General features: G+C 61.4%; 4 protein-coding genes across 6 annotated transcripts in view; 2 read left to right on the top strand and 2 right to left on the bottom strand.

The window, feature by feature from the left end:
• Positions 1-4,028, top strand: part of CDCA4 (cell division cycle associated 4) — an 8,923-nt gene extending 4,895 nt beyond the window's left edge. For both annotated transcript variants that reach the window (XM_032624794.1, XM_032624795.1), the window contains exon 2: positions 2,023-4,028. In XM_032624794.1, the coding sequence (XP_032480685.1) occupies positions 2,029-2,703 (675 nt within the window). In that variant the 5' untranslated portion in view covers positions 2,023-2,028 and the 3' untranslated portion in view covers positions 2,704-4,028. The remainder of the gene's footprint in view (positions 1-2,022) is intronic.
• Positions 4,029-6,624: 2,596 nt separating this feature from the next.
• Positions 6,625-15,167, bottom strand: CLBA1 (clathrin binding box of aftiphilin containing 1). Its single transcript, XM_032621770.1, has 7 exons — positions 15,163-15,167; positions 13,607-13,793; positions 12,514-13,293; positions 11,238-11,383; positions 9,626-9,755; positions 8,506-8,610; positions 6,625-7,582 (listed from the first exon to the last, which is right to left on the bottom strand). The coding sequence occupies exons 1-7, from the start codon at positions 15,165-15,167 to the stop codon at positions 7,418-7,420; spliced, it is 1,518 nt and encodes a 505-aa protein (XP_032477661.1). The 3' UTR covers positions 6,625-7,417.
• Positions 15,168-19,178: 4,011 nt separating this feature from the next.
• On the top strand, positions 19,179-50,060 carry AHNAK2 (AHNAK nucleoprotein 2). 2 transcript variants are annotated; one of them, XM_032623047.1, is made up of 7 exons: positions 19,179-19,347; positions 35,002-35,060; positions 35,173-35,271; positions 36,039-36,122; positions 36,987-37,128; positions 37,578-37,762; positions 37,917-50,060. In XM_032623047.1, exons 1-7 carry the CDS (start codon positions 19,293-19,295, stop codon positions 49,458-49,460), a joined length of 12,168 nt encoding a protein of 4,055 aa, XP_032478938.1. In that variant the 5' UTR covers positions 19,179-19,292; the 3' UTR covers positions 49,461-50,060. The 2 variants fall into 2 exon arrangements, with proteins under 2 accessions (XP_032478938.1, XP_032478939.1); XM_032623048.1 differs by lacking the exon at positions 19,179-19,347 and adding an exon at positions 24,336-24,496 and having other exon boundaries at positions 37,917-50,055.
• Positions 50,061-52,755: 2,695 nt separating this feature from the next.
• On the bottom strand, positions 52,756-60,235 carry PLD4 (phospholipase D family member 4). Its single transcript, XM_032624970.1, has 10 exons — positions 60,117-60,235; positions 57,528-57,724; positions 56,597-56,780; positions 56,308-56,428; positions 55,741-55,868; positions 54,963-55,163; positions 54,152-54,291; positions 53,823-53,988; positions 53,652-53,748; positions 52,756-53,218 (listed from the first exon to the last, which is right to left on the bottom strand). The coding sequence occupies exons 1-10, from the start codon at positions 60,141-60,143 to the stop codon at positions 53,016-53,018; spliced, it is 1,464 nt and encodes a 487-aa protein (XP_032480861.1). The 5' UTR covers positions 60,144-60,235; the 3' UTR covers positions 52,756-53,015.
• Between the last annotated feature and the right edge of the window lie 6,767 nt (positions 60,236-67,002).

The raw sequence follows: 67,002 nt of genomic DNA, 5'->3' as shown, positions 1-67,002 counted from the left end.
TTCCTCTGTTGGTCAACTCAGGCTTACCTGTGTTATTCGAGGGAGTTTGGTTGGGGCCTTAAATAATCTTTTTGTTTTTGGCCACACTGCAGGGCTTATGGGATCTTAGTTCCCTGACCAGGGATGGAACCTGGGCCCTCAGCGGTGAGAGTGCGGAGTCCTAACCACTGGACCACCAGGGAAGTCCCTGGGCCCTAAATTAAATCGGTCGCTGTGTAGAGTCAGGATTTTAGGTTTGGTCGAAAAGACGCTAAAAGCCAGAGGTGATTAACTTGCCACAGAGGAACCCTTGAAACTTAATTTTTTCCCCCCAACACAGGGTGTCTCTTTATAGACATAATTCATATTAACTATAAATTATTTATAGTTAATTATAAATTAATTTATATTATAAATAAATTATGTCTTTATTGACATTATTTATAGTAATTCTCAATATGCTTAGAAAATTTAAGCCAGTGACTTTTACACAAGTAACTGGGGAAAAAAGACTGTAAAAGTTGAATTTGCAGCCAAGACAAAAAACTTGAATCCTTTATTACTAGAAGTCACTGAAATATTTTTCCTGTATTTTGGTGGTAAGCTGCTGCTTTTGTAAACGCTGCATGCACAGTGAGGCCAAACAAACTGAAACACCAGAGTTTGGAGCAGAGAAAGGTTTATTGCAGGGCCCAGGGCCGGAGACAGAGAGGAGGTGGCTCGTGCCCTCGAGCTCCCTGAAGGCTTTTGGCAAAGCATTTTTAAAGGCAAAGCATATTTAAAGGCCGGTTGAGGGAGTGGTGGTTGCAGGGTGTGCGATCAGGTCTGCGCAATTTTCTGATTGGCTGATGCTGAGGGAACAGGGTGGTGTCACGGGTTCCCGTCATCAGTCTTTAGGCTCCAGGAGGCCTGGGGCTATGCGTCCATGGTTATCAAGTAGTTAACATCTTCCATTTGGTGGGGGAGGTTTTCACATCTGCAAAACAACTTTAGGAAATGTGCATCAATTACCGTCGGCTGGGTGCTTCTGAGAGGAGCTAAAGCAGAGGATATGGGGGAAGGCCCGTACCGGGAAGGCCCCCACGGTGTCCTGCCCGGTTACACTGTCGTTCACTTAAAGACAGTTAATAAGTGGGTGTGTGCAAGGTGTTACGATTGGCTGTGGCCTGCAGGTCCGACATCTCCCCTGAAACTTCCGGGGCACAGCTTTTTAGAGGGGCTGTGCGGCATGCGTGGGGGCCCCCTGCTGGTGAAAGCACTGAGGAGCCTGCGCCTGCTGTGCAGGAATGGCTGTTGGTGGCCGGGACCCCTCAGTCAGCCACCGCGAGGCCCCCGTCCTGCCCGCGGCCCCCGTGCTGTGCCCAAACTCCTCCCCCCAGGGCGCCAGCACTCGGAAATTTGGTGTTCCCGTTCAGCTGAGTTCTTTAAAATGCATTTATCCTATTTTTGGTCCATTTATCTTTTTTTTTTTTTTTTAATTGATTTTATTTATTTTTGGCTGCGTTGGGTCTTCGTTGCTGTGCGGGGCTTTCTCTAGTTGCGGTGAGCGGGGGCTACTCTTTGTTGCGGTGCGCGGGCTTCTCATTGCAGTGGCTTCTCTTGTTGCAGATTACGGGCTCTAGGGCCCGTGGGCTTCAGTAGTTGTGGCTCGCGGGCTCTACAGCGCAGGCTCAGTAGTTGTGGCACACGGGCTTAGCTGCTCCGCAACATGTGGGATCTTCCCGGACCAGGGCTCAAACCCCTGTCTCCTGCACTGGCAGGCAGATTCTTAACCCCTGCGCCACCAGGGAAGCCCCGTTTATCTTTTCTGATGGAGACGGTTGCGCTGTGGTTTAGAGGTGGCGTCTAGAACAACCTTCACAGGGTCTCTGTGGCTGGGCTTGAGCTAGAGGGGCGCAGGGGCTGCAGCCACCTGGAGTTGCTCGTCTGCCCCGGCCCGCGCCCCTGTCTGCGTGGATCACCCCTGACGTTGAGACTGAACCTGGGGCAGAGCCTGCAGGGACCCTGAAGTGGGCTCAACGGCATCTTTCTTGGTTTCCGCAGGGCACGATGTTTGCGCGAGGGCTGAAGAGGAAGTGCGCGGAGGACGAGGAGGCCGCGCCTGCGTACAGTCTGCAGCGCCAGTCGCTCCTGGACATGTCACTGGTCAAGCTCCAGCTGTGCCACATGCTGGTGGAGCCCAACCTGTGCCGTTCGGTCCTCATCGCCAACACGGTCCGGCAGATTCAAGAGGAGATGACCCAGGACGGGAGCTGGTGCGTGCCGGTGCCCCAGACCGCGGGGCGGGCGTCGCGCGACCGCCTGGTGTCCACAGAGATCCTGTGCCGCTCAGCGCGCGAGGGGGCGCGCCCGGCCCCTGACCCTGGAGACCCGGCCTCTGAGCTCCAAGTGGTCCCAGCAGCACAGGCTCCCGGGGTCCCTCCTGGTGGCGTTTGGGACGGGGACGGTCCTCGAGAAAACAGAGGAAGCTTTCACAAGTCGCTCGATCAGATATTTGAAACACTGGAGAGTCAAAGCCCCGGTGCGGTGGAGGAGCTGTTTTCCGACGTGGACGGCTCCTACTACGACCTGGACGCTGTGCTGACCGGCATGGTGGGCGGTGCCAAGTCGGGCCAGGACGGGCTGGAGGCCTTCGCCTCCACGGCCGCCCCGCCCCCCAGCGCCGGCTGCAAGTCGGACCTGGGCGAGCTGGACCACGTGGTGGAGATTCTGGTGGAGACCTGAGCTGCGGCCGCGGCACACAGCAGATGTGTTTGTGAGGCCCACGAAAACAGCCGGCGCGCTGGGGGTGTGGGTGCCCGCTGCCCTGCAGCCGGGGCTGGCCTCTGGTTTGTCTGCGATTAGGAGACCGGCCCAGAACAGCATCCAGTACGCCCGCTCCCCGCCTCTCTCCCTCCCTCCCAGGGCTGGGCTGCTTTCCCGCAGGCCGGTCATCGCGGCCGCCCTGGGCCCTCGTCTGTGTCCTGCTATGGCCCCGCTGGAGGATGCCAGCCCCCTTCCGCATCCAGCCTCATTCTACTTTAGATAGGGGAATTTTCTCAAATTAAGTTTTATACATTTTGGGCAATATTTTGTCTTAAGATATATTTTTGAACTTTTTATACTTTTATCACTTTAGATTTTTTTAGCTATTTTCTTAAAAATATATTTTTTCTATAAACATCCCCTGCTGCTACATTAGAAACTTTTATAACCTAAACAGTTGCAGTTGGTGTATATCATTTTTTTTAAGGTTTAACACACACTGTTCTTTTTCCAACAAGCGTCACTGCCCTGAGTCTGCAGTGTCCACACATTGTGATTTCCGCTTTCGACTCGGGTGTGAGCCTTGCCCGTACGCGCTGCTGCGGTCAGAGCGAGGTCAGAGTTGAAGGCCTTGCACGGCGGTGCCTTCACCAGATCTGCTGTGCGAGACACGTCTCCGTTAGAGGGTTTTATTTATGCTATTTATGTATAAGTGTCTTCAGAGCCGGTGGTCAAGTACGGTCTACGTGGAGATCATGCGTGCCCTGAGGTGTCTTGGCGGTGCCTCCAGAGGGTCTGAGACTCGGGACCCCTCCTGCGCGGGTTCCCAGCACAGCTGACCTTCCTCCCAAAGCTGCTGCCGTCCGCGTGCCCCTGCCTGGCTGGGCTGGCCGGACCCCGCGTCAGCTGGGCCCGTGTGCCAGCATGTTTGGGGGAAGGCGCGTGTCCATGCACCACTGGATTGGAGAATGGTGGCATAAATTTAAGTCTAGGTTAAAGAAGTCTGTACACATGTCATCTGTGGGCCCTCGATCTTGAGGGTCCGTTGATGGTGGGGTTGGCTGGGTGGTGTGTGTGCCCTGTGACCCTGCCCCAGGCACCGAGACCGCCCGCGACTTTTAGATCTTTTTCACTTGTTTACAAGTGAGACTGCATTCTCTCCGCACGCCCACCCGACGTTTCCCGTTTCTCGTGCTTTTTCTTCCTTCTCCAGCCCTTAGCCAAAAAGGGTTGTTTTCGTTTGCGCATGTGCCATTCTTAGTATCAGTGGTGTGCACCTCATTTTATTAAAAAATTACCCGACAAAGTGGAAATGTGTTGTCAATTATCTACCATGTTGTAGTCCTCGAGTTGGTCTTTTTACCCTAGTTGAGCTCAGCCAGGTTATCTAAGGGAGACTGTGGGGTTGCGAAGAGTTTCCACGTGGGTTTGTTGACAGGCAGGCTGTGGGACGTCTTCATCACCTGACCTCGCAGGGCTCTGAGGCAACTCTCCCCACCCCAGCTCTTGTGGCAGAAGACAGGTGAGGGACAGCGCCCTTGGATTGGGGCCGATGGTGGGAGCCTAGCCCGGTCAGGAAGCTGTGGGTGAGAGACAGGCTGTGGCTCTCAACACCCAAGGGTTGCTTCCTTCAGAGTTTGAAAGTATTTCCTTGTGGAAAGTAGCTTAAGTGTATGCTTTATAAGCAACAAACCTATAGCGGTATTTTGTGTCTTTATGGCATTTCTATCTTTTTAAAGCATTTGCTCAGTTTCAGGGCGGCTACAGTGTCTTATCTGGCAGCCTTCCGCAGTATGACACAAGCAGGGCTCAGGGTGGGGAGCAGACAGCGCCCATAGCCAGGCTTCGGCTTTAGGGTCCCCCTCCCCTGAGAGGCTGAGACCCAGCCTCCTTTCTGCCCCTGTAGTGATCCCTCCTTCCCCCCTTTGCTCTTCGGGTGCCTTCCCAGCCACCCACTCTCATTTCGGCAGCTCCCTTGAGGTGCTGATGGCCTAGACGTCCCGGGCAGGGCGAGGTGGGGCCCTGCTGGACACCGATTTCCCTGGAAGCATCAGAGTTTCTCCAGAGAGGAGCGGAGGCAGGTGGCCAGTTACTGACGATGGATTTGAATTGAATATGGAAGTGTGGGGCGGGGTGGGGCTTTAAACTCCCGTGTGCGTGTGGTCAGGTGTTTGTAAACTGCAAAAGGAAGGCTGCTGCCTTCACCCCACCACCTCTTCTGGGCTGGTCCTGGGCTCCGGGTAGGGAGGCTGGGTTTGTGGGGAGCGAGTTACGCTGTGTGTTCGCAGTTGCTTCTGAGCACAGCTGAGCTCTGGCCAGCTCCTCCCCCGGAAGGACTTGGAATTGGCTTGCTGCTGTCTGCAGCGCCCCCCCCCCCCCCCCACCACCCCGTACCAATGTCCCGGGAGCACATGGAGGGAGGGGCAGTGGGGTTTCGTGGATGGAGGCAGCAGCCAGCCCTGGAAAGGAAAGACTCCGGAGGGGTTCCCAGCCCTGAGGACCGTTCAAGGTACAAGCCTTGGCCAGTGGCAAGTCCTCACACTGAAACTTCTGGACCGTCGCTAGTAAACATAGTTGAGTTATCTTTATGGGCAGTACATGATAAGATTATCATCACACGAGAAGGTGATTACGAAGCTCGTAGGCAATGCAGGTTGAAGTACTGAGATGTGTCGGGCAGTGATTAATCCCAGTTCTGTTACTCTTCTGGAGTTTATGGATCCCACTCTAAGCACAGCTGGCGTTGCCTCCCCCAATATCTTGATGTGTTTTCCTTGTCATTCGTGTTTAAACCATGGTTGGGTAGCTGACTGGGCTTGTTCTGCTCAGGGTAAGAGTGACCGCCTCTTATACCCTGTACATCTGAATCAGGTGACCAGTCAGCACTTAACCGTGTGCCAGGCTGTCTCTCCCAACTCAAGAAGTCCCCTCCTCAAGCAGATGGGCTGGACACGAGGACACAGAATCAGAGGTAGACGTGGTGTTTGATTAGACGGGGAGTGGGGGGGAGGGGAGCAGTGGTTTCCCGCTTGAGGAGTGGCTGGGTGGCGGAAGAGCAGAGCGGGGTGGGGGAGAAGTTCGGATTGGGGGCCTGTGGAGTCTGGGACTTGAGTGAGGAGCAGCTGGAGAGCCAGCTGGACACTGGGCCAGCGACGGGAGGGGAGAGCTCGGCTTACAGCCAGGGGGCAGGGAGGGCAGCTGTGAGGACAGTGAAATGACAGCATCTGAATTTGAATCTGGGGGGGAAGCACAATGGCGTATTTTGGGTTGTCACGTCTAACTTTAACCAAAGGCTAGGAAATGATGGCACGGCTCAGGCGACCTCTGCCGGAGGGGTCCTGGGAGACCCCCGAGTGGATGCTCCCCTTTGGCGGAAGCAGCGTGGCAGAAAGCAGTTTCCAAATTCCCACCTCTTTCTGGCTGAAAATGAGAAATTAGGCAGGTTTCCCAAATATACAGCCCCCCAAAACCTGTTACCTCTTAACATAAGCCTCAGATCCACAGGTGGTCTGTGGAGTGGCCGAGGGTGCTGGGGTGCGGGTGACAGCCAGCCACCTCCTTCTCCCATGTGACAGGTGACATCTGCTGGTCACTGTGGCCCCACTTGGCCTCTGTCTGGATCTGACACCTCCATCGATGGAGTTGGCGTCTGAGGCTGCCCCCAGCTGTGGTCTCCCAGACTCGACAGTGGCCTTGGAGGGGCAGTGACGCCGGGGTCCTGCCGTGCCTGTGCCGGGCCCCGCCAGCCTTCAATCCCCAGGCCTCCCTGAGGGACTGGAAGGGCCGCCTGCTGGGGTTTCCAGCACCAGCCCCCACAGAGCCGGTGATTCAGCAAGAACACAGCTTGTCCAGGCTGTTGTTATTTATTTATTTATTTATGTTTGTTTGTTTCTTTGTTTTGTGGTACGCCGGCCTTTCGCTGTTGTGGCCTCTCCCGTTGGCGGAGCACAGGCTCCGGACGCGCAGGCTCAGCGGCCATGGCTCACGGGCCCAGCCGCTCCGCGGCATGTTGGGATCTTCCCGGACCGGGGCACGAACCCGCGTCCCCTGCATCGGCAGGCGGACTCTCAACCACTGCGCCACCAGGGAAGCCCCGGGCTGTCGTTATTTCATAAAATTTTACGAAAGGCAGTGCCGACTGCTGGGCTCTGGGTCATAAGAGGTTCCCTCAGCTGATACAGGATGGCTCGCCTGCCCGCAGGCAGACATCACCACTGGATACGCACCCAGGCATCGGGCAGGCGAGCACACTCGCTTTGCGGAAACAGCACCTACCCCCGCGCGTGCCCTGCCACGTGGACACCCAGGCCAGGGGCCAGTGTGGCAGCAACGCACGCAGGGCCTACCGGGTCCCTGAACGGCTGCTCCCAGTGACAGTTCCAGCCACATGCGAAGCCACCCTGGGGTCCCAGGCAGCATGGCTCAGGCAGCCAGGCCTGGGGTCCCTCACAGGTGCCCCCAGCGGCTGGCAACACCTTCCCAGGGTAGGGTCCCTGGAGCCAGGCTGGGGTGGGGCTCCTGGGGATCCGGGTGCCCCCTTCCTGGTGACTGGCTCTGCCGAGGGACACACCCCCCATCAAGGCGTCAGCCCTGATACAGGACACTCCTCCACGAAATAGCTCTGGTTTCCAGTACCAAACCAGACCGGTAAGAAACCGTAAAATCCCTCATCAAGACACAAAGTCCTCCCGCTTTAGCAAACGTCACTGTTAAACAATGCCATTTTTAGGTTACGAGGACTGAAAATCTTCTTTTTCCTTGGAATTGTGATGTATTGCCCATTTCCGTGTATGGGGTTCTTGAAGAAGAGGCTGTACGTGATCAGGCTGCCCTGTCTGCCGCCCGGCGTCCCTGGGAGCTGGCAAGAAAGGAGGGACAGGTCGGCGAGAGAACGCGCGCCCCCAGAGACGCCCCCGGCCGCCCGCGCCTGCCCGGGGCCCTCGCCCGTCTCTGGCGGCGTCTCCTTCCCCTCATCTTGCGCCCCTCCCCACGCGCTGCCACCGCAGAGGCGCGCGGGGACAGAAGCCACAGCTTCTCCCGGAGCAAACAGGACTGCGCCGTGAGGAGGGCACGCTGGGCCCCGGGCCCCTGTCGCCCTCCTCGTCCTCCTCCCACCCGGCCGGTGGCCCCAGGGACATTCCCAACGAACCGCGGCTGCCGCGGCCGCGGTCCCGGGGGGCTTGCTGGGGACGTTTCTGTCTTGCTGCTCTAAGACGGTCCCAGCCACGTGCCTCTAGAAGGTTCCGCCTCCTGCCCCGCGGTTTCGCAGGGCAGAGGGGTGGCCCCTGTGCCCGTCTCCCGCCAGCCGGTCAGCGCCAACTCACACCGGAGCCGGCTCCCGCCGAGAGCCCCGCCTCCGCGCGCCGCTCCCTCCACGCCCTCCTGCCGCCCCAGCTCCGGATCAGGCCCTTGGCCTCGGCGCCCCCTGCGTGGCACCCCGCACAACACCCTGTGCCGCCCCGCCTTCTCCCTGGGGGAGGGGGGCGCTCAGAGCCAGCTCCACATCCGGGGCAGCACGGGATCCTGGGGCGCGGGGGTGGGGACGCGGCTCTCCAGGCTGAGCTCTCGCCCCGCGGGAGCTGGGCTGCTAACGGCGCACCCCTCCCGACACGTGGTCCCAGGGTGGGCGGGAGACCCTGTTCCCGGAAGAGGCTTTTCCTCCAGAGGGGCGGCAGGACGGAGGCCGTCTGCCGCCCCTCTGACTCTTACGAGCCCATGAGAGTTAAAGGATAGAAGCGACTGGAACCCGAGACCCAGGCCCCAGGCGTCCCGGGCTCTCACCTTGGTCTGGATCAGGGCTCTGCAGCGGTGCAGGCGGAAGCCGAGCTCTTCAGGCTCGTGGAGGCCAGGGTCTCCCAGAGTGCGTCCCGGGCCCTCCGAAGGGCTCTGAGGAAGTAAACCAGTGTCAGCAGAGGGAAGGAAGATTAAAAGGTCGTTTTCTCTTTTTCACCTGGGCCCTCCGGCAGTCTCCCTGTAAAATGGCAACGTGGCCCCGACTCGGGCTCCGCTGGGGGCTGCCAGCCGCCCACCCCGGCTCACGCGGCCCTCCGGCCAAGGCCCGCGGTGCCCTTCTCAACCGAGGTCCTCGCCGCCTCTCCTCCCCCGCTCCCCCCACTGTTTTCCTCCCACAGAGACTCACCAGCCGGGTCACTGTCCGGCCCCGCAGGCCCCCTCCTGGCCAGTGTGGCCACGGCCACCATTCCTGTACCCCGTGTTCACCGGGGCCTGCCTGCCAGCCCCTTTTGTGTTTTCCACTTTTGAAAGTTTCCATAATACTTAAAAAATGGAAAAAGATCTTCGCCAGCTTGGTGCCTGAAAGACGACCATCCTTACAAGTTGCGTTTCTTTGATGACTCATGAGCCCTACGGCGTGTTAAGTGGCTGTGAGTTGCCTCTCGGTGAGACACGTGGCCTCTGGCCGTGGCCTTCCTGAGCGCGTCCCCGGCCACCGCTCTGCTCCGGCTTGGCTGGCTCCCACCTCAGGGCCCGCCTGGCGGCAGACCCCACATCTCCCCTGCACCCCCCGCCCGCGGCCTTCACAGTGACCCGGCCCCGCCAGAGCCCCGGCCCCCAAGCCCACCGCCTCCAGTAGCACCTGTGGGGTGGCTGCGCCCTGCGGCCCCCGGCAGAGTGCACCGCTACATCACCACGCTGCCAGGGCACCTCCTTCACCGGGCGCCGAGGGCAGGGCTGCGCCTGATGGCCCATCGAGGAGCTGCCGGAGCCAGACGAGGGCGCCCTGGCTCGCCCTTCCCGCCTTGAGACGGCAGCGTCCCGGCTGCAGGTGCGCGCCGCGCGCCCCGCCTCCCGCCCCGTCCAGGAGCGGCGCACAGGGTGGCTGGCAGAGATGCTCGCAGTCCTGCCAGCCCCCAGGAGCCCACCTCCACCCAGGTCATTTCACCTTCTGAGCAACATCTATTCCGAGAACAAGAAGGAAGTTTTCCCGGCAACGGGACTCGCTCCAGAGGCCTCGGGAATTCATCACGGTCCTGGTGCTCTGAAGAGCTCTCCAGAGTTTTCTGGATTCAGAACTGGAAAAGAGCGGCATTAATTACAAAGTAGCCCAGAAGGGCTTCAGACGGGAGGCAAAGAGGGCGCCTGACCCTTCAGAACTCTGACCACAGAACCCCGGCTTCTGACCACTTTGTTCGCTTACTCAAGCACCTACTGTCCTGCAAGTGCCCAGCACCGCCCCTCCTCCTGGCTTTATCGCTCTGCACAGAGCACAGCCCTGGCCTGAATGACCAATTTCACCATCACGTGTCTCCTCGGGGGCAGAAGCCCTGGGAGGCCAGGTATTCCGCAGTCTTGTTTCCTGATGGTCTCAGGTGCCTAGAACCACGCCAGGCACCACAGAGATGTCCAGAAACTGAGAGGGATAAACACGAGTGTGTGCCGGGGCCCCGCCCTGCTGCTCAGCCTGGCCTCCAGGAGAGAAGGCACGGGCAGGCGCGCAAATGGCTACAGGGGGACAGACTCGCCAAGTGCCGAGTCGCTTCCAGACCACCCCAGAGTAACCCTGACCCTCTGTGTCACCACAGCGTCCAGCCCGGCCCGGTCCCGACACGCAGGACCACCTGTGCCTGCGGGTGCCCCAGGATCACACGGCCCGCCTTCTGCCCTGGACCACGACCTGGGGAAGCAGCATGCCCAGAGGGCACACTAGCCTAGCCACCTGGGCTGTCCTGGTCATCCAGGCTCTGGCTCTGGTCCCCAGGCCGCTGCTGGGGTGGGGGGAGAGTGCTCTGGGCAGGCGCTGGCTGGGACCCCAGCTCGGACCCCGGCCAGAGCCTAGGAGAGCCCACCTGCAGAGCTGTCTGACAAAGTCTCCACCTGCCCGCCTGCCCGGCGGCGCCCAGGGACCAGGGAAGCTAGCTCCCACACACCTCCACCTCCTCCCTCTGGGGCCTGGGTCCAGCAGGTCCCAGGCTGCTCAGCCTATATTTTATCCACTCGAGCTAAACTGGTTTTTCGCTCAGTGCTCAGTGAAAGGGTGGCTTAGAAAATGGCCGTCCACAAACAAGTGCCTCTGTGATCTCCCTTAGGGACCTTTACTGGGAGTGTCAGCCTTGCTGGCAGCCCCTGGAGCACCGGTGGGCTGACCCTGTGGTGGGCCTAGAATGTCTCCAGGGCACTGGGGTGTCTCCAGGGCACTAGGGGGTCACTCGGTCCAGTCCCCCAGCAGCCCCTGTGCCCGCCACCCAAGCCCACTGGTCCCTCCCTCACCCCCAGCACTCTCACCAAGACCCGAGGAGCTGGCGCTCCCTGGCCCACTTTGCTCCGGGTGAGCTGGTGGGGGGCGGGGGAAGGGCTGGACATGGCTCCAAAAGGAGGAGCTGCTGCACCTGTGCCACCCGGTCCTTCGACCCTTGGACCACAGGTGGTGGAACCTCGGGAGGGACGAAGCCCTCTACAGAGGTAAAAACAGAAGACCCCATGCGTCCACCATATCAACCAAAGGCATAAATGCAGAGCTGCCAGAAGACATGTGAGCGCCAATCCAAGTTCATTACCACAGTTTATGCACAGATTCAAGGCCAAGTTTTTCTTCATTGCTTGTTTCTAAGAAACGGTCTAAGGTGGGAACATCTTCAGTTGCCTGTGGGACCGGCACTTCTTGAAAAGCGAACCTAAAAATCTCCTCACAGCTGACAATAGGCTGAAAAACAAGAAAAACGTACCAAAATTAGGAGAAAAACACACATCATGTCACCTTATTCCAAATGTATAATTTCGGTACAAATGAAATTTGTAAGTGATTAGATACCGTTGCTGCTACTGAAACATGACATGTTCGTTCCTGCAAATCACTGCACTGTGCATCGTGCAGTGGGAACCAGTGTGTGTGGAAAAGTGTGATTAGGGCGCAATAGTCATAAACTTCATCAGGGACACGTGCACGCAATGAAAATGTGAGCACTGTTGCCCACGTGTTAATTGGTGGAGACATCCATTCCTGTTACAATAAACATGGCCCTTCCCGGAAAAGAGGTTTGCAGGTTGTGAATTAGTGTGAAGTGCTGGAAGGTGGGTTGTCTGACGTCAGGGTGGGTGTTGGTAGACCGAGGTGGCTGGGAGAGGGGCGTGTGCGTGGTGCCTATTCACATGGGCCTCAGTTCAGCAGGTGTGGTTTTCTGCATTCACCTGGGGTTTCCTGCAAAGTTCACATTATGCTTCAGTTGTTCCCCGATACAGTAATGGCATTGGAAGACAGGCCTGTCTTCAAAACAAGCATTAAAGCAGAGCTAACTGTATGTACGAAGAGTGGATCTTGTCAGAGGTCCTGGTTTAGAAAGCAAATGGACCATCCTTAGAACCAGCAAATCCTTTCCTCCCTTCTCTGTTTCACTTTTGGTGTTTGGGGTAAACCATTTGGGAAGAGAAGGCAGAAAGAGGAAGATGAGAGGCAGTCACACTAAAGGGAAACCCTGGAGGTCAGGGCAGGAAGGGTGGACGGAGCAAGGGGGCGAGTCCTGGGCTCTCCAGGCCACCTCCAGTGCCCGGTCAGTGCTTGCACACTGAAATGTGACTCTTGGTGAGGCTTTCTAAATAAGTAGATTGACAACTCAGACGAAAGAAATGCTCTTTCACCACATGCCCTAAACGGGCCAGGAAAACACAGCCTGGTTGATGGAGAGTGGTCAGACGCTCCCCTCAGGAAGGTGGACGGAAAGGAAGGTGGGGGTGGGATGAAGCCCGGAGAGAAGCAGACCCCCTCCCTGGCCAGCCCACCAAAGCACAGGAAACACTTCCTGTGCAACATGGCAAAGACGAATACTTTAGAAATACCTCAGAAGGTGTGATGGCGCTGGTTCCTGTCACCCCAGGTCCACCCTGGCGAGACTGGTGAGAACCAGGCTCCTTTTGGGCAGAAATGGTTCTCGGCGGCTGAGGTTCTGTGGGCCTCTCCGGGAGCTCAAAGGACTGAGAGAATTGTTCAGACCTGGCTGAGGATTCCCGAAAGCCTTCAAACTCTCCCCAGGCACCGCCGTGTTCCCCTAGGTCTGGACCCCTGGCGGAGGCAGACAAGCCCTCTCCGCTGCGCCCAGAGATCCTGGCTTCCCCATCCCCATCGGGCGGGGGAAGGAGGGAGCGGGGACTCGCCCACCCCACAGCGTCACCGCCCTGTGTCCCAGGTGCCGAGCCTGCACCGCTGTATTCAGAAACCCGGAAGAAGGAAACCCCGCCTGCTTGCTCTTCGAGGTCACTCAGAAACGCGCAGAGAGGGGGCACGTGGCCAGGTGCTCCCCCCAGCTCCCGCTGGCCTTGCATGTTGGTGCCGCCAAGCCCGCATAGACGCGACGGGAAGATGCTCAGGAGACATCCACACCGCTGTGCGGGAGCTGCCCGGGGATGGACAGGGCCCGACGGGGTTGCCTGCTCGCCCACTGCCCAGCAGCTGCCGGCGGCTCCCTCGGGAGTACGGATGGGCTGGTGTGGGTCCACTGTCGCTGCGGAACGGACACAGACCGCATACACAGCCTGGTCACCCAGGCAAAAGTGACCGGAGCCGCTGCCCGGCTTCTTCCTCCACGCGTCTGGGCGAACGGTCCAGCACAGGGGCGTGTCCTAGAGACCAACCGGGTGCTGGGGGTCAGCACTGCCTGGGAGGGTGGACGAACTGCGGGGTCCTGCCTCGGCCGCCGTGGGCAGGGGTCTGCGAGGCCCAGTCTGGCGGAGCCGGCGAGAGTCCGGGCGCCCGAGGGAGGGCGGCGCGCGGGGGTCCCCGAGAGTTGGGTCGGGGGCTCGGGTAGTCCCCTCGCGGGGCGGGCGGGGGTCCGAGGCGGCCGCTGACGACCACCATCGGGCCTGGCCTACGGCTCCCGAGGGGCGGACTTGGAGCGCGCTGGGGCCCCGGCGTCCGGCTCGGGCCCGCACCCACCTCGGCCAAGTCTCCGCCTCCGCCCGCGGGCGCAGCAGGCTGCGGGGGGTCTCTTCGGCCTGCGTTGGACAGTTGCCCGGCAACGACGCGCGGCTGTCCAGCTTCCGTCGTCTGCAGCCCTGGCGTCAGTGCGCCGGCGCCGCGCGGGGCGTGGCAGCGCCAGGCCCCGCCCCCGCGCGGCGAAGTTCTGTGAGCGTAGGGAACGGACCCGTCACCCCCGCGCCTTTCAGCCGCCGCGCGAAAAGGCTCTGGTTAATTAGACGACTCCTCGTGCTGCCACCCAACGTGGAGCGGGCGCCCTACACGCCCCGCGGCCGGGAGTGGGCAGGCGCGTGCTGCCGCCAACGTCCATCCCCCCAGCCCCGGCGGCCAGCTGCAGCCCTCCGACCCGGGCCGCCCTGGACGCCCTCTCGTGCCCCTGCCCCGCCTCAGTGGGGATGTGTGTAGCTGTGCCATCTGTCTTGTCAAATCCTGAATCCCCAGAAGCTAGTACTTCCAAGCGTGGGCCTCCAGCGGGGGCGCGACCCCCTCCCTCTCGGGTCCCATGTAGTGCCCTGATTCTCGGCCTGGTCACCAGCCAGCCCCAAGGCAAAGCAGGGCCAGTCTGGGCCATGGACCACCAGCCCCTCCTGCTGCCACATGCCCCAGGGCAAGGGCCGCTCATGGGCTAGCCCTGCCCTCCTGCTAGCTCCTTTCCCAGGCACTCCTGGCCTTTCCCCATCTGCCTAAATCAGCCCTCCGCAGATGCGGCCATCAGGCCCCCGGCTGAAGCCCTGAACCATACACGGTCTCCCAGTCTACCTTCGTGCTCAGATTTCTCCACCCTGGGACCTCCTGGGGACCTCCCTGGGCCCTGTCCGGTTTGCATGAATCACCTGCTCTCTCAATGGTCCTTCGCAGCTAAGCTACCGAACATTTCAATTTTAAAAATTACCAGATGAGATCGTTCTCTGAACCCCGGACCTTAGCCATCTGCCCCATCCCCTGCTTCCCGAGGGGCACAACGGCCAGCAATGCAGTGTTGGAGCAATGCAGTCAGACTGCCCAGTGCTGGGCAGTCACTGGGGTGACCCTGCAGGAAGGTGACCAGACACCGGCTCTCTCCTGCCTCGACGTCACCCAGGGAGATCGGTCCTGTGCTGTCCACCCACTGCTCGGACCCCCTCATTCACTGTCCTTGCCATCCTTACAGTCCAGGGGCTGGAGAGGGGTAGGAGGGCTGTTGTCTTCGTGTCCTGGTGAGGAAACTGACGGCCAGGCGTGAAGGCCTGAGTAAGAAGTGTTGCTGGGGCTGGAGCCAGCTCTCCAGACCCTCGGCAGCTCCCCACGCGCTGTCTGGACCTCAGTGAAGAGTGAGGATGGCACTGTGACCCTCAGGGGACAGAATGAGGTGACCCGACAAGACACAGGCCCGCGGGTGGGTTGCTCTGCATTATGTGGTGTGGTAGCTGAATAAAGCCTCCTGCAGGAGCCCCTGCTGATCCCCAGAACCTGTAGGGACTCTACAGACATGATCAAGTTACGCCTCTCACGATGGGAAGAGGGTCCCGGGTTACGCCATTGAGTTCGATATCATCACAAGGGTCCTTACAAGAGGGAGGCGGGAGGGTCAGAGTCTGAGAGAGAAGACAGTGAGACGGAAGCAGAGGTCAGAGTGATGCAGGGCCACCAACCAGGGAGCGCAGGTGGCCTCGGAAGCTGAAGAAGGCCGGGACACGACCTGTCCTGAAACAGATCCCCAGGAGGAATGCAGCCCTGCGACACCGGAACTGTAAGGGAATAAATGAGAGTGGTTTAAGCCACTGCGTGTGTGTGTGTGTGTGTGTGTGTGTGTGTGTGTGTGTGTGTGAGTGTGGTTACACCTGGCTGACCCCTGGCTACGCCTCTAAGGAGGTGCTGCGTTGGGGGAACCAAGACTCAGAGGAGGCAGCAGAGGTGACCCCGACATTGGGTACCGTGCCCTGGATGCAGGAGTGGGTGGGGGAATCCCAAGGAGCTGACAGGTGGCCCCTGGCTCCTCAGGCCGGCGTCTGGGGGCTCTGGGCATGACGTGGGGCGGAAGCCGAGGGCCAGGCCTCCAGGTGGCTGGGCAGGGCAGGCAGCTGTTGAAGTTTGAAAGGCTTCACATGCTGGGGGAGACTGGCCAGAGGGGGCAGGTGCCTATTAAAGTGGGGGTGCAGGGGACACAAGCCACGACTCCCGAGGCGCTGTGCGGGCTGGGCACAGCGTGGTGGCCCTCCCAGGCTGCTCGTCTGTCAACACCTCGGTCCAGCCCTGCTGAACGGTGGTGTGGGCAGCTTCTCCTCTGCCATTGCCCCACCAAGCCTCCCCTGACACAGCTTCAGGAAGAAGGGGCCGGCTGCCACTCCGCCTGGAGCCCCACGGTACCCTAGCAACTCTGCACATCACCTGATGAGCCATGGGGAGGGCCAGTCACTCCAGGGAGCACCTAGCTGGTCCGCTCCTCAGCCCTGAGTCCTTAGAGTGAGTCAAGGAGGACGCCCGTCCCCAGGCCTGGAGTGGGCACTCAGCTTGGGGGAGAGTGAGGCAGTTAGAGGCCGGGGGCAGCAGACCTGGAGCCCTTCCCCCGCCTCTGTGCAGAGAACTGGGTGGGAGGGCAGATGGCAGTGGAGGATGACCCAGGCGCCCCCACCACCCTGTGTGCCCCTCCAGCTGGACTGGGCTGGGGCAGGGACAGTGGCAGAGCTATTTTTGCTTATGCTGCCGCGGCTGCTGCAAGGAGGCATCAATCATTGATGCTCTGGGCATCCCTGCCTGCCCGGAGTGGCACGGAGGGCAGCCAGCCAGGTGGGTGGGGCAGGCCTGGGGCTCTGCTGAGGAGTGGGGGCCTAAGGAGCTATGCCAGCCAGCAGCCCTGGCCCCTTGCCCTGTCCCCAGCAGTGCACTGCACTGCCAGCCACAGCACCTAGGTACCCAGTCTGAGACCCGTGACCAGCGGGCCGGGCCAGGGCTGGGGTGTGGCGCCAGCCTCCCTGGCACGGTGCTCCTAGGGAGGGGGTTGAGCAAGTGCGGGCCAGCAGGAGAGAGCGCGGGCCGCTCACAGCTTCCACAGGCCGCCCCCCACAGGGGTGCCCCTCAGAAATGGTGCGGGGCCTTGTGTGTGCCAAGGGTGGCTGTGAGTCAGCCCGCGTCTCCATGCTTCTTGAGGGGCAGCTATTCCTGAACATGCCCAGCTGCTGTGGCCTCCGCCAGTGGGGCGTCTGTCCCCAGAGGCGGACCTCAGGACGGGCTGGAGTGGAGCGTGATGGCAGGAGCTCCCGGCCGCGCAGGGCTCTGAGGCAGGCGCCTGGCCAGGCTTCAGCTGGGCGGTAGGGAGGGCAGGGGTCAGGCACAGATGGGCCTCGCAGGTCCTACCCGGGCAGCCTTCTCCCCATCAGGCGCTGTGACCCCGGGGCCAGGCCGGGGTTCCAAGGCCCCCACGGGTGGGAGGAGGGATTAGCAGGAGGAGGCAGGGCCCAGCCTGGCTGGCCTGGGGGCTGACTCCTGGGCAGTCTCCCTCTACACAGCTGCAGTCTGCCATCTGTGGGGTACACTGCCTGAGGGACCACACCCTTCCAGAGATGAAATGGGCCTACAGGGCCCCCGGTGGTACATAGGGGTGTGCACGGCGGGTGAGGCCAGCCCTCTGCCTCAGGGGACACAAGAGAGGAGAAGGGGCAACCCCTTGGCCGGGGCGGGGGTGTCCTGAATCTGGAGCCCTGAGCTAGTGTGGAGTCAACTCCCTGGCTGCAGAGTGAACTCGGCCCCAGCAGGAAAATGTAAGCCCACCCAACCCTTACCAAGCCCAAAGGCAGAAGTGGCCCCAGGGAGGGTCCCTGCCTCAGCCTCCCCCAGGGCCCGGCTGGCCTGGATTCCCAGGGAGCACCCAATCGCCCAGGGACTGTCCCCAGAGGGGCCAGCAGTGCCCACCTCCACTCTCCCTCAGTGGCCACGTGAGACCCCCTCCTCCTGGCCTCTGTTTAGGTGGGGCAGCCCCCTGGCCTCCCCTCCCCCTCCCCACAGAGCTGACAGGAGCCACCACAGCCCTGTGTGCACCATGTTGGAAAATCAGGATATATGTCACGCAGGGTGAGGCCACTTCAGCTGAACGGGGCCCAGGAGCCACACGACTTATCCAAGTTCACATGCCTAATTGGGCAGGGGGACAGAGAGCTTGTGCTGACGGCACAGACTGCCCCTTGTTCCCAGGCCCACAAGGCCAGAGTCACACACACAGAGGACAGGCAGGCTGAGACCCCCGACAGGCTCGAGCAGACGCCAGACACACCCAGGGACACATACAGCTCTCTCCCTGTGCCCACAAGTAACTGATTCCCATCCGGACCGAGTAGGGCAATGCTGCCTGGCCTGAGAGAAGACACCAGGGCAGGAGGGGTGAGACCCAAGCCCCGATGTCCCCACCTAAAGGACAGGGCTGTGCCCCGTCATGCCATGGGCTCAAGAGACGGGAGGCTGCCAGGGCCTCTTCCCGGCAGTGATGTGTGTGTCTGTCTGACCGTTTGCTGGAAGGCCGCCCGGCTGCAGCCCAGCTAACGGGAACTGCCAGGCATGAGTTGTCCCGCTGGGCAGGCTCACCTGGGCCCTGCCAGCTGTGCGGATCCCTGAGTGAGCCCAGGAATAAGTAGTGTGCTCCGTGTGTGCTCCGTGTGCGCTGTGTGTGCACTGTGCCCCTAGGGACATCCCCCAGCCACCTGGTAGTCAGCCCTGCTGCCCCCTGCCCCCAACCCCACCGAGCCTAACTTTCAGCGGTGTGAACCAGCTTCGGCTCTCTTACTCTGTCTGTCCTCTGCACACACACTACTGCCTTGCTTCGGTCCAGAACACTGTTCCCTACTCCTGAAGTCCGAGCTTAGACGGTCTGCCCGGAGCCTTCCAGGACCCCTCCCTACCCACCCCCACCGTGGCACCATGCTACCCCGCTGCGCACACCTTCAGACCAGGAGCCCCCAGGGCCGGGCTAGTGGAGTCAGATCACATGCCGTGGCCTCCCTGGGCTCCGCTGCCCCTACGCCCTCGCCCAGGGTGCCCTGCTCCCCAGCTTGTGACTAAAATGTCTTGTCTCCGGACTGGGAGGCAAGATTGCGGCGCGCGGGTCAAGTCCGGGAGTCTTGGCGCGGCGTCCGGGGACCGCCCCCGGGCCCCCCCCCCCCACCCCCCCGGGCAGGCGTCCAAAGTCAACACTCAGGACTCTGTTGGGGCGCGGGGCGGGGCCAATCTAGTGGCGGGGCGGGCCTGCCGCGGAGCCTGTGCCGGTGATCGGACTGGAGGTGGGACGTTGGCGGGGTCCGGACTGAGAGGCTGGGCCTTAGTGGGCGGGGCCTGGGTCAAGCCGGTTCCCGGCTGGACAGGGGCGTGGCGTGGCCACCAGGGGGCGTGGCCTGGCGGACAGCAGCCAATGGGCTGAATGAGGCCGCCGGCTCCGCCCGCGCTCGCTCCGCAGTGGCTGGGCTCGGGCTGGGCTGGGGTGGCCCGGGCGGGGTCCTGGCGGCGGCGGGGTTGGGGGAGCGGGCTCTGCCCGCAGTCCGCGGCCTGCAGCCAGCGGCATCGCAGGGCAGCGGAGGCAGAGCGCTGCGCTCGCCCGCACCCTGGCCGCCCGCGCGGCGGAGCCGGGATCTGCGACTGGACGCGACGGGCCGCCGCCGGCCAGCACCGCCCGGCCGCCAAGATGTGCGACTGCTTCCACATGATGCTGCCCACCTGGCCCGAAGCCCCCGGCAGCGGTGCGCCTCCTCCCCGCCTGCAGCCCGCTCCCCTCGGGGCGGGTGGGCTCCGCGCGGGGCGCGCGCCGGGCGGGTCCTGGGGCGCGCGGTGCGGGTGGGCTGCGGCGCCGGCCAGGGTGGGGGAGCCTCCGGGACCGGCCCGCGGTCTCGAGCGCGTTTCTGCGCCTCGGGGGCTGCTCGGGTCTGTGCCTCCCTCCTCCTGCGTCTCGTCTTTTACCTGTCCCTGTCCCTTGGCCTCCCACCCCTCTCCATCCCTGCCGCTCACTTTGTTTCTCTGGGTCGCTGACTGGCCTCTACCACCCTGTCACTCCTCGCCTCTCTCTCTGTAACTCACTGTCTGTCTCTCCCTCTCTGTCAACTGTACCCCTGCTGTAGCCCTCTGGGACGTGTGCTGTCCCTAGAGGCAGCCGCCTGGGGTGGGCCACACGTGTAAGTGGGGCATGACTGCCGTGGGTCGGCAGGCGCCTGCCGCCAGGACTGCCCTCTGATCTGCTTTTGGGGAGAGCAGTCTGGCTGGACCAGGAGTTAGGCTTGTCGGCTTTGGTCCAGGACTGCTAGGCTGGGCTGGGCTGGGTCCAGCATGTGGCTGCTGTGTGCTGGCTCACTGGCTAGGTGGTGGCTGAGGTCTGGGGCTTGGTGAGGGGCCTGAGTGGGGTCAGAGCTCAGGCCACAGGGTCCCCCAGTTCTGAGCAAGGGTAGGTGGGGGTTGCCCATGGGGCAGGACCCCTCCCTCTGCACCTCTGGCCGCAGAATGAGAACCAGGTGCTCTGTCTGTCATCTGTCTGTCCCTGCACTGGGCCTGGTTCCAGGGTCTGGGTGTCTCAGCATCGTGGAGGGCAGGGTGGGGTGGGGCAGGGACAGTCTTTCCAGCCCAGGGTCAGTAATGCCGCAGCCTGGCCACACCCAGGACACCTGGCCAGCTGCCAGCAAGGGGGGCTGGGGCCACACTGCATTAGCACAGGCGGAACCCCACTCCCTGGGGAAAGTGGAGATCGATGATGATGGCACTGCTGATGCAGAGGGGGTGGGGCTCCCCTTCAGCTGCAGCAGGAGCCCCCATGGTCCCTCCTGTTGCCCATTAATCTGGTTAGCACTGAAGCCCAGCTGACCTCCTGTTTCGGCCTCCCTTGCTCAGGTGGGAACCCAAGGCACCCCGATTCTCCCTGGACAGCCAACGGGAGAATGATGGGTCCCTAGCCCCCTCCTCCTGACTGTGGCGGGCCTGGCCCACATCCCTGGGAATCTGCCGCGTCACAGGGAGAGGAGCGGGGCCCAAAGGACTCGGGGCCGTTGCTCTGCCTCGCATCCCACAATGGCCTTCTCCTCACTTACTGGCCACCTGGAGACGCCCAAGCTGCAGGGTCTCGGGCCATCTTATCCACTCTCCTGCCTTGCAGAGGCCTGTGCTGGGAGCACCTCCCCAGCTGAGGCCCTCATTCTTACTCTGACATGTGGTTCTCTGGCCTCTGGGGCAGTTCCTCCTTGTGTCCAGCCTGCAAAACCATCCCCTCTTAGGGAACAAGGTCAGTGGCTTTCATGGGCGTTGGCAGGAGACCTGGCCCTGGGGGGGTTGTGTCCAACATGCAGATTCCCAGGCTATCCCCATCCTTCTGAGGGGGCCAGGGAACATGCATTCCTAATAAAGAGCCATGGGGATTCAGTCCAGGCATTTTCCAGCTGCAATTCCCTCCTAGCAGGCCAGAGATGGGCAGGCCCTCCCCGTCCCTCCCCGCCCCTCGTGTTTCCGCCCAGCCCACACCTGCCCTCCTAGACCAGTCCCTCCAGGCCCTCTGAAGACCCCTCCCACATCCTGTCGGTGCCCCAGACAGGGGCCCGGGGGAGGGAGCCATGTCTGGTCCAGCCTGCATTCGGAGGCTGCCCCCTGGTGGCTGTGCTGGGAACACACCAGCACAGGATCCGCCTAGCCTCCCTGTGCCTGGCCAGTCTGAGTAGCACCCGCGCACCCCCACCCCACTACTGCCTTCCCAGGCGACCTCCACCTGGAATGGGCCCCCCTTTCCTATCCCAGGGGCAGCTGGTTCCTTCCCAAGGCAGAGCTGGGTCTTAGGCAGCTAGACTACTGATAGGGAGCCCCCAACTCCCAGGCTGGGCCTCTGCCCTGCACCTTCAATCCCCTGGCTTGGCCTGAGGCCCCTCCCACACCCACCCTGAGAAGCCCCCACAAGGGTCAGAGAGCCCCAGGAGCAGATGACACCATGAGGCGTATCTGGGTGGTCTCTCCCTGGCAGGGGGCCACGGCAACACTGGGGCCTTTCCCGAAAGCAGTGCAATGTCGGGCATGCCCTGTGGTGGCCTCACCCTTCTGAACAGGGCCGGTGGCCTCTGCACAGGCCTGGACTCTGGGCTATGGGCTGGATCTCGAATCTATGAACAGGAGTGACCATGGCTGCTCACGGCCCAGGCGGGGCAGAGAGGTAGAGCTGTGTAGCCAGGGAGCCCAAGGGGTGGCTCCAGTGAGCAGTCCAAACTGGTGGCTTTGCCTGGGTTGTCCACACTGGCAGAGGGCTGTGTCCCCATTTTGCAGACAGGGACACTGAGTTTCAGAGCAGTGAGGCAGGGCCCTGAACCAAAGTGGAGCCTCTCTGGCCTCCACAGGGGCCAGAGCAGCCATGCCACACGCTCTGATGCTGCCCTGCCCCACCAGGCAGGGGGCCCACAAGGCCGGGCACAGAGAAGAGGCCTCAGAGGCCATCCTGGGCAGGAGTACCGACCCTCCTGACACTTTAATGCGGACGATTCTGAAAGCCACCGCTGGTGATAGCATACGTGTTCCTGACAGCACCCCCACTTCTTCTCTTTGTGGAGAAACACTCTGGATAGCCTAGATCCAGCCTCAGGAAGCAGGGTGGGGCCCAGGAGTGGATAGGAGGGTCCAGTGCCCCAAACCACCTGCCTCCCACTGTGCGCCCGCTCCACCTGGGGCTCATCATGGCCTTGCCCTTGTGAAGGCCATGGCCTTCTCTCCCTCTGGCCAGTCTTCCATCCTGGGCCCAGCCAGGAGCTGCCTCTTCCAGGAAGCCCCCTGGATTGCTCTCCTTCAGACTCCAACCCTCTCTCTATCTTCTCTTGTGACTGCCTTTGCTGAAAGGCTGTGTTTCAGGTTCAGACTGGGGCTGCTTTGCTTGGGGGTGGGGAAGTGGAGGTGCCAGTGAGGAGAACCCCAGGGAGGTGGGGTGGGGCATGGGCCATCTGGGGGCCCCCGCCACCCATTTCAGGGGTGAAAAGCCCAGATTTCCCCAGCTTGGCCCTCTGCCTGGACAGGGGCAGGAGGAGGCAGACCCTACACCTAGGGCTAATGTGAAGTGGGGTTGCCTGTCCACCCACAATCCATCTGTGCATCCCAGGGGCCCTGGGCCTTAGATGTTCACACATTGGGGAGCAGGGATTCACCAGTGTTCATTCATCAAAGGTGAGACAGGTGGGGCTTCTGCCATCAGTGCCACCTCGGTGCACAGGGAAGTCAGGGAGGGCTTCCAGGAGGAAGGGCTGTCTGATGCGGCATCGTGGGCAAGAGGCCTGGAGAGAATGTTGACCGGGGAGCAGCAAGTAGCTTAACAGGGTGGGTCTGGGGATGGGGGTGGGGGTTAAGGGTGGAGAGGTGTAGGGACCATGCTGTTAGGCGGGAGGGCTATGTTCCAAGGGCACCAGGGAGCCTCAGAGGGTTTCAGGGCAGGTCCCATGGGAAGGGATAAGGCCCAGTCGGGCGGAGGAGGGGGCATCGAGGAGCTGAGGCTGAGAGTGGGGAGGGTGGACGGGGAGCCTCAGCTGGCCACACTCCCCTGAACGCCCTCCCCATTCTAAGGGCAGCTGCCCCTTTTGGCCGGGGTCTGGTCACACCGGGTGCCTTCAGGGGCGCCTCTAGGCCCTGCCTGCCCGCCTTGCCTCTTCCTCCAGGTTTCCCTTTGTTTTTCTTTTTTTGGAGGCACAGGCGGCTGGGAGCTAAAGGTCCACCTCGCTGGGATAAATATTTAATAGTCAGAAGCACTTTCTAAAATGGAAAGATGGAGCTGGGCCCAGGAGGCCTGAGGGGCCAGGGCAGGGTGGGAGATGGCGTCCCACCGTGCCCACTGCTCACCTGGTTCCTGCCCTGCGGGGAGCCGGAGGACCCAGTGTGTGTACCCGAGGGTGAGGGGCGGCGTTGGGCCCCTCCCCAGAGAGCTCGGCCGTAGAGACTCGCCGGCGCGTCACGCCCAGGGCTGCTGGTGGAGCGGTAGGCGGAGCTGTGGCTACCAGCCGCCAGCAGAGGCGGGCTTTCCACCTTCTTAGCTGGTTGAACCGCCAGGAGTCCCGGGAAGGTCCAAGATGGGCTCCTGCCCAGACACAGCACCGGATGTGGGTGTCCATTGCCGAGAGGATGGCCGAGGCTCAGAAAGGAGCGGGCCAGGAAACCTGGGGGGAGGGTCCTTATTTGGGCCTCCCTGTCACAACAGTGCGGTGACAGGCTCGCTCAGCCCCGTTGTCCACTGGAGGGTCCACCCAGGTGCCTGTGTCTGCGTGGGCAGGAGGCCCCGGAGGTGAGGCCCCGCTGGGCCAGGTCAAGGCTACTTTGTTTGGGGCTCAAGCCTCCGGCTGGCTGCCCACCCCAGGGTGGGGGTCAGACCGTGGGCTGCCCATACTGGGGTCTGGGTGCCCCGCCCCTCCTACTCCTCCCCCGACCCTGGCTGGTGCCCTTGTTTCCCAAGAGCTGCCAGCGCTGCCAGACCCTTCCGGGCGGGAAGAGGGTGGCCTCCCACCAGGCGCCTGAACGCAGGACCCCTGCAGGCGGCTCCCCCCGCACCCCCCGCCCCGGCAGGCCTTGCTCCTGGGCGGCAGCACCTGGGGCTCCTCCGTGACACATGCCCTGGGAATGCCACGCTTGCCCCGACCTCCTCGCCAGCTGATTCGCTAGCAGCTGCCCCTGGCCCCGCCCCGCCCCGCCCTTTCCCACAGTGACTCCAAGGGCCCGGAGTCCAGGCGGCTCTGAGCTACGGCTGCCGGTGCAGCGGGGGTCGGCGGACGCGTGCTGGGCAGCCTGCATCCAGGCCTGGAGGTGTGGCAGCTCAGCAGCTGCCCCGGCCAGCGTCCCTTCAGCTGGCCCAGCACCTGCCTGGAGCCAGGGGCCCGGCAGGTGGGGTCCCCGGGAGCCAAGGTGGGTGGACAGGGCCTCCTCACCCAGAGCCCTTATCCGCTGGGGAGCCAGGTACACCCCTGCGGGACTGACGCCAGCCCAGGGGCGGGGTGAGGAGTGGCCCCCTGACTCTCACCGCTACCGGATCACAGTGGTCCCGACCCAGAGCCCCGTGCCAGCAGCTGACTCCTTCCCTTCCCAGCCACTTCCCATCGCCCTGGAGCTGCCCCCGCACAGCACTGCAAGGGCTGCTGGCGCTGGCCGCCTGAGGGAGCGAGTCCAGGGTCTGAGCCGGGCGGGTGGACGTTGGAGTCTGGAGAGGGCTTGTGGGGGGGCGGGGTCAGAGCATAGGGTGTCGGGGAGAGTGTGGCTGAGGCCTCCTCCAGCCAGTGGGTGGGGAGTGTCTGGCCGCAGGAGGTGGGAGCCTGGCTGAGGCTGTCACAATGGTCCAGGGCCCGGTGGGTGGCCACAGGGGAGGTGGCAGAGGGTTCAGGAGGATGGGGGACGGCTTGATTGTGATGGAGCGCCCAGGCTCAGAGGGGACGAGGCGGGGTGACCCTGCTCCGTGCCAGCGTCTACCCCCGCCTCCCAGCTGAGTCAGCAGGCCCGGCCCTGTCCGGGGGCGGGGGCAGGGCGTTTGGGGGTGTCGGTAACAGGCTGGTGGGGTGTCAAGCAGTAAACAAAGAATTCCCAGGTGAGAAATGTGTGGGCCAGTGGGGTAGGTGAGGTCACTGGCCAGCAGGCCTGGCCGGTTTCCTGTCTCAGTGTGACTAGAGTCTTTTATGACCGTTAGGTTTTCAGGGGGGACAGGCCGGGGGGGCCCTGGGTGCTTTTCCTCCTTCAGGCCTCTCACCCAGTGTCCCCAGCAGTGCCGGGAACTGGCCTCGAGCTGGTGGAGCCCTCTGCCTACCCGGGAGCCCTCCGAGCGGCCGGGGGCCTTCCCCTGCTGTCACCCCGCCTCAGGTCGCTCCAGGCTTCCCCTGTCCTGGTGAGGGCCCGGCCTCCCGGCAGCTGCTTTCGGTGCCTGTTGCCCTCAGCAAGGAGCCCTCAGCTCTGCGGCCACCGTTGCAGGCCTGGTGTGTCTGGTGGGGGTGTAGGTGCAGGTTCGGGCTGACCCATCGCCACCCTTGAACCCCAGCCTGGGCCCCTCAGCTGTGCCGGCCTGCTCCGACCTGCTTGTGGGATGCAGGTGCCCGCAGCCAGCTGGGCCCCACCCCGCGGGGCTGTGAGGCACAGGGCGGGGCAGCCCCCGGACCAGCAGCAGATCTGCAGATAGGCCTGCCGGGCCTGCCTGGGCTCCTGGAGCTGGGAGGGGCCTTGGAGCCAGAATCCGCGTTCTCCCGCCCCCCTCAGGGGTTCCCCAGGGCAGGGGCTGGGAGTCCTGGGGGCAGAAGGGTGAGGTGACAGGAGGGGGCAGGCCTGGCAGGTGGGGCCTGGGGAGCGGGGGAGTTGGGCGGTCTTCGGCACGTGTTCCTTAGCTGCCACTTATATCCAACGACTGGGGAGGGGGTGGTTAAAACTGCTGGTTCCGGGGACCCACCCTCGAAGGGCATGGGCAGGGGGGCAGTGGCCAAGGCCACCTTCCCCAAGGCCACTGGCCCAGGCCGTGGGTGGGCTTGGTCTGGCCCCGCTCTGGCCTTTGTGGCCTTGGCTGTGGAAGGGGCTGGCTGTGCCCTGGCCAGTGGTCTCAGCAGAGCCTGAGGGGCCGTGCAGCACTGAGGCTCCAGAGGGAGCAGTAGCCTGTGCCCATCCTGGGTCCCTCCTGGAAGGGCCTCCGTCCCCGCCTTGGGCTACGCCTCCACACCCCTCCCCTGTACCCCCAGCCCGACAGCGCTCAGCCTCTGTCCCAGGCTTGTGCACAGCCTGCCGGAACGGTCCTGTGTGACATCTGAGTCCGTCCACACAGCAGGACTAGACTGGACCGGGGCGGTGTTAGTGACTCACACATCCCGAGCTGGGCGGTGTCTCCTCCCCCAGTCAGCTGCTCGACCTGGGGGGGCGCTCTGGGGGAGGGGCGGGGGCCTGGCCGAGCTGTGGGGGCCTGTAAGGGGACCCGCCCAGTCCCTCTGGTAGGGCGAAGGGGGCTTGGCGGGCTCTTGGCACCGCGGAGAAGGGGGCCTGTGGGCGGGGCGGTGGAGGGAGGGAGGGGCTGTGGAGGCGAGGAGTGGGAGCTGCAAACCCGGGACCTTCACCTCTGGGCAAGTTGGGAGGACGCCGGGCTCGGTAAGTGGCTGCGCTGTCTTCTGTGCCCACCCTGCGCCCCCTGTCCCCTGCCTTCCTGGGTTTAGCCCTGGGGCACCTGATCACCTCACCACCCAGCAGGTGGAGGGTGGGGGCACAGGGGTGGGGGGGTGTCAGAGCTGGGCCGGGCATCTCCCTGACTCTGCCCTGCTTCAGCCCCAGCCGATGTTGGAGGGTGCCCAAGGGCACCAGCATGGCCATTTCAGTCCCAGGACAGGCAGATCCCCAAGGCTGGACCGTGTGGCCTGCAGGGGGTCCTCAGAAGATGGCCGTTTGGTGCATTGGGAGCCCTGGGGGGTGGCGGGAGGGTGCTTCAGACACGCTTACCTGCAGGTGCCAGGTGGGCGGGGGGGGGGCCCGTGGTGGTGGGCTGCCCTGTCACAGGGTCACACCATGCTGGGCATCTAGGTGCTGGCCTTTCAGCCCAGAGAGAAAGAGACTCGGGCCCGCTGGTCCCGTTGGGGTGGACAGGAGGTGGGGACGCTCCTTTCGGCTGCCGGGCCCGGGGAGGTGGTGGGCTGGCAGGCCTGCTTCAGGTCTCGGTGTCTCCAGGTGCAGGAGGAGAAGCGCCGGGCCCACCTGCTGCCCCTCCCAGCCCTCGAGACCCCACTGCGCCCTAGACTGGGCGGGACTCACCTTCCCTTCCTCTGCCCACCTGTGCCCAGCACTAGCGTTCACCTCCTGGGGCCGGGCTCTGAACGTTTGTGAGACTGTTCTAGGGACCAGGGACCAGGCAGTGGCCAGAGATGATGACAGGGTGGCCAAGCTGGACCGTGAGATGGCGGAGGAAACTGCATGTGGAAAGGACAGAGGTCGGGGCAGAGCCTGCTCTGGAGCTCAGCTCCGAAGGTCTGGGGCCCGGGCAGCAGCGGTGCAGACTGGGGAGGCTGCCGATATTGGCGGGCCAGGCAGACTGACAGGCCGGAGAGGGCGATGGGAAAACCTGGTTGCAGCTGCGGCCGCAGTGGCAGTGGCTGCGGGGTGGGTGAGGAGTCCCGGCCCCCAGGCCCGGGCAGGCCGAGGCTGGTTCCTAGGCCTTCCCGAAGCCTTGGAGGCAGAGCAGGAGCCTGGGATGCCCCCCTGTGCAGCAGGCTTGTCTTGAGAAGTGCTGGGGAGGCGGGGCGGGCCCTCGGCTGCCTGTGGGTGTTGCTTCAGAAAGTCTGACGGTCTCATGACAAGTCAGCCGAGCCCGGCACTTTCCTCGTGGGGTTCCAGGATGGGGTGAGGCCGAGCGTCCCGTGTGCCCCTGTGGGCACCAGCCTCCAAGCCCGAGGGCAGCAGCCCCCGAGGAGGGAGCCTACATCCGGGGCTCCCACTCTCCCTCGGCTCCCCGGGCCGGCCGGGGGCCTCAGCTGAGGCTGTGCATTCACACACACACCCAGCGCAAGCACGAACACCCCGTGCGCAGACGCCCTCGTGTTCATGAACACACATGCGCGCCCAAGGCTGGACACTCAGGCCACTATCTAGGGCCCTCCTTCGCTCGCAGCTCTCCCCCCCACCGCTCTCACAGTCCCCCAGCCCCACCGCTGCCCTCGTGACACGCCAACTTGCGCCCACGCCCGGCCCCACCTGGAGGCTGGAGCTGGGCCCTGGCAGCGGCCAGTTTGGATGCAAACTTGGGTTCTGTTTAAGCAAAACTGCCACACCCACGAGTGGCCCTGCTCTGGGCCCCCTAAGAAGCCCCAGTTGGCTGGGGGCTGGCGGGAGAGGCCCCAACTCAGTCCGGGGCCCAAAGGGCAAGGTGAGTATGGGGAAGTCATCCAGGCAAATGCCCCCTTTCTGCACCCCCTCCACCAGGTCCCCCTCAGCCAGCATCGCACATCTCCTCGGCTCTGCCCCCTCCGTAGACTCACTTCCTGGAGGTCCCACCCCAGAATATGACAATTCCCGGGAGCGAAGCTTTTCAGCTGACGTGGTGCCAACCACCCCCCGCGCCCAAGTCCCCCGGTAGGTAGTGTTTGAGGCCATGGAAGAGTTAGGGTGAGGGGCTGGATGGACACGTAGCCCAACCAGGGTGCTGGGACCACAGCAGGGCCTTGAGCCTCGAGGAAGGGGGGAAGGGCATTTGTCGACGTACCAGGTGCCAGCATGTCACCTCCACATCCTTCTCTGTAAAGTGGGGCTTTGGTGACCTTATTTTATTAGTCATTATTTGAGGCGACTGCTGGGTCTGGGCTAACTGTGGGGCCAAGGCCAGGCCAGGCAGGCTGTTAGGACACCTCCCATGCACTCAGGGGGTGGGGCCCTCAGGACATGGGGACTGTCAGGTCAGTGCTCTGGGGGGTACTTGAGTGCCTCCTTTTCCCTCCCCAGGGGCATGTCTGAGGCTGGCAGGGCTGCTGGCGGCCTTGCCCTGTGGCAGGCAGGATTTCCTCCTTCCTGTTTGTGCATCTCGGCCAGGCTCCAGCCAGCCTGGGGCTCTGTCCTAAGGGTGCAGAGGGACACGGAGCTTAAAGCCACAGCCGGGCATCTTCCCAGCGGTCTGACCTTGGGCGAGGCCTGTCCCCGCCTCCCTGAGCCCCGCTTTCTGTTCCTACCTTGGGTGTAGGGCTCTTGCACCCAAGCGGGTGGCTGTGAGGGCAGGACTGGGCCGGGTGGGGGCCCAGAGGCAGGGGCGGTGGTCCAGCTGGAGCAGGGCTGGCTGAGCCTCCCCCGTCCCCAGGTTCCCGGCTGTTAACACCTTTCCTCACCCCTGCCCTGGGGCGGATCTGGGGGTACGGCTTCTCAGGGCCCGGATGTCCCCGCCCGAATTCGGGGCCTTCCACCGCACCGCCCCTGACGCACAGCGCCCGGCCCAAGGCCCCGCTGGCTGGCCCGACCGCACAGCCGCTCGGGGTCCCCTCCTCCAGCAGCCGCGGTCCAGAGCCTTCCCAGGTCTGGGCGGACCGCCGCCCTCGCCCCCAGGGACACGCCTGCCTGCCCCGCGCGGAGGGCGGTCCGGGCCTCGTCTTGCTGTGACTCAGAGAAGGCTGTGGGGCTCAGGGGAGGCCGGGCTGCCTTTCTGGGCGCGTCCGCGCAGCTCCGCAGACCTCCCCGCCGCTCTGCCGGCTGCCCCAGCCCCGAGCCCAGGCCGGTGGGGACCCTCCGACTCCCCCAGCCGGTCACAGGGCGAGAGAGGCAGCCCCGCAATGACCGGTCCCGGGATGGCCGGGGTGGGAGCGCGGCCACCCTGGACTCCGCCCGCCGCGTCTAGTCCCCGCGCAGCCCCGCGGGCTGAGCCCCCTCGGGCCAGTGGCTTCCCCTCCCCCAGCCTCAGATTCCTCGTTGCTCACCCACAGCGCGCCCACTTTGCGGCTGGGGGTGAGGGTCTCGGCGGAACTGGAAGGGAAACTGCGGTCGGAGAGTGGGGTCAGCTGCCGTTGCCCTTGGCTTCCGCGCAGGGCGGCGGGTTCGGTGGGGAACAGGCTTTGATCTCCACTGCTCCCGGGGGCGGGGCCTGAATCAGCCTGGGACTCGCTCCCCCCTCCCCGCCGCGTTTCCCCCCCACCCCCACCCCCCGCCCCCCGCCCCTCCGCCTCCTCCACAACCTCCTCTCCGCCCACCTCCCACTCCCTGCGGTCCCTCTGGGCTTCTGGGTGGGCAGAGTAGCCCTCTGACATCCATGGGGAAATCAAGGCTCAGAGAAGGGACAGGCTTGCTCAGGGTCACACAGCAAATTGGCCAGAGGGTAGCAGCCAAACCTGCACTCCCGCCAGGACTGGGCTTCCCCCGTGTGTTCCATGGGGACTGGGACGTGCCTGGTGCCCATGCCGGCTGCCCGGCCTGTGGGACAGGGATTCCCTCCCGGCTCTGAGCCCTGCTGGCTGCGGTGGGTTGGGAGTGGGCACCCGTGTCCCCTCCTCACCAGCAATGCAGTCACAGCCACAGACGGTGTGGCTGAGCCCAGGGCCAGACCCTGTGTGAGATCCTGGGCTGCTTCTCCTGGAATACTGAGTACAATTCCGGGGGCACTGGGCCCGGAGGTGCTTGTGGACCGGTTTTAAGGAAGGGCTTTTGTTGTTGAACCATCACAGGACTATTTCCGTAGCCTGTTTCTCCTCGTGTGGCGCTCGCAGCGCTATTTCTCTAGGAATATGTCCAAATCCTCTACATTTTCAGATTTATTGGCATAAAGTTTATAATTTCCTCATTTCAATTTTATGTAGAATTTAAACATTTTTGGGGAAAGGTACAAATCATATGTGTGTATCTGGATGCATTTTCCCGAAGTGGACACACTGGTGTAACCAGTACCCCCTATCCTCACCAGAGGCCTCTCCCCCGCGGGTCTGCCCCCTCCCAAAGGACTTCCAACACTAGTGCACCTGTGAACTGCATGCAGCGGGTTCTGTTTGAGCTCTTTATGTCTAGCTGTATTGCAGCACTAAGTTTGTGAAATTCACCCACACTGTCTGTGGACGCAGTTCATCGGACAGAGACTCCCAAGTTCTTTTCGTTCTACTGTTTTTTTTGGCGGTGCTACACATCATGTGGGATCTTACTTCCCGACCAGGGGTTGAACCCGTGTCCCCTGCATTGGATTCTTAACCACTGTGCCACCAGGGAAGTCCCTAATTTAATAATTTTAACAATTAATCAGTTGTTTCCTTTAAGGCTAGTGCTGTCCGTGTCCTGGTTAAGAATTGTTTCCCTATCCCCAGTGTCATTTTGGTTTATCTTCTGGAAACTGTATCGTTAAACTTTGGGTCTGCAATCCACATGGAATTAATACTTCCTGGGGCTGACCTAGGGGTGGATATAAATATTATTCCCTGTGAATTTCCAGTGGACCCCACACTGCTGACTGAAAAGATCATTACTTTCTCACAGCGCTATATCTGTATGAGTCTGGTTTCCGGGACCTTTGTTTTGTGCCATTGGTTTTATTAATAATTTGCATTTCCCTGACGACTAAAGAAGTTGACCATCTTTTCCGTGCTTACTGGTACATCTTTTGTGAAGTGTCTGTTTAAATCTTTTGCCCGCTTTTAATTGAGGTTTTTTAATTTTTTGTCTTTTTCTATTGATTTGCAGAAATTCTTCTGGATGCAAGTTCTTTGTCGGATATATTGAATTTGCCTTTTCATTTTTTAAAGAATGTCTTTCAAGACTAGAAGTATTTAATTATGATAAAATATGATTGATCAGATTTTCTTTTATGATTCACACCTTTTGTATCCTGCCTAAGAAAACACTGCCTCCCCCAAGGTGGTGAAGAATTTCTCCTCTGTTTTCTTCTATAAGTTTTATAGTTTTAAGTTTTACATTTAGCTCTATGATTCATTTTGAGTTAATTTTTGCATGTGCTATGTTGTAAGGGTCTAGGACTTTTTCCCCAAATAAATATCCACTTGTCCCAGCACCATTGCTGAAAAGACTATTATTTTTCTATTGAAATAACTTGGCTGCTTTGTCAAAAGTTGACTGATCTTACAAAGTGTGGGACCATTCTGGACTTCCTACTCGTTTTCACTGATATTTGTGGTTATACTGTACCGTCTGGATTCCGTTGAGACTCATAGAAAATACCTAGCTGATTTGAAATGGTCTTAATTATTTTAAATTTACTGAGACATTTAAATGAGCCAGCCTATGATCTACCTTGGTGAATGTCCCATGTGCACTTAAGACGAATGTGTACGCTCTTGTCAGGAGGAGTGATCTCCGCTGTGGCCTCATTGGTTGATGGGTGGATCAGTGTTCTTACCTATTCTGTTTTGTAAGGTTATCGATTACTGAGAGGAATGTTACAATCTCTACTGTAATTGTGGATTTGTCTTTTTTGTCCTTTCGTTTTTGCCAGCTTTCACTTCAGTGTTTTTAGCCTCTGTTACTAGGTATACACAGACTTAGGTTTGTTATTATTTTTTTTATAAATTGTGCCCTTTATTATTATGAAATGATTGGTTTTTGCACTGTATGTATTTTTTTTTTTTTTTTTTTTTTTTTTTTTTACCGGTACGCGGGCCTCTCACTGCTGTGGCCTCTCCCGTTGCAGAGCACAGGCTCCGGACGCGCAGGCTCAGCAGTCATGGCTCACGGGCCCAGCCGCTCCGCGGCACGTGGGATCTTCCCGGACCGGGGCACGAGCCCGTGTCCCCTGCATCGGCAGGCGGACTCTCAACCACTGCGCCACCAGGGAAGCCCCTGTATTTTTTATTTCCTTTTCTTTTAACTTCTTTTTATTTATAGTCCATTTCTCCTAGATAGCATGTAGTCAGGTCTTGCTTTTTAAATTTAATCTGATAATCTCTACCTTTTTGATTGGAATTTTAAGTCCTTTTATATTTAATGTATTGTCAAAATGGCTGGTTTAAATCCTACTATCTTGCTAATTGCTTTCTATTTTATTCCATCCATCCTTTGCTCCTCTTCCCCCGGTTCCTTGTCTTGTTTTAGAATTAATTAAATATATACACAGGTATATAATTACTTAATAACATATATTACATATATAAATATAAATTTTGTATTTATAAACTAATATAGATGTATATGTTATATATAATTAATTATATATTAAATTTATATATTAATGTAAATTATTTATATACATTATATATATGTATAAAACAACGTGTATTTTTAGTATTGCATTTTATTTCCACTACTGACTTACTAGTTACACATCTTTTTCATCTTTTTTTAAAGTAAATTTATTTATTTAATTTATTTATTTTTGGCTGCATTGGGTCTTCATTGCTGCGCACGGGCTTTCTCTAGTTGCGGCGAGCGGGGGCTACTCTCTTCATTGTGGTGCGTGAGCTTCTCATTGCGGTGGCTTCTCTTGCTGTGGAGCACGGGCACTAGGCGCGCGGGCTTCAGTAGTTTTGGCTCATGGGTTCTAGAGCGCAGGCTCAGTAGTTGTGGCACATGGGCTTAGTTGCTCTGTGGCATGTGGGATCTTCCTGGGCCAGGGCTCGAACCCATGTCCCCTGCACTGGCAGGCGGATTCTTAACCACTGTGCCACCAGGGAAGTTCCTATTTTGCCTTTGTTTTTGAAGGACAGTTTGCTAGATGTGGAATTCATGGTTAACAAAGCTTTTCTTTCAGCAATTTGAATATACTGTTCCACTTTTTTCTAGCTTCCGTGGTGTTGACTAGTAATTGCATTGCTGTACTAGTAAATGTGATGGGCCACTTCTCTCTCGTTGCTTTCAAAATTTTCTCTTTCCCTTGAACATTTTGATGTGATTGTCTAGGTCTGGATCCCTTTGTGTTTATCCTACTGGGGTTTGTTGAGCTTCTGAGATCCATAGATTGTTTTTAGCCATTATTCTTTCAAACATTTTTTTCTGCCTCTCTCTCTCTCTCTCTCTCTCTCTCTCGTTTCCTTCTGAGACTTCAACTACACATATATTGGTGTTCTTAATGTCATCTCACAGATCTCTGAGGCTCTATTCATTTTCCTTCAATCCTTTTCCCCTTCTTCTTCAAATTGGTTAATTTCTATCGATCTACAAGTTTTTTGTTTTGTTTGGTCATTTTTTGTTTTTTCTGGCCGCACTGTGTGTCTTGAGGGATCTTAGTTCCCCAACCAGGGATTGAACCTGCGCCCTGGCAGTGAACGTGCCGAGTCCTAACCACTGGACCACCAGGGAATTCCCCTAACCTACAAGTTTTTTGCTTCCTTCCACTGGCATCTCAGCCCTGCTATTGAGCCCCTCTAGGAAACTTTCAACTTCAGAGTTTCCATTTGGCTTTTTTTTTTCTTGATATAATTTCTGTTTCTTTATGACATTCTTTCTTCATTGGGCCATTGCCATCATATTTTTCATTAATTCTTTAAACATGGTCTCCTTCACTTTTTTGAATAAATTTATGAATGTTGCTTTGGAGTCTGTGCCAAATTCAACAGCTGTGGACATTCGAAGATTGCTTCTATTAACTGCTCTGTTCCTCAGTGTGGATCACACTTGCTTGTTTCTTTACGTGTCATGTAGTTTTCTGTTGAATGCTGGGCATTATAGTTTGTATATTATAGTAACTCTGGATCCTGACTCTCCCCGTCAGGGTGGTAGTTATTGTTTTATCTGTGTGTTTGTTTAGTAACTTTCTTTGACTAAATCTGTGAAGCCGTCTACTTTGTCTGTCCTGGCTCACTGCCATCACACCTGATCTCACAACCTCCCTGGCTCAGGGGCTGTGTGTCCTCCCCCGACCCCTGCATGTGCTCCCAGACCCGGGGTCCAGGGTTACACCACCTCTGTGGTATACAGCCTCTCCTGGGCCCCTACCCCCAGCTCCACCCTCTGCTCTGCCCACCTGCAAGCCTCCACTGACTCATCCTTTCCCTTTGCAGCGTCTGGCCGGCAGTTGCAGCCTGAAGAGCCAGATGCAGAGACCGCGGAGGACCAGTCCGTAAGTGAGGTCCAGGGAGGATGTGCCCCACTCGTAGCCCCCACCACCTCCTTTCCTGGACTTGAGCAGAGCCCAAGTGGCTGAGGGTGACCTGATTCTCTCCTCCTGCCAGGTGACGGAAGGGTCTGTGGATGAGATCATTCGGCCCCGGCCACAAGGGTCCTCGCCCGTCTACGAGTACGTGACTGAGGGCGCCAGCTTCGGACTCCCGGTAAGCCTGCTCCACAGACAGCCACAGGCTCAGGGAAGGCTCAGGTGTGCGGCCACAGGTGACCACGCCTCCTGCATCCCCGTGTGGGCAACTCACGCACGCACCTGTGCAGCCACACAGCCCTGCCACAGCGGTGTCTGCTCGGCTGTCTTCTCTGACTCCTGGGTCCTTCACTGGAGCCCTCCCATCAGCTGGCCAGGACACACTTGAGATGGCACACTTGTGTGTGTGCGTGGGGAACAGACCTCGTGCTCCTGTGTGCGACGGGGCACAGGATATGTGCACACACGTGCCCTCTCTGACGAGGAGACACGGACAGGGTCCCGCGGCCACCCCTGGAGACACCTGGGGGAAGGCATGGACCAGGTGTGTTTACTAAAGGCCTCATTCTTTTTTCAGAATTGTTTACGTACTTACTTCTTTTGGTCGTGCCATGCGGCGGCATGTGGGATCTTAGTTCCCTGACCAGGGATCGAACCCGTGCCCCCTGCAGTGGAAGCACGGAGTCCTAACCACTGGACCGCCAGGGAAGTCCCAAAGGCCTCCTTCTTGTACTGTTTCTTTTTTGCCCCCTCTACTTGCGGACACGGGGGCTGGGCCCTGTGGGAATCACAAAGGCCCAGAGTCACCTTCCCCCTGGAGGAACTCAGCTCCCCCTGCACACAGCACACTCTGGGGGATCTAGCCCCTGAGCTGGGGCCTCCCCGAGTCCCTCCCGTCCCCTGGGCTGGGGCAGGTTGGTGACCCGCTGTCTGTCGCTGCTGCAGGAAGACACGCCAAGGAGGCGGAGGTCCTGGTGGAAGCGGGATTCGGGGGACTCGCAGACGCTTTCCAGGATGAGCCGTCTGGAGGTGGGTGTGCCAGGAGCTGATGTGGGGGGACAGCCCGTCCACACGGGCTCCAGCGGGGGAAGCCAGGGCCAGAGCGAGAAGGCGAGGAGCCGGAAAGCTGGCAGCGTGGCCCTGTGCCCTGCGGAAGGGCGTGCCACCTCCCTCATCAGGCCCGGGGGTGGGTAGGGGCTCCAGAACACTGGTCCAGGCCTGCCCCCAGACCCCTCTACTCTCATGGTGAAGGGCCCAGACTGCTGACCAGAGGGACCGGGGTGCACGGACCTCAGTGTTCTCAGCTGTACAGTGGGTACGGCTGCTGCCTGCTGCATCCAAGGCCACGGACGGGGCTGGGTTCTGTAGGCTCCCAGCCAGGAGGGTGCGCTGCCTGCTGTCATTGGTGGCCCCAGCAATCCTAACTCTCTCCCAGACCCAGAGGAACTGTCGTGTCCAAGGTCAGGCTGGCCCTGCCGTTTCTGGCATTGTCCTCAGCATTTATGGCCCTCCTTGGTCTGAGCACCAGCTACCTTGTATGTGACTGGTGCTTGGAGTGAGGGTGGTGGTGAGCCAGGAGCTGATAAAGGAACGCTCTGGCCACGTGCAAGCAGAAGACTCTCCCCTCTGCTTGCCGAGCCCCGCTGGGCCCGGATGGTTGGGGCCGGGCTGCTCCTGAGTCCTGGCAGGTGGGGTCGGGGACAAGGGAGGCTGCTCCCAACTGAGACGGCGGCACCTGGCTTCCCCCAGAGCCTGGACCCCGTGCCCGGGCTCAGCTGCCCTATGACGGGAGGACTCTGGGGTCCCTGGCCTCAGGGGAGGCAGCCTCCGAGCAGCCACGCCCACTGTGGGGTAGGCATATGCTCACTGAGGCCTGATGAGCTTCTGTTCCAGTCCACGCAGGAGGCGACACTGAAGACCAAGGTGGAGGCCGGAGCCAGTGGCTACATTGTCACGGGCGGCGGGGACCAGGGGATCTTTGTTAAGCAAGTGCTGAAGGAGTCGTCAGCTGCCAAGCTCTTCGGCCTGAGAGAAGGTGCCACGACCCCATCCCCATGTCCCTGTGGTCCCATCAGGATCGGGTGGGGCCTGAGGGGGACGGGCCACAGTGGACTCAGCATGGCCCCATCCCCATGTCCCCGTGGTCCCACCAGGATCGGGTGGGGCCTGAGTGGACTCAGCATGGCCCCATCCCCATGTCCCTGTGGTGCCATCAGGTTAGGGGGCCCTGGAGGGGGACAGGCCACAGTGGACTCAGATGAGTCCCTAGAGACTGCTTAGCTGTGTCCGGGCTGGGGCCACTCGCTCTGACAGGTTTTCTGCTTGGAAATGGGGGCTCCTTCCCACCCGGGGCTCAAGAGAAGGAAGGGGCCAGGCAGCCTGAGCGGGGTCGCCTCCTCGGTCACGCACCCCTGTGGACCCCTCCCGTGAGGCCCGACGAGGTCCGGGGCACTAAGGTGCGGGGACCGCTCTGTCTTCGTCTAGGGGATCAGCTGCTCAACACAACCATATTCTTTGACCACATTAAATACGAAGATGCGCTCAAAATCCTTCAGTACTCAGAGCCTTACAAGGTTCAGTTCACAATCAGGCGGCAACTTCCCGCCCGGGAGGACGATGAGGGAGCTTCCGGCGGTGCTCAGCGTGGCTCGAGGGGCAGCAAGAAGCAGGTGAGCTTGCATGGCCAGCAAAGCTGGCCCCGGCTGGACCCCGGGTGCCCAGGCTGAGGCTGGGAGGGGACCCCCACTGCCCCCTCCCGTCCCCGGAGCCCCTGCCTCCGACTCCCTGTACGGGGGCCCAAAAGGTGCTCTCTCCCTGTTTCAGGACCAGGATATCGCCGAAGGGCGCACGGAGACCCCCACGGAGACGCTGCAGGAGGATGGAGACCAGGAGAGGCTCATCTCCAAGCCCAGGGAGGGCAGAGGCAGGCAGCCCCAGAGGGAGCGGCTCTCCTGGCCCAAATTCCAAGCGCTGAAGAGCAAGCGTGGGCCAGGGCCCCGGAGGTCGCACAGCTCCTCGGAGGCCTGCGAGCGAGGGGACATGCCTGACCTGTCCCCCACGAGCACAGACACGGAGGCCCAGCTCCCGGAAGCAGGGCCAGGCAGGCAGCAGAAGAGAAGTTTCTCGAACCTGAGATTCCGGGTGGGCTCAGGGAAGGGGCTGTCGGGCAGGGGAGCCCACGGGGGGACAGTCCAGGCTGGGGTCCTGGTGGAGACAGGGCCCCGGGATTCCGGGCGAGAGGCCTCCAGGGCTGCCGCCCATGGCAGGAGAGAAGACAGGACGGCAGGGGTGCCAGAGGCCGCCGAGCCCCCCACGGAGCCCGGCCTCCGCACTGAGGGAGCCCCCGGGGAAGGGGCGGGCCCGGCACCCAGACCCCGAAGAAAGACAAAAGAGGCCAAGGACAAGGGGGAGACTGTGCCCCAGGGAAAAGCCGGGCTGGGCCCAGCGCCAAGACAGAGCAGGGAGGGGGCCAGGGAAGGCACGCAGGCGCTGGAGGTCGGCCTTGCCAGGCTGTCTCTGCAAGACTCAGCAGACCAAGGCATCCACCAAAAGCACCAACCAGAATTCCACGTCCGCATACCCACTTTAAAGACACCCAGGTTTGGACTTTACAAAGAAAAAGTGCTCGAGAAAGAAGGAGCCGCGACAGCTCTCCAGCGGGGACCACGGCAGAGAAGGGCCTCTGCTGAGGGCACGGAGGCCAAGGGGGAGGAGGCAGGGGAAGCAGAAAAGCACAGGCCCAGACAACCCCCAGTCCATCCGCCAGCGCAAGAGGTAGGAGAAATGGAGGAAGATGCAGCCCAGAAGAGAGACGAGGACAGCAAGGGCGGGGGCCCGCACACGGACGAAAAGGAGGGGAAGATGAAAATGCTAAGGGTCAAGCTGCCCTCCTTTGGGTGGTCGCCAGCGAAGGAGGCAAAAGGAGACAAAGCGACACAACTCCAGGAAACAGAGAAGGAAAAGGAAAGCAGCATCACAGTCGTAACGTTAGAGACAGACATAAAAGGCAAAGATGGACTAGAGAGACACAGCAAGTTCAAAATGCCCAAGTTCAAGATGCCGTCCTTTGCGGTGTCGGTACCCAGAAAGTCCGTCGAGGCCACCGTGGAGGTGTCCGTGCCCAAGGCCCAGGCCGAAGTGACCCTGCCCCCACTGCAGGGTGATGTCAAGACCAGTGACGTTAGCATCGAGCTGCCTTCCGCCGAGCTGGAAGTCAAGGCGGCCAAGGTGGGCCTGAAGCTCCCGGAGGGCCACCTTCCTGAAGCGGAGTCCACGGAAGCGGCAGCGGAAATCGGACTCAAGGGCCACCTGCCCAAGGTGCAGATGCCAAGCATCAAGGTGCCCCAGGTGGACATCAAGGGGCCCAAACTGGAACTGAAGGACGCCAAGGGCGAGGTGACGACCCCCGATGTGGAGGTGTCTCTGCCCAGCGTGGAGGTGGACATCCAGGCCGCGGGCACCAAGCTGGAGGGCGACGTGTCCCTTGGCGACAAGGAGGTGGCCGCCAGAGAGAGCAAGTTCAAAATGCCCAAGTTCAAGATGCCGTCCTTCGGGTTGTCGGTGCCCAGCAAGTCCGTCGAAGCCTCCTTGGAGGGGTCTGGGCCCAAGGCTCAGGCCGAGGTGACCCTGCCTTCGGTGCAGGCCGAAGTCAAGACCAGTGACCTCAGCGTCGAGCTGCCTTCCGCCGAGCTGGATGTCAAGGCCACCGAGGTGGGCGTGAAGCTCCCGGAGGGCCACCTTCCCGAAGCGGAGCCCAAGGAAGCGGCAGCGGGAATCGGACTCAAGGGCCACCTGCCCAAGGTGCAGATGCCAAGCATCAAGGTGCCCAAGGTGGACATCAAGGGGCCCAAACTGGACCTGAAGGATGCCAAAGGCGAGGTGACGACCCCCGACGTGGAGGTGTCGCTGCCCAGCGTGGAGGTGGACACCAAGGCCGTGGACATCATGCTGGCGGGCGATGTGTCCCTTGGGGACAAGGAGGTAGCCGCCAGAGAGAGCAAGTTAAAAATGCCCAAGTTCAAGATGCCGTCCTTCAAGGTGTCAGCGCCCAGCAAGTCCGACGAGGCTATTGTGGAGGTGTCCGTGCCCAAGGCCCAGGCCAAGGTGACCCAGCCCTCGGTGCAGGCTGACGTCAAGACCAGTGACCTCAGCATCGAGCTGCCCTCCACCGAGCTGGAGGTCAAGGCTGTCGAGGCGGGTGTGAAGCTCCTGGAGGGCCACCTTCCCGAAGTGGAGCCCAAGGAAGCAGTGGTGGGAATCAGGCTTAAGGACCACCTGCCCAAGGTGAAGATGCCCAGCATCAAGGTGCCCGAGGTGAACATCAAGGCCCCCCAGGTGGACATCACGGGGCCCAAACTGGAACTGAAGGACGCCAAGGGCGAGGTGACGACCCCCAATGTGGAGGTGTCTCTGCCCAGCGTGGAGGTGGACATCCAGGCCGCGGGCACCAAGCTGGAGGGTGACGTGTCCCTTGGCGACAAGGAGTTGGCCGCCAGAGAGAGCAAGTTCAAAATGCCCAAGTTCAAGATGCCGTCCTTCGGGGTGTCAGCGCCCAGCAAGTCCGTCGAGGCCACCGTGGAGGTAACCCTGCCCTCGGTGCAGGCTGACAGCAAGACCAGTGACCTCAGGATCGAGCTGCCCTCCACCGAGCTGGATGTCAGGGCTGCCGAGGTGGGCGTGAAGCTCCCGGAGGGCCACCTTCCCGAAGTGGAGCCCAAGGAAGCAGTGGTGGGAATCAGGCTTAAGGACCACCTGCCCAAGGTGAAGATGCCCAGCATCAAGGTGCCCGAGGTGGACATCCAGGGCCCCCAGGTGGACATCAAGGGGCCCAAACTGGACCTGAAGGATGCCAAAGGTGAGGTGACGACCCCCGACGTGGAGGTGTCGCTGCCCAGCGTGGAGGTGGACACCAAGGCCGTGGACATCATGCTGGCGGGCGATGTGTCCCTTGGGGACAAGGAGGTGGCCGCCAGAGAGAGCAAGTTCAAAATGCCCAAGTTCAAGATGCCATCTGTTGGGGTGTCAGCACCCAGCAAGCCCGTCCAGGCCGCTGTGGAGGTGTCCGTGCCCAAGGCCCAGGCCGACGTGACCCTGCCTTCACTGCAGGCTGACGTCAAGACCAGTGACCTTAGCATCGAGCTGCCCTCCACCGAGCTGGAGGTCAAGGGCGTGAAGCTCCTGGAGGGCCACCTTCCCGAAGTGGAGCCCAAGGAAGCAGTGGTGGGAATCGGGCTTAAGGACCACCTGCCCAAGGTGCCAGGACCCAGCATCAAGGTGCCCGAGGTGGACATCAAGGCCCCCAAGGTGGACATCAAGGGGCCGAAACTGGACCTGAAGGACGCCAAAGGCGAGGTGACGGCCCCCAACATGGCGGTGTCACTGCCCAGCATGGTGGTGGACACCCAGGTAGCGGGCTCCAAGGTGGAGGGCGACGTGTCCCTGGGAGACACGGAGATGACCGTCAGAGACAGCAAGTTCAAAATGCCCAAGTTCAAGATGCCATCCGTTGGGGTGTCAGCGCCCAGCAAGTCTGTCAAGGCCGCCATGGAGGTGTCCGTGCCCAAGGCCCAGGCCAAGGTGACCCGGCCTTCGGTGCAGGCCGACGTCAAGACCAGTGACCTCAGCATCGAGCTGCCCTCCTCCAAGCTGGAGGTCAAGGCGGCCGAGGTGGGCCTGAAGCTCCCGGAGGGCCACCTTCCTGAAGCGGAGTCGATGGAAGCGGCAGCTGAAATTGGACTCAAGGGCCACCTGTCCAAGGTGCAGATGCCCAGCATCAAGGTGCCCAAGGTGGACATCAAGGCCCCCCAGGTGGACATCATGGGGCCCAAACTGGACCTGAAGGACGCCAAGGGCGAGGTGACCACCCCCGATGTGGAGGTGTCTCTGCCCAGCGTGGAGGTGGACATCCAGGCCGCGGGCACCAAGCTGGAGGGCGACGTGTCCCTTAGCAGCAAGGAGGTGGCCGCCAGAGAGAGCAAGTTCAAAATGCCCAAGTTCAAGATGCCGGCCTTCGGGGTGTCAGCACCCAGCAAGTCCGTCCAGGCCGCCATGGAGATGTCCGTGCCCAAGGCCCAGGCCGAAGTGACCATGCCCTCGGTGCAGGCTGACGTCAAGACCAGTGACCTTAGCATCGAGTTGCCCTCCGCCAAGCTGGAGGTCAAGGCTGCCGAGGTGGGCGTGAAGCTCCCGGAGGGCCACCTTCCCGAAGTGGAGCCCAAGGAAGCAGTGGCGGGAATCGGACTCAAGGACCACCAGTCCAAGGTGAAGATGCCCAGCATCAAGGTGCCCAAGGTGGACATCAAGGACCCCCAGGTGGACATCAAGGGGCCCAAACTGGAACTGAAGGACGCCAAGGGCGAAGTGACGACCCCCGACGTGGAGATGTCACTGCCCAGCATGGAGGTGGACACCCAGGTCGTGGACAGCAAGCTGGAGGGTGATGTGTCCCTTGGGAACAAGGAGGTGGCCGCCAGAGAGAGCAAGTTCAAAATGCCCAAGTTCAAGATGCCGTCCTTCGGGTTGTCGGTGCCCAGCAAGTCCGTCGAAGCCTCCTTGGAGGGGTCTGGGCCCAAGGCTCAGGCTGAGGTGACCCTGCCTTCGGTGCAGGCCGAAGTCAAGACCAGTGACCTCAGCGTCGAGCTGCCTTCCGCCGAGCTGGATGTCAAGGCCGCCGAGGTGGGCGTGAAGCTCCCGGAGGGCCACCTTCCCGAAGCGGAGCCCAAGGAAGCGGCAGCGGGAATCGGACTCAAGGGCCACCTGCCCAAGGTGCAGATGCCAAGCATCAAGGTGCCCAAGGTGGACATCAAGGGGCCCAAACTGGACCTGAAGGATGCCAAAGGCGAGGTGACGACCCCCGACATGGAGGTGTCGCTGCCCAGCGTGGAGGTGGACACCAAGGCCGTGGACATCATGCTGGCGGGCGATGTGTCCCTTGGGGACAAGGAGGTGGCCGCCAGAGAGAGCAAGTTCAAAATGCCCAAGTTCAAGATGCCATCTGTTGGGGTGTCAGCACCCAGCAAGTCTGTCAAGGCCAGAGTGGAGGTGTCCATGCCCAAGGCCCAGGCCAAGGTGACCCGGCCTTCGGTGCAGGCCGACATCAAGACCAGTGACTTCAGCATCGAGCTGCCATCCTCCAAGCTGGAGGTCAAGACGGCCGAGGTGGGCGTGAAGCTCCCGGAGGGCCACCTTCCTGAAGCGGAGTCCACGGAAGCGGCAGCTGAAATTGGACTCAAGGGCCACCTGTCCAAGGTGCAGATGCCCAGCATCAAGGCGCCCAAGGTGGACATCAAGGGGCCCAAACTGGACCTGAAGGACGCCAAGGGCGAGGTGACGGTCCCAGACGTGGAGGTGTCGCTGCCCAGCGTGGAGGTGGACACCAAGGCCGTGGACATCATGCTGGCGGGCGATGTGTCCCTTGGGGACAAGGAGGTGGCCGCCAGAGAGAGCAAGTTCAAAATGCCCAAGTTCAAGATGCCGTCCTTCGGGGTGTCAGCGCCCAGCAAGTCCGTCGAGGCCACCATGGAGGTAACCCTGCCCTCGGTGCAGGCTGACAGCAAGACCAGTGACCTCAGGATCGAGCTGCCCTCCACCGAGCTGGATGTCAAGGCTGCCGAGGTGGGCGTGAAGCTCCCGGAGGGCCACCTTCCTGAAGCGGAGTCCACGGAAGCGGCAGCTGAAATTGGACTCAAGGACCACCTGTCCAAGGTGCAGATGCCCAGCATCAAGGTGCCCAAGGTGGACATCCAGGTCCCCCAGGTGGACATCAATGGCCCCAAACTGGACCTGAAGGATGCCAAAGGCGAGGTGACGACCCCCGACGTGGAGGTGTCGCGGCCCAGCGTGGAGGTGGACACCAAGGCCGTGGACATCATGCTGGCGGGCGATGTGTCCGTTGGGGACAAGGAGGTGGCCGCCAGAGAGAGCAAGTTCAAAATGCCCAAGTTCAAGATGCCATCTGTTGGGGTGTCAGCACCCAGCAAGTCTGTCAAGGCCACCGTGGAGGTGTCCATGCCCAAGGCCCAGGCCAAGGTGACCCGGCCTTCGGTGCAGGCCGATGTCAAGACCAGTGACTTCAGCATTGAGCTGCCCTCCTCCAAGCTGGAGGTCAAGGCGGCCGAGGTGGGCCTGAAGCTCCCGGAGGGCCACCTTCCTGAAGCGGAGTCCACGGAAGCGGCAGCTGAAATTGGACTCAAGGGCCACCTGTCCAAGGTGCAGATGCCCAGCATCAAGGCGCCCAAGGTGGACATCAAGGGGCCCAAACTGGACCTGAAGGACGCCAAGGGCGAGGTGACGGTCCCTGACGTGGAGGTGTCGCTGCCCAGCGTGGAGGTGGACACCAAGGCCGTGGACATCATGCTGGCGGGCGATGTGTCCCTTGGGGACAAGGAGGTGGCCGCCAGAGAGAGCAAGTTCAAAATGCCCAAGTTCAAGATGCCGCCCTTCGGGGTGTCAGCGCCCAGCAAGTCCGACGAGGCTATTGTGGAGGTGTCCGTGCCCAAGGCCCAGGCCAAGGTGACCCAGCCCTCGGTGCAGGCCGACGTCAAGACCAGTGACCTCAGCATCAAGCTGCCCTCCTCCAAGCTGGAGGTCAAGGATGTCGAGGTGGGCGTGAAGCTCCCGGAGGGCCACCTTCCCGAAGTGGAGCCCAAGGAAGCAGTTGTGGGAATCGGGCTTAAGGACCACCTGCCCAAGGTGCCGGGACTCAGCATCAAGGTTCCCGAGGTGGACATCAAGGGCCCCCAGGTGGACATCAAGGGGCCGAAACTGGACCTGAAGGACGCCAAAGGCGAGGTGACGGCCCCCAACATGGAGGTGTCACTACCCAGCATGGCGGTGGACACCCAGGTAGCGGGCTCCAAGGTGGAGGGCGACGTGTCCCTGGGAGACACGGAGATGACCGTCAGAGACAGCAAGTTCAAAATGCCCAAGTTCAAGATGCCATCCGTTGGGGTGTCAGCGCCCAGCAAGTCCGTCCAGGCCGCCATGGAGGTGTCCGTGCCCAAGGCCCAGGCCGACGTGAGCCTGCCTTCACTGCAGGCTGACGTCAAGACCAGTGACCTTAGCATCGAGCTGCCCTCCTCCAAGCTGGAGGTCAAGGCGGCCGAGGTGAGCGTGAAGCTCCCGGAGGGCCACCTTCCTGAAGCGGAGTCGACGGAAGCGGCAGCTGAAATTGGACTCAAGGGCCACCTGTCCAAGGTGCAGATGCCCAGCATCAAGGTGCCCAAGGTGGACATCAAGGCCCCCCAGGTGGACATCAAGGGGCCCAAACTGGACCTGAAGGACGCCAAGGGCGAGGTGACGACCCCCGATGTGGAGGTGTCTGTGCCCAAGGTGAACATCAAGGCCCCCCAGGTGGACATCATGGGGCCCAAACTGGACCTGAAGGACGCCAAGGGCGAGGTGACGACCCCCGATGTGGAGGTGTCTCTGCCCAGCGTGGAGGTGGACATCCAGGCCGCGGGCACCAAGCTGGAGGGCGACCTGTCTCTTGGCAACAAGGAGGTAGCCGCCAGAGAGAGCAAGTTCAAAATGCCCAAGTTCAAGATGCCGTCCTTTGGGGTGTCAGCACCCAGCAAGCCCGTCCAGGCCGCCGTGGAGGTGTCCGTGCCCAAGGCCCAGGCCGAAGTGACCATGCCCTCGGTGCAGGCTGACGTCAAGACCAGTGACCTTAGCATCGAGTTGCCCTCCGCCAAGCTGGAGGTCAAGGCTGCCGAGGTGGGCGTGAAGCTCCCGGAGGGCCACCTTCCCGAAGTGGAGCCCAAGGAAGCAGTGGCGGGAATCGGACTCAAGGACCACCTGTCCAAGGTGAAGATGCCCAGCATCAAGGTGCCCACGGTGGACATCAAGGACTCCCAGGTGGACATCAAGGGGCCCAAACTGGCCCTGAAGGATGCCAAGGGCGAGGTGACGACCCCCGACATGGAGGTGTGTCTGCCCAGCGTGGAGGTGGACACCCAGGTCGCGGACAGCAAGCTGGAGGGTGATGTGTCCCTTGGGAACAACGAGGTGGCCGCCAGAGAGAGCAAGTTCAAAATGCCCAAGTTCAAGATGCCGTCCTTCGGGGTGTCGGCTCCCAGGAAGTCCGTCGAAGCCGCCTTGGAAGAGTCCGTACCCAAGGTCCAGGCCCAGGTGACCCTGCCCTCAGTGCAGGCCGACGTGAAGACCAGTGCCCTCAGCATCGAGCTGCCCTCCACCGAGCTGGAGGTCAAGGACGCCAAGGTGGGCGTGAAGCTCCCAGAGGGCCACCTTCTCAGAGCAGAGCCCAGGGAAGTAGCGCTGGGAATTGCTCTCAAAGGCCACCTGCCCAAATTGCAGAAGCCCAGCATCAAGGTGCCCAAGGTGGACATCAAGGGGCCCAAACTGGACCTGAAGGACGCCAAGGGTGAGGTACTTACCAAATACCAGGTGACTCTCCCTGCAGCCGCTGTCTCCCCGGAGCTCCCTCTGGAAGCGGCCCCTTGTTCCCAGAACGATGCCTATCTTCCCAGCTCAGAAAGTTCTGCCAGTCTTCCAACCCAGAAGAGAGTTGCAGCATCCCAGACTGACAGTCCCGCAGGCCCTGTGGACCCCATGTCCCTTGCGTCATATGGTCGGGTGAGTTTTCCTAAGCTTCATCCACCAAAGTTCGGGTTTTCTGTCCCAGAAGCAGCCGATGCAGAGGCGGAGGCCAGTGCCGGGGATTGTGCCCCCTCTCTATCCGCTACTGGCCCTGCCCGGGGCCTGGACTCCACAGCTGTGCTGCGTAGTGCGTGGCTGTCGGCAGTGGCTGCAGGTGAGACCCCAGCTAAAGATACTGAACGTGGAGGGAAAGAGAGTCCCTTAAAAATGCCGTGGATCAAGCTTCCGTCATTCAGCTGGTCCCCAAAGAACGGGGCGGTGCCCCCAGAGGACCCTGAACGCAGCCTGGACGACGCGGAGATCGGCGTGGCTGTGGACACGGGTCACAAGGGCGTGCCCCCTGGGTGTCCTGTGTCTGCAGTGGAGGTGGCTGTGGACGCGCTTCCGGAGAAGGACGGAGAGGAGAGTGGCGTGGGGTCACCTGTCTGCACTGTGCTGGAACCTGCACCTCTCACAGGGCTCACTCCAGAGGGAGGGCCCGGCCTGCCACGCGGAGACCCGGCTGCTCCACGCTCTAGGCCCCCGGCGGGGGGTGGTGCTCCAGAAGGAGCGGACGTGGACCCCCACCTGCCACAGGCCCATGCTCCCCTTTTGGACTTTGCCAGACCCGACCTCAGGCCCAGCAAGGCCAGGGTGGGGGTGAGATCGTCAGCTGGTGGCCCTCCGTCTCTGGGACACAGCGGCCAAGGGCACGGGCTCCGGGACGGCTCAGCAAGCCAGCCTCTCGGCGAGGCGACGGCCCCCTCAGTAGGAGACCCCCAGCAGCCGTCCTGCAGCCCAGCAGATGTGGACGCTCCTGCGGTGGAGAGCGCGGCCTCGCAGGGGGGCTGGTTCAGGTTGCCCGCGCTCCGCCTGCCCGGCCTCCGGAGCCCCGCCAAGGAGAGGGGGGCGGCTGGGGCTCGGGGGGCGCCAGCGCCCGCGCCTGCTGCCAGCGCACTGAGGGAAGGAGAAAGCCCAGCTCCAGTCAGGGGTCAGGGGGTTCCTGGGTCAGAGGTGGAAGAAGCTATGTCCCTGCAGCCCCCAGAGGCAGGGGCAGACGAGGCAGCAGCGGAGCTCGCGTCCCACGCAGACGCAGACGTCCTAAAGAGAAGTCCTGAGGACAAACGCTCAGAGCCGCACCTCTCTCCTGCAGGGGCGCCCGCTGCAGGCCTTTCCCCTTCCGAGGCCAGGGTCCGTCCAGGCGAAGGCTCCCTCCCTCTTCAGATGCCTAGCGGCAGGCTTTCAGGAACCCAGGCCCCTCCTGCTGGGCCTGCAGGACCGGGCCTTGCTGCGGGGCAGGGGCGGGCAGAGGAATGGCCCTCCCAGCCTGAAGGCCCCATTAAACTGAAGGCGTCCAGGACCGACGGGCCGTCCCAGGTTTCTGTCGTTAACATGGGTCAGCCCTGGGAAGGCTCCGTGGTAACTGTCAGACTGCCCAGGTTAAGCGTGCCAAGGTTCGCCTTTCCTGACCCCAGCTCCGAGGCCGACGTCTTTATCCCCGCCGTGACGGAAGTGCGGTGCCCGGGGAGCAGCCTTGCCCACGCCCTGCACGAGGGAAGCCCGGGAGTCTGGGGCGCCAGCATTCTGAGGGCAGGTGCCGGGGCCCCCGGGGGGCAGCCCGTGGCCCTTGGCTTCTCCCCGGAAGCTTCCCCCATTTCCGAGGTCAGAGTGCGCGTTCAGCGTGCACAGGGAGAGGGCCCCGAGGTCGCCGTCCACAGCAGGGCGACGGCAGAGTTGGCTGACCTCTCGGGACCCGAGGCTATTTCCACCCAGGTCGTGCGGCAATTGGAGATCCCCGCATCTGAGATCCAAACGGCTTCTTACGGATTCTCATTGCTAAAGGGGAAGGTGCCGGAGCCCCGCACGCGGGTGAGTGTCCGAGACTCCCGGCTGAGGGACGACCTGCAGGAGGCTTCCAAACAAGCCGCCCCGGGAGCAGAGCCCGCCTCTGGAGGTCTGCAGCCGGACACCGGAGGACCGTTTGAAGTGATCTCGCCCAGTGTCCATGTGCCTGGACAGCCAATGTTCACGCCCAAAATGCACTCTGGCCGCCAGGGTGCCGACAGCTGCTCGGACAAGGACGAGGCTGCAGAAGCTCTCGCATTTCCCCCTAAAGAAGCCAGCGGGGAGGCAGCTACCTCCCTGGCAGAGGAAGACTCGGCTCCAAGAGAGAAACCAGGAGGTAGAAGATCTGGTCTGTTCAGGTTTTGGCTTCCGAACGTTGGGTTTTCTTCCTCTGCCGAAGAGCCGCGCGCCGATTCCAAAGGTGAGGCCCGCGCGGCGGCTGCCCTCCAGACACAGCCTGGGGCACGGCCCGAGGCAGAGCTCCCTAAGAAGCCCCAGAGGGCGGGCTGGTTTCGATTTCCCACATTAGGGCTCTCCTCCTCTCCCACCAAGAAAAGTGAAAGCTCTGAAGACGAGGCAGCTCTGGCAGAGCAAAACCCCCAAGAACAAGCGGTCACGTTCTTTGATGCCCCAGAAAGCTTCTCCCCAGAGGGCGAGGGGGCCGGGGGGCCGGCGGAGACTGCGGGCGCCAGAGCGATGGCCACATCCACGGCAAGGACAGGGCTGGTCCTGCTGGAGCAGGACCCAGAGGGCGGGATGCACCTGCACCCGGGCCCACCACCAAGTGAGGACAGACGGACAGACGAAAGGAGGCCCTGCGAAGCTCCCACCGTGAGGACGCGTGTGTCCACCTTGATTCATAGCACCGAGAGCAAAGCAGAGGTGCCCGAGAGCGGCGGGGCCCCACCCTCCCACAGCCCTCCCTAGGTGGGACCCCAAACGTGCCGGCCTCCCAGAGCCTCGGCAGCAGAGGCGGCACCCGGACTCCCCACGAGACCCCAGCCCCACGCGGGGTCCTGTGCTCCTGAGGGTCTTTGTTAGACACATGTTACTCGAGATCCCTGCCCACGAGGCCCTCGAGAACACAACTGCTGCTTGGAGAAGGGGCTGTGACGGCCGTGGGTGCAGAATTCGTTTGGGGTTCAACTCCTGTCCTGCTGCTGCCTCCTGGTGAAGGTCGTTTCGCTCTTTCGGGCAGAGTCCGGCGTATTCCAGGCGACCCCACTCCCCGCTCGCTTGCGACCAGCTCACTCCGCCGTCGGATGCCTCGCCGCCAGCGCGGCAAGCTCTGGGACGCGTTGTGTGACGACGCTCGCGCCCTGGGCTGGGGGCGGGCGAGCCAGCGGAGGCCGTTCAGACGGCCGTGAGTTCCCACGGGACGGTCTGTGGGCGTCCGCTTGCCCGCGGCACCCCCCCACCCCGCGTGCCCAGCCCCTCAGTGTACCCGCTGCGGCCAGGCTGCAGACGGGACCTGTCTGGCTGCTCCCGGGACCCTGGACGGGCAATAAATCCAGTGCTGCTTCCCCAGTGCTGACTGCGAGGTGTTTGTTCTGGTTGGAATCCATCCCTGCGCGCCCCCACGCGCTCCGTCCTAAACACTCCTAGGTTGCTCGGGAAAGCAGAGTCAAGGGTGGCTCACTCATCCGTTTGTCTGTCCAGACCCTCCTCTGAGCCAGCGGCTGCGAGAGACCAAGAGGAAGAAGGCGAGGGCCCAGGAGTCCACAGTGTGGCCGGGGAGGCAGCGCAAGGCGTGGGTGGTGGGCACAGCAGGGACAGCATACGGGGGCCCTTGGCCTCGGGGGCCGGGGATGGGGAGCTGGGTCCTCGGCCACGATGGGGGCCCATCTCAGAGGCTTCCTTTGCCGTGGTGGCCCTCCACCCCAAGCAGCCCACGGGAAGCAGATTCAGAACAAGGTTGGAGGAGTTTCCTATGAACTTGCAGGGGTCAGATCTCCTCCCGGCTGCCTTCAGACGCCCCTCAGGGGCCCGTGGGCACGAGGCACTCGGAGTGGGAGCTGGAGCCTATCCCACCTCCCTTCTGCTTGGAGAGGAGCGGCTGCTCTCGTGGCTGGGGCTACAGGCAAAAGAGCAGGGCTGGGCGGGGGCGGGTTGGGGGGACGCTGGGCCCGCACGGCATCCTGCTACCCCCGAGGCTACTCCCCCCAACCCCCTCCCCATGCTGCCCTGAGAGAGCCTGGGGGGCTGGGTCCTTCCCCCTGGCCGCCATGGGAGGTCCCATCTCCTGTGGCCGGCTGGGAAGGTCTCCCAAGGTAGCGGATGTGGAACCCTCTGGAAGGTGGGGCGGGGGGAGGGAAAGCTCAGTGGGGAGTGGGTCCCGCAGTCAAGGAGGCTGCAGTAGCCTCTCCCAGCCCCAGCCTCGTGCCCATCAGACCGACGTGGGGAGCACAGCCCCCTGGGAACACTGCAGTGGGGGTCTGCCTGGCTCCGTGGGTTTCATTGCTCTCTGAGCCCGGAGTCAAGGCGTGAGATATCGTAGCCTTGGGAGCCACTGACAGCACAGGCCCTTCCACCTTCCGTGTGGCCTCTGTTCTGTGTGACAGCGCGTGGGAGCCACCTGCACCGTGTGACAGCATGAAACAACGCACACTTAGGACTCCCCCAGTCTCTGTGGGTCGGGAGTCCGAGCACGGCTTAGCCGGGTCCCATGACGCCGCCATCAAGGCACGGGCCAGGCTGCCGTCTCATCTCCAGACTCAACTGGGGAAGGACCCACTTCCCACACTCGCAAGGCTGCTGGGTTCAGGTCGGGTGGCTGAGGGCCCTGCTTCTTGCTGGCTGGAGGCTGCCCTGCGGGCCTCTCCATAGGACAGCTCGCGGGAGTCTCCTTCGTCACAGCAAGGGTCGGCCCCCGGCCAGATGCTGTTACCGCCTCGTGTCACGTGACCACCTCTGTGCGTTCTACCTGTCGCAGGCGAGGCAGCTAGTGCCCTCCCTCGAGGGCCTGGGTTCCAGGGTCCCAGGAGGCAGGGTCTGTCCCCCACACCCCAGAAGGGGTCCCTGGGCCTCTCACGCCTCGTCAAGCTAGGCCTCCTGTGACGGGGGTCTGCTCTGGAGGCCTCTGAGGCTGCCACTGAGGTGTGGCCACCAGACCCACAGTGTGTAGCGGGCCTTGCACTGGCTGTGGCCTTTCACCCTGTTGCCCCGCCATAGCCTGGCGCACAGAGCCCTCCTGGGCCACGGCTCATCAGCCAAGGGGGCAGAGGGCCCGGGGTCTGCTGCTCCTGGGGCGCTGCCCTGCAGCACGGTTGCGGTGGGAGTGGTGTGCCGCCAGGGGAGCTCACGCACAGACCAGCAGCCAGAGGCCCTGGGCGCTTCTCAGGCCGCGTGGAGCCGTGGCACTCTCTCCAGATCCCCGCGGGTCTGGGCAGGGAGACAGGCTGGGTTTGGGGATCTTCCTCGCAGACGAGGACACTCACGTCAAAGGCGTCCAACGGTAACCCAGTCAGGTCTCCCTGGGGCCGAGATGACGCGGGAACTGGGGAGCAGCGGCCCGGGGTGGGCCTGGGGTCCGCTTGCTCAGCTCCCTCAGCGGCCAGTGTCTCCTGGACATTGAGCCAGCCCCCAACTCTAGCCTCGGGTGCCCTGGGGGCCTCTGCGAGGGCAGGTGGGCTCTGAAGCCGAGGTCAGAAACCAGAAGGTGGCGAGGCCAGGGCCGAGACAGGCTTCTGACCCAGCATTCCTAGCAGAAGGGCCAGAACCGAGTTGTCAGACCAGGATTCAGCTCCTGCCTCTGCAGGGCAGGTGCTGGGCGAGGCCCAAGAGAGGGTGAGCTCCAATGGGGCTGCATCCAAACCCCATCCTGGCTGGTTTCACCCTCCCCCCAGCTCAAACCCAGGTCCTCTCCACTCTACAACTCTACCGCCCGGTTCCTGGCCCCTTATACACCGGGACTGGGTGCCACGAGCAGCTTGGCCTCTACAGGCCTGGGCCCACCACCCCAGGCGCCAGCCCCGCCCCCATCAGGCCTGGGCCCGCCCCAGGCACCAGCCCCGCCCCCTGCTCTGTCCCTGGGTTCCTGTGGGCGGGAGGCTGGACGCTGGGGAGAGTCAGGGGCTAGCATGGCGGAAGCCCAGCCCCGCCTCAATGTGGCCTCGTGGACACAGGCGCCTCCCAGGTGGGTAGAGGCTGAACTCCAGCCTGGGGCTGAGAAGGTGGGACGCAGCCTGACCCAGGACTCACAGAAGAAACAGGGGGCACACAGTATTGTAAAGGCTCCGTGTGTGGGCAGGAATTGCGGCTCTGTGGGAGCCAGGGAGGGCATCCTGGAGGGCTCCGTGGAGGAGGTGGGGGTTTAAGAGGGGCTAGATTTGGAGAGCAAACAGTTTGCGCCTGCCCTGCGTTGGGCAGTCCTGCCCCTGACCAGGGCTTGTGCGGATGGAGCTGCTCGGGGTCCAGACTGGGGGCCAGGCAGGGAGACCCGGTCGGGAGCAGTGGGGCTCCGCAGCCAGGAAGAGCTGGACGTCAGCCCTGCCAAACACAGTCCTGGCCCTGGGCCTGTCCGTCCAGGCCTACAGCGTAGCGGGAGCTCCAGTCTCGCTCAAACAGTTGCCGCAGCTGCCCCTGCACGGGGGCCGCCCCTGGCTGCGCGCTGGAGGCCCTCTGGCTGACCACCAGGCCCACACCCGAGGTGCTGCTGAAGTAATCTTCCGACCAGTTGGAAGTGCCTGTGGGCGGAGACGCTGGGTTACTGGGCCGCAGTGGGGGGTCCTCTGCTGTCTGGCCCAGCCCGATGGCCCCAGCGGCCACTCTGCCGTGGTCCGGCTCCAGCCCCGCAGCCTCTCTGGCGCCGAGTGCAGCCCGCTCTTCACGTGAGGGACTGCACCCCGGCAGCCCACGGACTCAGTGCTCGGGGGGGCTCGGTGCCAGGGGTCCCCACCTGCCTCCATGGGGGAGGGCCTGAGCCCTTCAGCAGGTCCCCGCCCGGGGTCCATGCTGGACGGAACAACAGCGCCCCCTTCAGCACCCGGCCTGGCCACCGCCCGGGCGACACGATCGCTTCTGCGGGCCTGTGTGCCCTCTGCTGGCATCCACTCGCTCGGCAGCCCACGAGGACTCAGGGGTCCTGAGCCGCTGCCCGCAGCCCTCCCCCCTGCTCACCTATGTAGGCCGCCTTCTCCGTGACCATGAACTTGCTGTGGTTCACCCTGCTGAAGGGGATGTTGGAGTGGTTCCTCACGGGCACGATGAAGACTTTCTTGGGGGAACAGAGAGGGTGTGTCAGCCAACAGGGAGGCTGCTTCCCGGCCCGGCCAGGGGGTGGGTCCTCACCACGTCCACGGACACGTTGGCCGCGGGGTTGCTGAGGGCCTGCAGGGACCGCAGGTAGGGGAACATGCTGGGGTCCGTGTTGAGCCAGCAGCTGACCAGCAGGCGTACATGCACGCCCCTGCTGACGGCCGCCACCCGCAGCGCCGTGTCCAGCACCGGCCAGTACCTGGGGAGGGTGCGGGGGAGGGTCAGGGTCCTCAGGTCAACCGGGCCCCGCGCACACGCCCCAAGTGGGCAGGGGTCCTGGCGGGCGAGGAGACAGGCCAGGAGCTGCCCACAGGCAGAGGGGCCTCCCCCGTCCGGGGCCGCCCGGCTCCCTCCTGGCCTACCTGGCGGGGTGGCTGAAGCGTGTCGTGGGGAAATACTCCATCACCGAGGCATAGATGAACTCCCGGGCGCCCCCCATCACCGCCAGCAGCGCATCCAGGTCCCGGGTGCGGCCGTGGGGGCAGAGTGCGGGCGGCGATGCCTGTGCGGGCAGAGAGGTCCCTGAGGGCACTGCCCACCCGGTTCTGAGCCACTGTGTTCCTGGACCCATGACGCCACGGTGCAGCCACCCTCCAGCACTGGGAACCAGGAGGAAGACAAGACGTCGGGTCTAAACAGGGGCCCCGGGCTGGCCTGACTCCGGAGGAAGCTCCCTGCGCGGCTCAGCCTGGGTCACCACATCTGGGGAAGCGTCCTTGCCTCCGAGGCAGGGTCTCCACTGTAGCCCAGCACTGGGGTCGCTGCCATGTACCCTGAGGGGGGTCGTGGCTGGTGGGCATGACCGCCCGCCCCTCAGTCCCCCTCTCCTCCCCCCAGAGTGACAGAATTGCGTGATGCACGGGTCCTCCCCCCACCCTCCCTGGTCCTGAGTCAGACCCCATCCAACAGTGTGCTCTGAGGCCCCCAGGGCCACAGGGTGACCCCCACAAGCACTCAGGTTGCCTGTCTCCAGTGGATGACGATGACCGCGTCCTCTCCTGGGGCCGGGCCTGCCCCTCCGCCATCCATGGCGCTGGGTCCCCGAGCCGTGGCCCCGAGGACCTAGCAGACTCTGGGGTGTCTGCAGGGCAGGCCCGGGGTGGGCGGGGCTCCCTGTGCCTCTGGCCAGCCAGGAGAGCAGGGGCTCCAGTCGGCGCCCCTGACCACTCTTACCGAGAAGTAGGCAGTGGTGGGCACCCCGTCAAAGTAGTCCTGGAAGGGCTGGAAGCAGTTGATGTGGGAGGAGAAGTTCCGAGGCCAGGGTTTGGGGAGGACAGCCCTCGGCACCCCCAACACCCAGTAGGTCTGGAAGGTCTTCTCCAGGTCCTGGGCCAGGCGGCTACAGTTGTAGATGATGGCGCCGAGCTCCTTCACCTGCAGGTACCGGGGCGGCGCTGCGGGAGGGGCCCCTCTGGGGCCGTGTGGACCCCCTGGGCCAGGGGTGCCGGGCAGGTGCAGCCCCCGGCTCGGCAGCCGGTTAACAGCAGCAACCATCGCCCGCGAGAACCCGTAGTAGATGGTGCGCTGGGGGAAGCCGTGGGGTGGGGTGCCCTGCGGGTCCCTGTTCTCCTTAACATTTTATTCCAAGGGCAATACGTGTTTATTACCAAAAGACAATAGAAAACGCATAAATGCACAGAGAAGAAAGAAAAAAGAAAATCACTCTCCACTGCTAAGCGACAGCTGCTGTCACCGTTTGGACTCATGGTCAGAGCATTGCTTTTCCCAGAAGGGATCGCGCTTTGTCTGCACGGTTTCCCGGATGAGGTGACTCGAGCATCTTTCCGGGCGGTTAAATGACCTACTGCAGCAGGAGCTCAGCGCCGTTAGAATCCGGTAACCAGTCTCCGGGTGTTTCTACCACAGCGATGTTACAGACATGGCCACTTCCCCCAGGGTGACTGCCCACATGGGAACATGGGGTCTCCCCTCTCGGGGCTCAGGGACTCACCTGTGTCAGCGACCGCCAGTCCATGTTGGCGCTGCCCACATAGATGTGCCGCCCATCCACGACCCAGAACTTGGAGTGCAAAACGCCACCGGTGAGCCTTCCCATGGGCACGTGTCGCACCTGCGCGCCTGACGAGGGTGCAGGACGGTGCGGTGAACCCGCTTTGCACTGAGCCAGATTCTCAGCTCTTTCTCTGCAGTTGGGTGGATTCCTTTCTCCTCACAGCAGTCCTACTCAGTTGATGCTGTTATTCCCATTTTACAGGTGGGAAAACTGAGGCATCGACCAGCCTGGGGTCCCTCCAGGCAGCCCGGCTCTGTGAGGGTTGTCCCTGCTGCCTCTGGCTCCCGGCCAAGCCACCATCCACAGGTTGAAGCGGCTGGGCTCAGCAAGGCCCGGAGACCACCCTGTGCTCTGCCCCCTGGGAAATGACACGTCCGGCTCCCTGGAACCAGCCCCCGGGGAAGCCCACTTGAAGGCGCTTGCGGCACTGGGCTCCCGGCCTCCCCCTCCCGGGCGGCCCCACTGCTCTCGCCCGTCCCCAGGCCCAGGACGGCGGGAACCTACCTCGGGCCACCAGGACCTGCAGGTCGGTGGAGTTCGGGACCAGTGTCGGGGCGCTGGTGGCCACGGCCAGGGAGACGTTTCTGTCCAGCAGCTGCTGCAGCTTCCGCAGAAGGGCCTCTCCCTGGGAGGGTGGGCGAGCGGTGAGAGGCCACCCCAGTCCCACCGGAAAGGGCCCGGACTTCCCCGGAGGCCGCCTCTGACCGCCCGCAGATGCGCTGCCCGCCGGGCTTGCTGTGTGCCTGGCCCCTGGACGGCCCGCAGCCTCCGAGTCAGGGGAGGGGTGGCGCACCAGCTGGGAAGAAGAGTCATTGACCCCAGTGTCGGGCCCCGTGAGGGACCAGTAGAAGGAGGCCACGTGGACACTCTCCCGGGCGGCGTCCAACAGCTGCAGCCAGGCCTGGGCCAGGGGCTGGGCAGACGGGCTGCCCGGTGCAGGCGGCAGGTCCCGGGGGATGCTTTCCACGAGGACGAGCCTGCGGAGGAGGTGCCAGGTGTGAGCGCAGGAACCACCAGCCAGCCTCACGTCACCCGTTCCATCCCGTCCAGCCAAGCGGGAGGGCTGAGCCCAGGCCGCGGTGCAGGGAGGGGGCCGCAGGCCGGACTGGGCAGGGCAGGCCTGACACCCAGGAGCGCCCCAGGGAGGGGCCTGAGTGGGGGGCCTGAGAGCAGGGCAGTTGGCGCCCAGGCCCGCCCCAAACCCAGGTGCTGTCTGCTCAGAGCTGTCGCTTGTGGAGCCCGGCAGAGGTGTTGGGTCTGGGCTCCTGCAGCTGTGGAGGCCCTTGGAGACGCCCGGGCTGACCCAGAAGGGAGGGCTGGGCCGGTGGGGGTTGGGGGTACGCTGGGGGTGTGCTGGGATTCCATGACCCCCCAGCGGGGCGGGAGGGGCGGGGGCTGCGACTCCACACCAGGTGGAAGGGCTGCGATGGTGCCACCTCCGCCCAGGTAGGACCGGGGCTCGCGGCCTTGTCGGAGTCTCTGGGTGGCAGCCTGCCTTTGCTGCAAAGAGCGCCCCAAGTCATCCCCGCCCCCCGCCCCCACTCCGGCCCATACAGTTCGGGGCTTCTCCCCCTCTCCCGACCACTCGCCCTGCCTCACAGCCCACCCTCCCCGGAACCTGCCTCTTCCAACAGGAGGTGGCAGAGAGCAATGCTCGTCCCGCTGGGGAGCCCCAGGGGGAAGGCAGGCGGCGGCCACCCTGCAGACCTCACAGGCTCACTCACCGGCAGGAGTCCTTCTGCTGATGCCGCCGGGCCTCCCCTCCCAGGGGCGCCCAGGCCAGGCTGGAGCCGAGGCCCCGAGGCGTGGTGGGCCCTTCCTCGGGGCGCACGTGGCCCCAGGTGGAGGGAGAGAGCACTTGCCACAGCACGTAGGTGAGGGTCACCGCGCTCAGACACAGCAGAGCCAGAGCCCCCCGCACCTGCAACCGGAGGAGGGCGTCACCACGGGGTCCCCGGGGCGTGGCCGTGCTCTTCCGGGTGGGCCTGATGGCCTCTCCAGCGCTGAGACAGACCGTCCCTGCTGCCAGGGAGGCCAGGCCTGCCGCTGGGCGGGGCTGGCGAGGACGGGGCCACGCAGGTCCGAGCCCACCGCCGGGGCGCAGCCCGGGGCCGCATGGTCACCGGCCATCTTCCCAGGTCCCCCGAGACAGGGCACGTGGCAGGTGCCGGGCAGCCCTCCGGTCAGGGTGCCCCGCTTCCCCCGTGGCTAGTTCTGTCCTTGCCACTCTGGCCCAGGGGTCCTGTGAGGCTGCTGAGCCCCCTCCCTCAGGCCCCCAAGTCCTACTGGGCGTGCCTCCCTGTCCCGTGGGCTGCGGGCTGGCGTGGATCGGGGCCACGCGGGGGCCACCAATGTGGTCTGCATAGGCCTCCGCACCTGCTTGGGGTGACCTGGCGTCACCCACAGCTCCAGGCCCAGCTGCAGTGGCTCCACAGTGTCTGGGCAGCTGGGCACAGGGGCCACCACTTCGTGGGGACCCTACAGCCACCCACTCCTGCCCACGGTCGCACCCTCAGCACAGCCTGGCCTGAAGCTGGCGAGTGCCGTGCCCTTCACTAGTTGCGCGTGCGTGTGTGTGTGCGCGCCCCGGTCTGTTCCCGGGACACACGTGACCCGCAGCTCTCCCTCTCGGACCCCCTCCCGGCGGGCATGTGGGTGTCTGAATCTCAGTTCCTTGTTTCAGTCACAACCTCAGCGAGTCTGATGCCATTTCTGCTTTCCAGCTCGGCCCTCTCAAGGCTAGCCTGTATATAGCTGCTTCCCTTCCCGGGCTGGGCGCCCCCCGTCCTGGGCCCTTGCAGCCCCTCCTGGGCGCCGGGCAGCAGCCCTTGTCCTGGCTGGGGAGACCCTGCACGGAGAGAGTGTTGCTGTTCACGGGGCTGGGGGCCGAGTCGGGACGCCTTGATGCTGCCAGCAGGGCTCTCCCAGTGCAGCAGGACTCTGCAGCCCGCTGGGGACGGAGGCTGCGTCTTGTCCCCTCAGAGCGGTCACTCCCACGAGGAGCTGGAGGCCAGGCCGGCTGGGCCCCGGCTGGAGTTGGGCCCCTCCCCAAAGCAGCCTCAAATGCCACCACGAGTGGGATGCTCCGGAGCCCAGCGCGGCCCCCCCGGAGGGCGGGGGAGGGGCCCACGCGCAGCGACAGGGATCCCCCCCCCCCCCGCCCCACCCGGCCAGCCAGACTCCGAGGCATCCGTGAGGGGTGGGTGCAGCCCTCCCTCCTGGCCTTGGTGGGGAAGTGGCCCCTGCAGCCTGGGGCCTGGGGCCTGGGCTGCGCTGCCTGCCTGAGTGCAGCTTGGCCATGCACTGGGGCCCAGGGAGCAGGTGTCCTTCCACAGGACACGCTGGCCCGCCTCAGTGTGGGGAAGGGGCGGCCATAGGAGCTGGGCCTGGGGGGCTGTGTCTGCCCTGAGCCAGGACCATTACTGGGAGGCGGGGGCCCCAGAAAGCAGAGCGAGAGAGGGGGACTCAGGCAGAGTGCCCGAGGCCCGGCACCCCTCCCTGCCAGGAGCCCCCATGGAGGGGAGTCAGGGTGCTTCCCCACCCTCACGCCACAGCGGAGCGCTCGGGGGCCTGCCCCTCCCCTGCCTGCCTGGGGAGGGCTCGGGGCCGCATCAGGCCTTCACAGTGAACAGGTCCCAGGCCCCTTCACTGACCCTCAGGAGAGGCAGTCGGGGTGTAGTCCTGGGCGGGGCCCCAGGGCCATCCTTGCACAGATGCTGCCTCTGCTGCGCCGCCCGGGGCCCCAGGCAGACAGGAAGGTTGGAGCGCGGCAGCCCTGCCCCCACGGCCCTCATCTGGGACTCGGAGCACGGCCGAGGCACCTGCCGGGCCACCCATCCCCTTGGGAGCTGCCGGGGCCTGGGGAGGTCAGCCGTCCGGGGAGGCTCTGGGCAGCTGCAGCCCTGGGGACCCTGCATGTCCAGGGGTGGGGCTGGCTGTTGGGAGACTCCCATGGGACAGCTCTGAGCTCCCCCCAGCCCTGTGCTGGGCAGCTGTGGGACCCTGCAGGCATCGGAGATCCTGGGTGAGGGGTGGGACTTCATGCCGTGCAGGGCACGTGGTGCAGCTGCCCAGCCCAGGCCGGGGCAGAGCGAGGGCCTGCTCTGAACTCTCTCCTCGGGGAGCCCCCGAGGCCCTGGGGGTCCTGGCTGCACAGACTGGCAGAGGAACGGGTGCTCTGCAGGCCTAGCTGGAGACCTGATGACCCTTTGGGCCCAGGGCTGCTGGCAGCACGGGGCCAGGGGGCAGTGGACCAAAGTCCCCATCTCAGGACCTTTGGCCTGACTCTCCCATCTGGCCTCACTGGCACTTACCTCTGGGGGTCCTGCCTTGGCGTTCATCTTGGCTTTGCCACAGACGCAGGCCCTCAGCTCGCCAGCGAGCACCCGATCAAGTCCCACCTGCCTCCTCTCTGCAGCCCGCTGCTTCCCCTTCTGGCCACTTCCTTTTCTTCCTGAGTACCTCCCTCCACGCCCTTGACAGACATCTGGAGCTGGGTGGGCCAGCCAGGAGGTGGGGCTGAAAACTTTCACATCCAGGGAAAATCCCTCCCCACCCCGCAAACCCAAGTCACAGGCTTATGCATCTGAGTTAGTTTTGGTGCCGAGACACTTGAGGAACCAGGGCTTGAACATTGTTTTTCTCCATCACACTGACCAGATTCTGGGGCTGGCAGCCTAGGGATGGTGTTGGCTCCACAGCCATCAGGAGCCAGGTCCCTCCAGCTCTCAGCTCCCAATCCCTAGGGTTGACTGGCAGCCTCATGGCCCCATAATTGCTGCTGGAGCTCAGCCATCACCTCATGTTCCTAGCAGAGCATAAGGGATATCCCAGAGGAACCATCCTGGAGGTCCCACAGGGCACTTCCATTTATGTCTCATGATTCAGAACTTAGTCACATGGCTGCATCTAGCTGCAAGGGAGGTTGGGAAATGGAGGCAGCTAGGACCCCCATCCGGGAGAACGCAGGTGGGTGGCTTACTGGGCTGCCTGCAAAGGCAGGCCTGGCTATACTTTGCTGGTGCTCAGCCTGGGTCCCCAGCAAGGATTTCTGCCTCCGCCTGCCCCATCCCACCACCACCCTGCCGACCAGGACTCTCTGAATACAGGACCCTTTCACCCCCCGCCCACCCCATGCCCCCTGCCCCCCCCCCCAACCCCCGCAGACAGCGGCCTTTAGAATAGCCCTTCTCTTTGTTTTTTGTTTTTGGATTTGGTTTTCTTTTCCTCCCTTCGGCTGCTCTCTTCATTCCTTCCTTTTTTTTTTTTTTTTTTTTAATAAATTTATTTATTTTTAAATTTTTGGCTGCACTGTGCCTTTGTTGCTACACACGGGCTTTCCCTAGTTGTGGCAAGCCGGGGCCTACTCTTCATTGTGGAGCACGGGCTCTCGGCACACGGGCTTCAGTAGTTGTGGCGCGTGGGCTCAGCAGCTGTGGCTCGCGGGCTCTAGAGCGCAGGCTCGGTAGTTGTGACGCACGGGCTTAGTTGCTCCACGGCATGTGGGATCTTCCCAGATCAGGGCTCGAACCCGCGTCCCCTGCATCGGCAGGCGGATTCTCAACCACTGAGCCACCAGGGAAGCCCTCTGGATTGTTTTCCTCATTCCATTTTCTCCTATTCCCTTAATTCTAGGCTTTGGGGAACGACGCTTTGTGATGGAAACTCACACAGACCACACAGACGCAGGGGAGGATGCTTTGCCCTGGCCATCCTGTGGTCCGGCAGGTCACCAAACAGGTCCTGACCAGTGCATTGTGAGTGAAAGGGCGTTAAGTCAGTTCTCTTCTGAAGCCTTTAATCCCGGGTGTAGGAAGTACCACTCTTCCCTCCTGTCCGTTCAGGGCTCTGACGGTGCAGCCCCGATGGGAGAGCTCCTCGGGCTCCATCAGCAGCAGACTTTCCATCAGCAATAAGTATTCTTTGGTTGTGTTGATCCACCGATGTCAGGAGGTGGTGTGTTTCCACACCACTCAGCTTATCTTTAAAATTTTGCCCCACAGCCATGAGAAGACACATGCATAAGAAACATCTTGCCCTCTTCCTGAATGATGTGAGGACGTCTGTGGGAGACGCCTAGCTTGTAACACCATTATTATTATTATTTTAAAACCCCAAAGGGAGTTCCCTGGTGGCCTACTGGTTAGGATTTCCGGGCTTTCACTGCCATGGCTCGGGTTCCATCCATGGTCAGGGAACTGAGATCCCACAAGCCGTGCGGCACAGCCAAAAAAAAAAAAAAAAAAAGAGACTCCCCCCCCCCCCACAAATTATGCATCTTATGATTATTTTATCCACTCAGGGTGTGTTTAAGAATTACTCACTTTTATGGATTTATCTACTCATCATTCCTTCTTTTATTTCAGAGCTTCCCTCTGTGATCACCGTCCTTCTTCCTGAAATAATCTTTTAGAATGGACTTTATATAAAATTTATATTTTAAGGCAGGACAAGAAAAATTTAAACGTAAAGTTCTCTCTCTGTGTTTGTTTGGGCCTCCTCCCTCCCTGGTGTGCCGGGTGCGTCTGCGTCACACCTTAGCCAGAGCTCCTCAAAGGTGGGCCTGCCTGGCCCCCTGTAAAGATTGATTTTTCCTTTCTTCTGACGCTGGCAGTGCAACCTCTTAAAGAATAGTGTTCCTTCCCAGCTCTGTAGGGGTCACGGTGACCCGCTGCCCACTTTGTACGTGCTTCCCTGGGCTGTGCCTCCTTGGTGACCTTTATGTAAAACACCGCATGTCATTCTGACGTGCGATCCTCGGTCTCGAAAATGTGCGTGACTGTGTCTTCCACTCCGAGCAAGCAGGACCGTCCTCAGAGCTTCTGAGAATCTGCTTCCCCAGTTAGAATCCTCAGTTGGCTTGAATGAAGTTCGCTTTCTTCTTCTTAACTTGATAGTTCCTTGAATTTTCGTCAACAGACTCGCCTAATCGTTCAGCTGGGGATAAAATTCTCAGTTGCCCATTATTTTCCATGAACTGGGAGCGCGTTGACAATTGCTCAGTTTTTAGTAACATGAAAATGTCTCTCATTCTCCTTCATTACTGAAAGGACTTTTCTAGGTACAGAATTCTTAACTGACAGTCATTTTTTCTGGAACCCCAAAGCCTTTCGGGTTCCATCATCGTTGGGAGACCTGCTGTCACTCCTTCGCAAGGACTCTTTTGCTCTGCTTGTGTTTAGCGGATTCTCGTCGACGTCTGTTACCATAATGTAACTAGGTGTAGTTTCCTTTTCTTCCTTTTGTCCTGGCATACGTTATGCTTCCTGTAGCCGTGGATATATGCTGTCTTAGTTTGCTAGGGCTGTTGTAGCCAAGTATCACAGACTGGGCAGCTTAAACAGCAGAAATTCACTGTCTCCCGGTTCTGAAGTCTAGGAGACCCAAATCAATGTGTCGGCAGGGTTGGTTCCTTCTGAGGCCAGGAGGGAGAGTCTGGTCCAGGCTCTCCCCTAATTTCTGGTGGCCCCTGGGGTTCCCTGGCCTGTCTATGGCGTTCCCCCTGTGTCTTCACGTCATCTTCCCTCTGTACACATCTGTCTCTGTGTCCACATTTCCCTTTTCTAAGGACACCAGTCATGTTGGATTAGGGTCCATCACAGTGACCTCATCTTAATTTGATCACCCGTAAAGACCCCATTTCCAAATAAGGTCACATTCGCAGGTCCTGGGTGTTAGGACTTTAACATCGTTTTGGTGGACACAATTCAACCCACGGCACATATCTTTCCCAGTTCTGGAAAATTCCTCTCTGTTCTCTCTGTGAATACATCCTCTCCCCTGCTCTTCCCTTTCCCTTGTCAGGAACACCTGACAAGTAGATATGTTCCATTTCGTCACTCAGTCCTCTCTGCCATCAACCCATCTCATAGCTTCTACTTCCACGTTCCTGTGCATTGCATTTGGATAACTTCCTCTCGTCTTTCTCATCGCTGACTTATTCTTTTCTTTTCTTATAAGTTTATTTATTTATATTTGGCTGTGTTGGGTCTTCGTTGATGCAGGCGGGCTTTTCTCTAGTTGTGGCGAGCGGGCGCTGCTCTTCGTTGCGGTGCGCGGGCTTCTCATTGCGGTGGCTTCTCTTGTTGCGGAGCACGGGCTCTAGGCGTGCGGGCTCAGTAGTTGTGGCTCGCAGGCTCAGTAGTTGTGGCTCGCGGGCTCTAGAGCGCAGGCTCAGTAGTTGTGGCTCGCAGGCTTAGCTCTTCCATGGCATGTGGGATCTTCCCGGACCAGGACTTGAACCCATGTCCCCTGCACTGGCAGGTGGATTCTTAACCACTGCGCCACCAGGGAAGTCCCCGCTGACTTATTCTTATTTTAGCTGCGTCTGACTTGTTATTTAATTCCCTTATTGAGGTTTTTACAAAGCTTTCTTCTGAGTCATTATCTTTCTCAGTGTGATGCTTTTCCAACTCTGGCTGTAGTTTATATTCTTTTGCTCTTTTCTAATCTTTCTTTTGGTTTTTTTTGGCCAATCTGCACGGCATGTGGGATCTTAGTTCCCCTACCAGGGATCAGACCCATGACCCCTGCATTGGAAGCACGGAGTCTTAACCACTGGGCCGCCAGGGAAGTTCCAATACAATTTTCTTTGTTATTTCATTCTAGTGTCGCTCATGGTGTGTTTTATGACCTTTGGCCAGGAATTCATCCTGGGCTAGACGTACTGTGGGGCAGTGGAGGGTCCTGGGCTGAAGAGGCCTTTCTCCAGACATGATTTGCATTTGCTTTTGTGGGAACCCAGGATGGCGACCAACCTAGAACCACTTTGTATACATCACTCATCCTGGACCTTCTTCACCCATCTGGGGCTGTATACATGAATTTGAGCCCCAGGCCCACATGACACCAAGGAAACTGAGAAGAGACACACGTGGGCGGCGCTCACGGCTCTTCTTTCTTCCTGGAGGTTTGGAAGATGCTGGCGCAACGGTTCCAAGTTGGATTAATGAAAGAACAAGCTGACATCGAGTCCTGGAGCCAGAAACTCTTAATACGAGTCTTTACCCAGCCAGGAGGCCCTGTGGTGGGAGCTCCCAGATGGCGTCTGCTCCCTCTCCCACTGAGGGCATAGAGATCTTCAGGGATCTGGTCTGTCTCCCTGGTTTTTCTTCCGTCGAGGTGTAGCTGACTTACGATGTTAGATTAATTTTAGGTGTACAACACAGCGATTCAGTATCTGTGTAGATTACACTCCATATAAAGTTATTATAAGATAATTCCCTGTGCTGTGCACCACATTTTTGTAACTTACTCATTTTATACCTGGTAGTTTGCACCTATGCTCCAGCTCCACGGGGAGAGGACAGCTTGCCCCGCAGGGCACCCAGGGCAGTGCTGGGCCGGTCGCAAGGCAGGGGGCGAACTGTGAGGAAGTGCCCTCGTTGCGGTTTCTGCGGGAAGGCGGGGTGAGGCAGGGCAGGCCGGCTTAGGATGGGCCAGTTGTGTCTGAAGGGCACCCCACCCCAGAAGCTGCTGTGAGTGTGACGGGCGTATAGTTTGAGGCTGTGTGAGGACTCCAGGTACCCCAGGCGGGTCTTCGTTTGCTTAGCGATGGCTAACAGGCCCTCAGGTGGATGATAAAGCATCAACTTGCAGACAGTAAAGTGTGGCTAACACCCTCCCTGACGCCTTTTCCTAGCGCATCCGGCCCGTCAGTACCCGCCGAGCTTGCCTCTGTGCAAGTCTGTGGGGACCTACAGGACGGGGTGCTGCGTTTCTCCTTCACTTATGTGTGTTTAACCCATTTTCCACTATCTTCCACGTATACCAGGCAGGGCCTAAGGCTTTCTGCTCGGCATCCTTTACACAAGAGAGTTTTGAGGGGGTTTTGTTGGGTTTTTTTTTTTTTTTTTCATCCAAAGCTGGGGCAGAGACAGACAGGTTTCTTCAAGTTTGAAGGCAGGGACTTCCCTGGTGGCGCAGTGGTTAAGAACCTGCCTGCCAATGCAGGGGACACAGGTTCGAGCCCTGGTCTGGGAAGATTCCCCCATGCCAAGGAGCAACTAAGCCCGTGCGCCACAACTACTGAGCCTGCGCTCTAGAGCCTGCAAGCCACAACTACTGAGCCCGCGTGCTGCAGCTACTAAAGCCCCCGTGCCTAGAACCCGTGCTCGGCAACAAGAGAAGCCACCGCAGTGAGAAGCCCGCGCACCGCAATGAAGAGCAGCCCCCGCTCTCCGCAACTAGAAAAAGCCCATGCACGGCAACGAACACCCAACGCAGCCAAAAATAATAAATAGATTAAATAAATACATTTAAAGAAAAAAGTTTGAAGACAGGTGGATTTTTGCCTTTCTATCCTGACACAGAGAGTGTAGCCGCTACAGATGTCCCAGATTTGTGTAGCACTCCCAGCTTGGGTGGACCTGTGGCCTGGGCCAGAGGTCATCGAACTAGAGCCTTGGGCCAAATCCAGCTGAGTATGGTCCTTGGCGTTCGTCTCATCACAGCAAACCTCCACTAAAAACAAACTCAGCGGAGGTCTTTTGGAAAATGATCAAGGAAGGACACGTGGGAATCCAGGAGGCAAAGTAGAATACCAAAGGTACATGCAGGGAAAGGCAAATGGACTTTTAAAACTGACAGCCGAGGGCATCCCTGGTGGCGCAGTGGTTGAGAGTCCGCCTGCCGATGCAGGGGACACGGGTTCGTGCCCCGGTCCGGGAAGATCCCACGTGCCGCGGAGTGGCTGGGCCCGTGAGCCATGGCCACTGAGCCTGCGCGTCCAGAGCCTGTGCTCCGCAACGGGAGAGGCCTCAGCAGTGAGAGGCCTGCGTACCACACACAAAACAAAAAACAACAAAAACTGACAGCTGACTCTGGGGTTTACGACATGTGCAAGGATGGGGCAGGCGTGGGACGGGGCAGGCGAGGGGACACGGCAGGTCCGGGACAGAGCAGGTGTGGGGAGCTGCTTGGGTACAAGTGACCTGCGAGCAGGCTCTGGGGTAGGCCGCTTGCTTCTCTGCCTGTCGCTCTTGCTTCTGGGTCCTCCCTGTAGCAGGAGGTGGGGGACAGTATCGTCCCTGGGCTGGAGGCACTGGGTGGTGTGACGTCACCCCAGAGCGGGTGAGGGCCATAAAAAGGGAGAAGGAATTGGGAGCAGCTGGGCCCCAGCACACAGCGCCAGCGCCCCTCCTGTGCTACGTGTACACGGGATGGCCTATTTTATAGGGCGCTCTCGGACCCTGCATCACT

The sequence above is a fragment of the Phocoena sinus genome, chromosome 2 (genome assembly GCF_008692025.1).
Source record: "Phocoena sinus isolate mPhoSin1 chromosome 2, mPhoSin1.pri, whole genome shotgun sequence".
NCBI lineage: Eukaryota > Metazoa > Chordata > Mammalia > Artiodactyla > Phocoenidae > Phocoena > Phocoena sinus.
This window is presented reverse-complemented; position numbering and strand designations above follow the sequence as displayed.

Coding starts and splice junctions, on each gene's coding strand:
- CLBA1 (XM_032621770.1), bottom strand. Junction 13,294..13,606: donor GAGGCGGAGACTTGGCCGAG/GTGGGTGCGGGC, acceptor GTTGGTCTCTAG/GACACGCCCCTGTGCTGGAC. Junction 11,384..12,513: donor GCGCCATCACACCTTCTGAG/GTATTTCTAAAG, acceptor CTTGTTTTTCAG/CCTATTGTCAGCTGTGAGGA.
- PLD4 (XM_032624970.1), bottom strand. CDS start 60,143: ATGAACGCCAAGGCAGGACCCCCAGAG. Junction 55,869..56,307: donor GCAGGTCCTGGTGGCCCGAG/GTAGGTTCCCGC, acceptor CACCCTCGTCAG/GCGCGCAGGTGCGACACGTG. Junction 53,749..53,822: donor CCAACGTGTCCGTGGACGTG/GTGAGGACCCAC, acceptor TGTTCCCCCAAG/AAAGTCTTCATCGTGCCCGT.
- AHNAK2 (XM_032623047.1), top strand. CDS start 19,293: ATGTGCGACTGCTTCCACATGATGCTGCCCACCTGGCCCGAAGCCCCC. Junction 35,061..35,172: donor AGACCGCGGAGGACCAGTCC/GTAAGTGAGGTC, acceptor TCCTCCTGCCAG/GTGACGGAAGGGTCTGTGGA. Junction 37,129..37,577: donor GCTCTTCGGCCTGAGAGAAG/GTGCCACGACCC, acceptor GTCTTCGTCTAG/GGGATCAGCTGCTCAACACA.